Below are 72,089 nucleotides of genomic sequence, written 5' to 3'. Positions count from 1 at the left end.
AATAAGTTACAAGATTGTGAGCAAATGCAAAATGACCTCAATAATGTTGTGAGATGGACAGCAGGCAATGGTATGATAATAAACAGGGTTAAAAGTCAGGTTGTGAGTTTCACAAATAGGATAATTCCTCTCAGTTTTAATTATTGCATTGATGATGTGAAAGTTCCTTATGGGGATCACTGTAAGTATGTAGGTGTTAATATAAGGAAAGATCTTCATTGGGTAATCATATAAATGGGAGTGTAAATAAAGGATACAGATCTCTGCACATGGTTATGGGGGTGTTTAGAAGTTGTAGTAAGGATGTAAATGAGAGGGCATGTAAGTCTCTGGTAAGACCCCAGCTAGAGTATGGTTCCAGTGTATGGGACCCTCAGCAGGATTACTTGATTCAAGAACTGGAAAAAATCCAAAGAAAAGCAGCTCGATTTGTGCTGGGTGATTTCTGAGCAAAGAGTAACGTTACAAAAATGTTGCAAAGTTTGGGCTGGGAAGACTTGGGAGAAAGAAGACGAGCTGCTTGACTAAGTGGTATGTATTAAATAAAACTAGTATGTTTTTATTGTTTACCCACCTATTCAATACAATACAATCTTAAAAATTAGGATTATTCCTTATCAAATAGTCAACATAAAAATTAATACATTGGATGGTTGTTGTTCCGCCTATCAATAGTAGGCATCATCAGCCATAGTTTCACCTTACGAATAAATCAGGTACCTGATTGTAAATGACTTATGAATACTGTTGATAAGTAACTGAGTCTTTTAAAATGGATGAGAGATCTTTATACAACTATTACATTATAAGATGTAGTATACTATTAGCGTAACAATGGTTGTGGCAATATTCGAGTCTAAAATTAGAATTATTGAGAATTGAGGATTATGACATAAGGTGGTTGATTCTTGATATTAAAAGTTATTACAATATGGTTAAAAATTGGAAAGCACATTACAATTTATTGTCAAATGGTGTATTGTTAAAATCTTGAGGAATGTTGAACATTAAAATTTCCTGTACCAATAAAAAATATGTTCCTTTGGCCAATAAGTTTTTTCTTTCAATCTGGAGCCCAACAATTCAGCTGCCTCTTTCGAAAGGCCCAGATCTATAGTCAGATCATTAAGTTCAACCTGAGAGAAGGGCTGAGGGAAATCACCTCCAGAGGACTTATATTTGGTATCGGAGCCTTGAACTTCTGGATGTTCCGAGTCTGAAGACTGAAGAGATGAATGGCAATACTGGGGAGGTATTAAAGACAGTGGGGTGGTACATAGTGCCTTATTTAAAATTTCTCTTTGACTATGTCATAAATAATAGTGTGATACCAAAGGAATGGAAAGAATCTATAATAATACCAATTTATAAAGGAAAGGGTGATAAAAGGAAACCAGAGAACTACAGACCAATCAGCCTGACCAGTATAGTTTGTAAAATACTGGAGAGTTTAATAGCAAAGTACATCAGAGGGATATGTGATGATAAAAATTGGTTCATGAGGAGCCAGTATGGATTTAGAAAGAAATTTTCTTGCGAGGCACAACTGGTGGGATTTCAGCAGGACATATCAGATCAGTTAGATTCAGGAGGCCAGTTAGATTGCATAGCCATAGATCTTTCCAAAGCCTTTGATAGAGTGGAACATGGAATATTATTAAAGAAATTGGAGGGAATAGGATTGGATGTAAGGGTTATACGTTGGATAAGAACATTTCTAAATTCAAGGGTTCAGAAAGTCAAAGTTGGAAATAATATATCCCAGGAAGAGAAAGTCTGGAAGGGAATTGCACAGGGTAGTATAATTGGTCCGTTACTTTTCTTAATATACGCAAATGATTTAGGGAACAATACAACATCAAAGATATGATTGTATGCAGATGACATAATTGTTTATAGGGAAATAAATAACATTGAGGATTGTTCAGAATTACAAAGGGACCTTGACAGTATCCAAGAATGGGTTGAAGAAAATAATATGAAGATTAATGGAGGCAAATCAACTGTTACAACATTTACAAACAGGAGCTTTAAAACTGAATTTGAATATACTTTGGATGAGGTAGTTATCCCAAAAGATGGCAAGTGCAAATACTTAGGTGTGAGATTTGAAAGTAATTTGCACTGGAAGGGTCATGTTGATGACATTGTTGGGAAAGCATACAGATCGTTACTTGTCATAATGAGACTACTTAAAGGATGCAACAAAGAATTAAAAGAAAAAAGTTACTTAAGTATGGTTCGTCCATTATTGGAATATGCAAACAGTGTTTGGGATCCTCACCAAGAATACCTAATAAAAGAACTAGATGGTGTGCAGAGGAAAGCAGCAAGGTTTGTAACAGGGGATTTCAGGAGAAAGAGTAGTGTATCAGAAATGTTAAAGGAACTTGGGTGGGAAACTTTAAGTAAGAGAAGGGAGAAAACTAGACTTATAGGATTATATAGAGCCTATACAGGAGAAGAAGCATGGGGAGATATCCGTGAGAGGCTTCGGTTGGAAAATAATTATATTGGTAGAACTGACCACAAGTACAAAATTAGAAGGAATTTTAGCAGAAGCGATTGGGGTAAATTTTCTTTCATTGGGAAGGGCGTGAAGGAGTGGAACAGTTTACCAGGGGTAGTGTTTGATCCTTTTCCAAAATCTGTACAGATATTCAAGAAGAGAATAAACAACAACAGAGATAATAAATTAAATGTTAGAGGGCATTCGACCAGTGCAGGATATTATAAATAATAAATGTGTGTGATTAAATTAATTCCATCCCCTGGTCTAAGGAGTTTGGACAGCCCAAGTAGGGGACTGCCTGTAGGGGTGAAGTACAGTGGGGACTCCGAGGGCCCTGGGACCGCTACGGTAGCTGTGAAGGCCCTTCAGGAACTCTGAAAAGTGGTGGCAAAAGGGGCTATGGTTAAGACGCAGCAGGTCGTTATGCTACTTAGGTTCCAAAATGGGTAAAATATAAATATGTAAATAAATTCAGTGTTAATTTTAATCTTATACCAGTTGTATAGTATTATTAGAAGTAATTTCACATACCGTACTGTATATGAGTTGACTATGTTTGTAAGATATTATAAGTAGAATTTTGTAAACAATATAAATTTATTAAGGATGATGTGTGTGTTTAATAGAAAAAATTATTAACGTAAATTGTATAATATTGTATTCTAGGAAAATTTTCTTTGTCTCCTGTTAATTTAAAATTTAGTGCTTGAAATAATGTATTTTAGTGTACCATTTGCCACCGAGGTAGACACCTCATTTGCAAATAAAGAGATTTTGATTTTTTGATTTGAATACAGTTAGAGGCAAAGGCACTGGCACATCAGGTCCATGAAATGTTATCAGGATAAGAGATTAGCCTTTGATTTCTGCTGTTATACTCACGGACATGCCAGGAACAAAAGTAACAATCATTGGAGTGGTTTTTCGGCTCCATTCATGTCATAGGAATGCCATATCTTAAAGCAGTCAGCTTACCTTTAAGCCATAAGCATAGATCATTGAGACACCGCACACAAACTTTATGAGGAGCCCACGATTTTTCCTGGTCTCCGAGTTTCATGCCAAAATACACAAGATAAATTTGTCTAACATAGTCTGTAATGCTCCTCATGTGATTTTTTATAATGCTATATTCACCGTGTATATAACAGAAGTTATTTGGCATATTTTCACAGCATCTCGAACTAGAAGCAATGTTTCATAAAACTCTCAAAGAAAAGCAACTGTTAAAATTGTTTCTGTGAAGAAGTTTCCACTTGTCACTGTATCAGCGCACGCACGACACTACTTGGTGAGCATTCCTGCGAGGTCATCTGGCACATTTCACATTGTCTCGAACTGGAAGCCATGTTTCATGAAACGCATAGAGAAAAGCAACCGTTTAATAAAATTGTTTCTGTGAAGATGTTTCCACTTGCCACTGTATCAGCGCATGCACGACACTACTTGACGAGGTCTGCGAACTGAGATGATCTAAGGATTCGCACAACGCTATCGGTAGAGAGAGATTGCAACAGGGAGGGAAGGATGGTGACGGGGAGGTGTCACAGAGGGGTAATCTGTAGGTTTCAGCACGGTAGAATGATGGTCAGGCGGGGAGGAAAGAAATTAACGCCGAAAACAAATAATGGTAAATATTCATAAAAATCCAAGTACAATTGATTTTTTCAAGAAAACTTGATGTGATAGAACTTTTCATTACTGTTTTTGAAATCAGCACCGAAAAATAATAAAGTTCAGATATCACATCCCTTGTATTTTTTTCATTGCAGGCCTGTGATAATTCACACTATCATCTCTTTGTAACCCACTCATATGTTGTTTCATATACAGTACTTATCATATTTACTTGCATATATCTCACACTTTTTTTTCCAAAAATTCAAACTTAAAAATTGGTATGAAAGGTATATGCAGGAAGTTAATAGATTAAATTTGCTTAGAATTAAAACGACTTCTTAAATGTACTAAAGCCTCACAATGTCACATAAATTTTATAATTTCGTGTGGCTATTTCTAGCCGAGTGCAGCCCTTGTAAGGCAGATCCTCCGATAAGTGTGGGCGGCATCTGCCATGTGTAGGTAACTGCATGTTATTGTGGTGGAGGATAGTGTTATGTGTGGTGTGAGAGTTGCAGGGGTGTTGGGGACAGCACAAAAACCCAGCTCCCGAGCCACTGGAATTAACCAATGAAGGTTAAAATCCCCGACCCAGTTGGGAATCGAACCCGGGACCCTCTGAACCGAAGGCCAGTACGCTCACCATTCAGCCAACGAGTCGGACACAATGTCACATAATAGATAGCATTCTATTATGTTCTGTAACATGTAATTGAGTATGAATAAAAGTATTAAGAGTTTGTAGAATTCCATTTGTTGCCGAATCTGCTGCTCTTCTGTTTCTGCTTCCTCTTCATGAATTGGGCTATCCAGCCACGGCTCACCTTCAGTTCCATACGGTTAATACTCAGCTTTGTTGCTGTTTAACATGCTTTAAATTGTAGCATTTTGTGTGAAACACCACATCCATCATCACCTAAACCTGTCATGTTCTGAAGCAGTTCATTTTCCACTTTTTGGCCCCTAGAACACTTTTCTTGATTTGTTGGCATTTTCAAGAGCAACTTTCTGTTTTCGCCAGTAGTATACATTAAATTCTTAAATTCAATTCTTGGCCTGCAGGGTGATTAGCATGTTTCACCCTGCTAATTGAATTGCTTGAATTTTTAAACTTGCTGTAAAACTTGAACGCATCTCCACAACTCGCCTATAAGTGAAGGAATTTTGGAAAGCTAATTACGGTATCGCAATACACTGGACTCGATCTTATACCTTACGTCTCGCACGTACCTTATACTGGTATACTGAACTTGTAGCTAGTTGCTCATTAGGTCAATAATACCCTAATAACCAGAATTATGTACCTACCTTTCACCATACCAAGCAACGTAAAACAAATAGCAAAAAAAAAAAAGAAAAAAAATCACCATACCAAAGGTGAGAGTTGCTGCAGTGTACCTTGTCTTATGTATCATGACAGCTGAAGAAAAACCAATGCGAGATATAAGCGGGAATTTTTCTCCTTCAGTTCCATATAAAAATTATCTCTCGAAACATGTACGGTAGATAATTATAATAAAATGTCAAGTAAAGACAAGACGGAAAAGTGTTTTGTAGGAACTGAATGTCAATACGGACAAGATTGAACCATCATGGTTAAAATAATCAATTCTAATTCATGTAATATTGCAGCACTAACTCAAATGAAATAGAAAAGATCAAGAAATACTGCACCTTTAGTGAATATATGTTGCACTGAAAGAATGCAGAAGCAAAACACTCAGTCAATTACAGACAACAACTATTCGTGGCGTTCAACTGGGTGCACAATATTGTTTCATTGTATATGCCACATAATGTCTTTGTTGGCTGAGTTGGGCGGGAAGCACATGTTTCACGGAGAAGACGGGTCGAGTGCTTAACTTCCACTATGTAGGTACTGTCCCAGGTTACAGCATGCTATAATCACTCTGAAAACTTTGTGAAGATGATAAAAGTTATAGGTAAGTAAAAAAAGAATTGTAATGCCAGTGCTCGCATGGATAACTGCAGTCATTCACCTGCTTTTGAAATGCCATAATAATAATAATAGTTTATGTGGAAAGAATTACCTTAAACTTCAGAGAAATCTTTAGCAATTGTTTTTTGAGGCTTACACAAAATACTCGGATTAAATTTTTAAAACTGTGTAAAAGAAAATTGTACCGCTGGATGACTATAGTCATCTGCACAAGCACTGGAGTGTTAAGAAGCCATCACACTGTGGATCAGGAATTGTGACAGTATGACAGCCATTGCTGGATGCAATTAATACACGGTACAAAGATATTGAAGAAAACAAAATATGGTCCATCACATTGCTGTTGGATCCCCCACTTAAAAGGATGAAATTTTCAAAATTTCGAGTGCTCTCACTGCTACTACAGACAAACTGTTGCAACTGCAACTTGCTGTTCAACAGAAAGGTCTTGAGTAAACAACTTAGGAGGTATGCTTATAACTCCATTTTAAGATGCTGTACATTCAAATTTTTCGTGAAATGATAGGTTGCGCTTAAGTACTTGCTAATAATACACAGTTCAAAAAAATTAGGGGAACATTTCTTTCAACGTATGCCATGTTCCACAAAACAATATCTCACACCCAGGTATATTACCAACTAAACTTTTATTTTTTACCGTTGACGTACATAAAAGAACATCAATGTATTCACGTTCATTTTCAGACCACAAATGGAAATGTCCAAATAGGGGCATAAACAAAGTGATAACAGTCCTCCAGGGTGGATTTTTATCACAGTTGGAGAGCTTCAGTATGGTGTATGTCCTCCATGAGCATTTATCACAGCTTGGCACCTATGTGGCATGCTTCGTATAAGTCGACGGAGGTCACGTTGCGGTATCAGGTCCCATTCTTCAATGAGAACCTGTTTTTGGTCTTGGAGAGTCTGTGGTGGAACAGGACGCCCACGAACACTTCTGTCAAGCCTATCCCACACATGCTCAATGTGATTAAGGTCGGAACTCACTGCTGGCCATTCCATCCCTTGAATGTCCAGTTCTCACAAGACAGCTCTGGTGATGTGCGCTACATGAGCCCTGGCATGTGCATGAGTACGAATTCAGGGCCAACACCATATGCAGCAACCAACACATGCTGTAGCAGTATCTGCTCGATGTACCCCGCAGTAGTAAGATTACCACGGACAACGACAAGATCCGTATGGCCATCAATACTGATGCCACCCCACACCATCACAGAACCTTGTCCGAATCGTTCGTCTTCCTGGACAACATTTGCCATGTACTGCTCACCACGGCGTCTCCATACACGTTGACATCCATCACGCTGTGTCAGGGGAAATCTGGAGTCATCTGTGAACAACACAGGTCTCCATTGGCGAAGTTGCCAGTTGACGTGGGTATGGGCAAACAGAAGGCGAGCTGCGCAATGTTGCTGCGTTAAACAGGGCACTCGAACAGGACGTCTGGGTCATAAGGACACTTCTCTTAACCTGTTCCTTACTTTCTGGTCAGACATCGTGACTCCAGTGACCCTCCTGAGGTCTTGTTGCAGTTCTTTGGCAGTTGCTGAACGACGCCGCAACGCACAGATGGTCAGATATCGGTCATCCTGTGGGGTTGTCATGCATCCACAACCTTGTCCAACCCTCCTTGTGAACTGGCCTGTCTCATTGTTGCGATTCCGCAAGCAGTGAATAATTGACGGCGAGACATTTAGAGACACTGATATTTCAGAGAAACCCAATAGTTTATTTGACATTCTCATTAACATTTTAAAAAAATGTTAAGTCAAAAAATCAAAGCTCGCTCTTTCATTCCATTCATACTACCTTTCCGCAGCAATTAGCCCTATTCCCTCACCCCTGAGACCCGCCTTAAGTTTTCCCTCCTCCTCCCCCTTCCCGTCCCTGCTCTTTTCCCTCTCCTTACCCCACCTCCTTTCCTATCCTCACTCACACTTCTCTCCACATCAGTTACTCATTACCTGTTAAGTTCTTCATTTCGCTGCACAAGGTGAGTCATATACTACTTATGCCTTTTGTTCGGCCCCTTATCTTTAGAAGTCCTTGAACTAATTTCGTTCTCATTATCTATCAGGTCAACTGGTTCTGCAATGAACTGTGAACTCTTACCATCCATGACTTAGAACCAGTTTGACCTTCACATGCAACCTTTGCCACTGCAAGAAGCACTTGAACACCAGCTTCAGCGGCATCATCGAATTTTAACTTTATTCATATTCTGTGCGAAATTGCATTCCACATATGTTATTTATCATAACGTTGATTGAATTTAATTCTCTTTAGCATCAAGAATCATTACCTAAAAACATTTTAATGGCTTTCAAGTGCCTCATTCTAATGTATTATACAAAAGGCACTAGGAAAGTTTTGTAATACGCAAAAATGAGGGATGAAAAGAGGGGTGAAAACCAGTCTAGAAGACAGCAAGGTGCGACCTTCACACCAGTTGTTACCAAGCAGTGGGATTGAAAGCAGGTTAAGATGTCAGTGTGGTCTAAAGGTGAATATCACGCCTGGAGGAAATTACTCCTGTGCTGGGGAAAGACTGTCCACATCGGACAACAATTTTCTGCTGGTACAAAGAGTTCTAGAGGGGAAATTTTGGGGTTGAAGATGATCCTCTTTCTGGGCGACTGTCTGAATCAGTGACTGAGGAAAACATTGAAGCTGTGAGGAAAATGTTGCAGTGTTGCGAGCACCGATTTGCAACACGTCCTTCCGTGGGAAATTATGGGGCGAGCGCATCGAACGAGATTCGATCCGTGACCTTCCAGTCAGAAATCCCTAATAATCACGAGTAGTTTAAGTGTACTATATAAAGGGAAGATACAGCAAGAAACAGTGGAAGTGAATGATTAAGTGTAATAGAATATCAGTGCAGTGAATAAGTACAGAATTACAATTATAATTAAAAGCATTTCTTAAAGCTAGTCTCAACTTGGAACATTTCAGTGAGCTGAGAATGAGGCAAACTTGTGCAATCAGAATATTGGTCAGAGAAATAAGTCAACAGACTACAAGGTCATAGTTAGAAGCTTTTAGTGGGTGGACCGGGAAAATCAAACCTGTTGTTAGTCACGTAGCAAGATGCCCTGTAAAAATAAGTACGCACGCTGTGGTGCAATAATTCTTTCTAGAAAGAATCTCTGGAAGGTCACCAATCATATGTACATCCATGAGACGGGTGGGACCACACTTGAAGTAACCAATAGGAAGCTAACAGATCAGTGATGTGAGGGAACATAGTAGTAGGGGATGACTTGTTCCAGAAGCTCAGAGAAATGATAAAGGGGAGTGACAAGGGAGCCTCTTGGTCATTCTGTCATTCTTGGTCATTCTGTTGGTCGTAATTCTGGTGTCATTCTGGCAGTTATTCTGTTAACATTGGAAAGGAATATTCTCTTGGGAAGGGATAGACACTAGATCACTTGGCAGAGAACAGACTCTGCAGAATAAAGTCAGTGAAGATAGCAGTATATGGAGTTAGTCAGATCAGGCAGTAGTTGAGTCTGCCATCAGTTAGTGAAGACAGCAGTATAAGAAGTTATTCAAATTAGGCAGTAATTCAGACTGTCAAGCAGTAGAACTGGTTAGCAGTGTCCCACAGGGTAAAGTACAGAGACAGTACTTAGAGAACTCACTGAGTGTTCGAAGGAGACTGTAGCTTCAGTTAGTATTCACCTTAGAGTTCTGTGTTCGAGTCCTGAAACCATCAAGGAAGATTCAGAGGAACACCACAATGAGGATTCAAGGGAGAAACAAGAAGAAAGAAGCTTCAAAACCCAAGATAAGTATCAACCAGTTAAGAGACTTTAAAGACTGAAGGGAATTTATAAATGTTGTAAAGTGGATTATAGAAGTGTGTGTATTTTCCAAGGAAGTCAGAGACTGGTAAACTGGTTATTTAAAAGTAATATTAAGAAGAGAATAATTACAAGTGTGATGTAATATTATTGGAAGGGTATATTTGATAGTTTGTTTAAATTAGACTAAGAATTTAATGGTGTCAGAAAGTTTTTCATATCAAGGTCAATCTGATATTCGAACCCTAGTCCTCAGCCTGTCCTGTTCATAGAATACGACAGCAGCAAGAGAGGCAGTTGACATATCCGGAGGTAGAAGGGACCCTCCACATCCGTGCACCAGCTATTCATTCAATTCTACATGACCATCTCCATGTTAGAAAGGTCTGTTCCCTTTGGGTGCCCCATTCACTTTCAGAGGAACAAAGGGCACATAGAGTGAAATGGTGCTGAGAAATGCTAAAACAGTTTGAAAATGGGACTTCGCGTAACGTCAATAGCATCATTACAGGTGACGAAACTTGGCTTTATTATCACGATGTTTCAACAAAATCCCAGAAAAAGGTGTGGCTGTTTGAAGATGAGGGTACTCCTGTGACTGTGCGAAAGTGAAGGTCAGTGAAGAAAAAAGGATTGCAGTATTTTTCACTAAACGGGGCATCCTGACTCGGGTTGTGCTAGAAACACAGAACAGTTACTGCGAAATGGTACAGTGAGACTTGTCTGCCTCAGGTCATCCAGGATCTCAAGCAGCTCCATCCAAGGTCACGGCTCAACACTTGGCTCTTGCATCACAACAATGCTCCAGCACATCGTGCTAATGTCACAATGGATTTTCTTGCCAGATCAGGGTTGACTGTGCTTGATCACCCTCCATACAGTCCTGATCTTGCCCCATGTGACTTCACACACTTCCCAGAAGTGAAGATGAAGCTGAAAGGGCGGCGTTTTGCATCCAACGAGGAGCTTCTGGCAGCATGGGATCAAGAGTGTGAAAATGTAACTGAAGAAAAGTGGCAGAATCTGTTCAGTGACTAGTTTTCACATATGGAGAAGTGTATTGAGTGTGGTGGAAATTATTTTGAAAAAGGCTAAAGTTTTTACTCATGTTGCAAAACTTTCCTAGTGCCCTTTGTAAGCACGGCCAAGTTTTAACATTACTGTGACCATTCCTCACAGACAGTTTTAATCTTTTTAATTGATTAGTTTAATCCACACATGTTTTATGTTATGTGCTTGTACATTGTTTTGCAAATTTTTAATGCCTTGTATAATTTTTGCTATTGGTTGATGATGACCCAGATCTGGAGTCTAAACTAGTACCATGTATAAACAACTTGTAATGCAACTTGCATTACAGGACATTTTGTATTGAAAAGGTGGAACCAATAGAATATAATTAATTTTTAATGAGACATTGAGATCCACAGCAACACAACGAAAAGTCCATCCTTCCTGGATCAAAGTTACTGCCTTTGCGACTTGAATGTCATTATGATGTCTCATGGGATGTGCTGGTTGAGTTATAACATGCTCAAATGACTGCAGTAGTCTGTGTACCTGACAACAAACGGACGCACCGCTATTAACTTTGTTTTAAGGGGTCACCTGACAGTTTAATGCATGGCTACGCCTACAGATGGAGTATAACTTTGATTTGACATACCCTGAGTAGCTTAGGTCTCAGGGTATGCTGTACGATCATTGGAACCCCATCTACCAAATTAACGTTCACATACCAGACATTACAAAACATGTTCCCCTAATTTTTTTGAACTGTGTAATATAGTAAAGAATTTTTACTTTTTTATTTCAGATGAACCATTCTTTGGAGCCAGAAAAATTGCCAGGTATGTGGTGCTTGTACAGCAGCATTATGCTAGAAAATGATACAGCAAATTCATTGTCAGTTAACAATTTTGTTTTGATTCTGCTTTGAACAAATTTTACAGTATTAAAATCTTTTTACTCAAGTAATACATTACTCAAATTTTTAAAATCTATTTGCGACAGAAAATGTCAAGATAAGTAATTGTATTTTTGAAAATATACATGTGTAAATTCTATATTTTATTCCTGAAAGAAGATTGTTATACATCTTTTCAAGCGTTTATGATTACTGGAAAACAAATACAAAGTTTCCAAAGCTGCAAAAACTAGCTTTGAAATATCTATATATACCACCACCAATAGTATTTTCTCAGAGACTGTTTAACACAGAAGAACTCATATGTGACAGAAAAAGAAGTGGGCTCGACTCGAACACAGTGATAATGCTTGTATTTTTATCAAATACTTATAATGCTGTTAAGTTACTGTTTTGTCATTCAGTTTTTTAAATAGTGTAGAATACCTTCTATAATATTTGATTTCTGGAAAGATGCATAACTAACTACGTACTAGGACTACATACCACAATATATTTTAATTTAATTCACAATTATAGAAATATTGAAGTGTTAACATAAAATTGCCTGTTTAATAAATAATATTGTATGTAGAAGAAGCCTCTGTGGCTCAAGTGGCAGCACGTCGGCCTCTCAACACTGGATACCATGGTACAAATCCCAGTCATTCCAAGTGAGATTTGTGCTGGACAAAGCAGAGGCGGGACAGGTTTTTCTCTGGGTACTTCAGTTTTCCCTGTCATCTTTAATTCCAGCAACACTCTCCATTAAGATTTCTTTTCATATGTCATTCATTTATCATTGCTCCAGAGGAGTGCGGCAGGTTTCGGCAGCTGGCACATTTCCTATCCTCGCTGCTAGGTGGGGGCTTCATTCATTCCATTCCTGACCCGGTCGAATGACTAGAAACAGGCTGTGGATTTTCTTTGTATGTAGAAATTTGTATTTTACTATTTACAGGAAAGTATTGGAGTATCAAGACAAAAAAGTTATTGATATTAATTATTGACAAAAACTGGTATTGACGCATCTATAATAATAATAATAATAATAATAATAATAATAATAATAACAATATCACTGTTGGGAAATTCATACATCATTCATACAGATACAGGTAAGTTCTAAATGAGCTTTCCAATCCCTTGTCATATTTTATATAATATGGAAACTTATCCAATTCAGAAATGAACTTCTTTCTCTTGTGATTCTACTTTGAACAAATTTTACAGTACTAAAATCTGTTAACTCAAGTAATGTATTACTTGAATTGTTAACATAAGAAAACTTTCTTCTACTTGCAGTAGAATATAGCAAGATAAGAAATTGTATTTTTGAATATATATATATACAACACACACACACGCGCGCATGCACACGCGCGGTGGTCGGAAACAATGTGAGCCGAGTATATGAGCGTTAGAGCGTTGGCCAAACTGATACATAATTTGAAAAAATTACGTCAATATCACGCCCTGTTGTCATTTTATCAGCTAATGAAGTTAGCCGATCAGATCACTTTGTGGGTAAATTCAAACGGGCTTTACGAGGTGGCATTGCTAAATCTGCACGTGGCTTGGTCGAGCTTGAGAGCCATGCCTAGAAACGAGCATCAAACACTAACACACCATGGGTTTCAGCCAATGCCACCGAGCCTATCAGCAGAGAGGTCCTTGTTCAATCCCTCCCCTGGAGAAGTTCATTTCTTCTATTGCCTCTCTCAAGCCGGTCATAAGCCACATGAAGATTCAGCAACACCGCCTCGCAAAACCCGTCATAGGTTGCCCGTGAAGCAATCTAGCTGGCTAACTCCAGCAGCTGATAAAATGTCAATGGCTCGAGCTATCTAGGTAATTTTTTCAAATTACTTATCAGTATGACCAACTCTCTAATACTCAAATACCCAGTTCACATAGTTTTCAACCACCCTGTATTATATAAATTCATATACCCATATTGCTGGTTTTATTGTCTTAATGCTGCAGCATCAAATTCCTTCAGAAGTTCTTCACATTTGGTTCTGTCAGAAGAGTCAGTCTGTACAATTCCACATAGCATTTCCTTTTGACATGAAGTATCACAATGGGAATACATATCACTCTCCTTCACGTAATACCTAAAAAGAGAGGAGAAAAATGACCGATCAGCAGGTCTTAAACATTCATCTGTATTTTTTTTTTACAAGTTGTTTATGTCGCACCGACAGAGATAGGTCTTATGGTGATGACGGGACAGGAATAAGCTAGGAGTGGGAAGGAAGCGGCTGTGGCCTTAATTAAGGTACAGCCCCAGCATTTGCCTGGTGCAAAAATGGGAAATCATGGAAAACCAATTTCAGGGCTGCCGACAGTGGGGTTCGAACACACTCTCCCCCGAATACTGGATACTGCCCGCACTTAAGTGACTGCAGCTATCGAGCTCGGTCATCTGTATTTAAAAATCCGTGTTCACAAAGGTAGTTTCCTGTAAGGAAGGAATTGTGAGAAAGGCTCCTATTATATGAGGTTAGTAGAATAAAAGAAAGTCAATTAGTTTATTTGAAATGAAGAATGTTCAGAATGTAAATGTAAATAACAGAAACTAGAGTTGCAGAGGATCAGGATGGGTCATATTCACTGCCTTGCAACCAGGGACGTAAGGTATGTGGTACAGGCCTGCCTGTGAAAATAAAAGTTCGGGCCCCCTCAAATAAAATGTAAAACCTATTAATAAATTAGTATAAATTTAATTACAGCAGGTTGAACTAATGTAGTATATTGTCAAGTTATATGAACAAAGGGATTACTGTATAATCCTGAATACCACCCGCCACTGAATAAGTCCTGCACCCTAAATTTCAGACGGCAAAATATGAAAAAAAATTAAAAATCAAATAACTTACATATCTATTTAATTTTCTTCAAATATACCACAATTATAAATCATCTCAAAAATCTTAAATAAAATCGGTCCAATACTCAATCATTCACAATTCACCGTTCTCATCTGAAGTTTCCCCATAGGAACTTTCATCACTGGCATCTTTCCACAAATAGTCGTCCTCACTACCATCCACTGAATTTGAAATTCCACATTTCTTAAAGCTTTTGGACTCTAGATCGTTGGTAATGCGTGCCCATGCGGTCTTGATCCAGCTGCATATTAGTCCCACTTCAGGCCTCTTCACTCGTCCGGTTGGTGTTAACCATCAGACATCCATTCGGTGTTCAACTGTTTCATTGCAGTTTTGAAAGGCCGGTTCACGCACACATCCAATGGCTGTAGAATAGATTGTTTTTTTCCTTTCCTCATCATATCTTTTACAGCGTCATTTGTATGTCCTCGGGAACTGTCCAACACAAGCATGTTTCGTTTTTATAACAAAGCTCCTGGGCGACGTTGCCAAACGCACTTCACCAAGTCCTCAACTAACACACTGTCCATCCAGCTGGACTCAAGTGTTCTAACAATAACACCGGATGGCAAGTTTCCTTTCGGAAGTATTTTCCTTTTCAGAACCACATATGGAGGGAGTTTGATTCCATCCGCTAATACGCACAACATTGCCGTGCATCGTTGCTTTTTGTTACCACCTGTTCTGACGGTTGCATTTTTAGACCCTTCGTATCCACTGTATTCCCAATTTGCGACAGCGTCTCTCCCTCCCTCCCTCCCTCCCTCTTTCAAGTCATTATATTTAGAAAATGAAAGTCTAAAAGGAAACTGCAATATCCATAATGTAATATATAGTAGGGGCTTTCTTTTTCAGAAATCTCATGGTTAAATTTGTCAAATTCTTTGTATTCACTTCTTTCTGAGCCACAGTAGTCTACAGGATGGTAGTTCCATATTTAAAATTCTGATCTAAATGGGGAATAAAATACATGTCCATCTGAGGGCTAGCATAAAACCTATACACGTGCATGCTCCAGAACTAGTAATGATTTTTAGAAATATATTCACTACTAAATCCTGAAATTCATCTCTACAGTAATTTTTAGACTAATCACATGAAAATGAGATTTTGCATTATCATTTATCTGGAAGAAATTGGTTGAAAAAAAAAATAAAAAGACCTAATTTCTTTCAAAGTGATCTATAACTATACCTGTGATACTGTTGAAGAATCTCATGATTTGCAGCCATCTGGTGAACCAATTCATCCAGTGCTGTTGGTGTCATGGATTTCACCCCATAAGCCTCTCTGAATGAATAAAGTTTGAACCAGGTGGGTTTCTGATCTGGATTTTCATTTGCTTGTGTTAAGTTGTATGTCCATGTTTCAAGATCCAAGACAGCCTACAAGTATAAAAAGAACATTAATAATAATTAGAGCCATGGACAGATGTAGGCTCTTTGTCCCTCCCTCACTCCATTGGCTTATCACCGCAATGAGTATGAGGTCTCATGTAAACAAAAACAACTGTCGTTATATGAAGTTATTTCATTAATTAACAGGAGAACAGGTAGGGTATGAATTAAAGCATATATTAAACAGATGTAAATTTAAAACAACATGGAGACCTAGGACTAACTTAAAACTTTACCAATCAATAATCGAAAACAAGGCAAAATATTTAATGTTAAATAAAAAAATCTAGTTTTATTTTAACATAATATGATTTTCTCAATATAAGCTTTCAATTATTGTAAAAATAAATAATACCCAATGTTACACTTAATGCCTTAGGTAAATTTAATTCCTAATAATAAACAGTAAGAAAATAATAGAAAAATTATGGAAGAGTAAGAATAGTATTAGATGGATCACAGAACTTAAAAAAGACATGAGAGTGTTGCATAATACAATAGAAGATTTAAAATACAAAACAAATACACTCAATATTTGAAAGATAAACACACTAGACTACAGACAAAAATCAACAAGCAGAGAATAGGAAGAGTGATTCCAGAAGCAGGAAGGAAATTACGTTCAGAAAGGATGAAACAGTATTGGGCTGACAAAAAGAAGAAAACCCCCCATAAACCTGACTAAGTAGTTCTATGTTGGCTAAAAAATAAAAATAAAAAATAAAATAAAACAGTATGAACTTTCCTTAGCACAATATTTGATTTTATTAACATTCTTCAAAGTAAAATATTGGCATATTTACTGAAACAGATGCAATATGGGTAAATATTGTAACCTAAAACTTAAATTTATAAGATTTTCTTTCTGCAAAAAGTTGAAGAATAGCATCATATGAGATCTTAGACGCTAATGCTGATAATACTCTAGTTACAAGGTATTAGAATCCAGAGGGGTCTCTTCCCGCATCGCGCTCACTTGTTTCTCTCCCTGTCCGCCTTCTGCGTGACGTCATGTGATATGAGACAGCGGCCACCCGTCCTGCTGACACGTATTACCACTACAGTCTAAAATGGTCATAACTTCTGAACCATTCATGCAAATAATGTCCTGACAAGGTTATTGTAATCCTTATACAATACTGGAGAAGGTCAAAGAATTTATTTTGATGAGGAACTCGAATATAATATCGAAATATTTATTTAATTTTAAGGAGTTATATTTTTTACCACAGACTGTAGCATAAAATCGCTTCTAGAAGGCAGCCGGTTGGAAATAGGTATGTGCCATCGCGGACTTTTTAATAGAGGTTTCTATGCTCTACATTTCGTACGCTTACACTTGGGGTCTATCGTTGATGGTTCACGCAGCGTAAGCCATGAAAGCAAGTGACCAACCAACATTTTTGTCTCTTTCTACGTATTTACTGTATATCGGATCACAGATACATAATAATTTTATAGTGGTTCACTACGAGAACAGTGTTGTCAGTATCTGAAGTAGAACCACTGTACTGATTAAAATGCAGTCAACATATTATGGAAATGTGTGTGGTGCTATAAATTGTCGGCACGTAAAAGAACTATGATATACTAACAATTTGTTGGTTATTTTGATCCACCTTTTCAATACAAATTACAGTTTGTGTTGCTAAGTTGTAATGTTACAACACTAATTTACCGGGGACATGTTTCGCTTTTATTCACAAGCAAACTATCAATACGGAATGATTTTAATTAAGGTAACTAGAATATAAGGTAAGGTACTCCGGTGGTTGAAGCTTCCATTGGCTGGAGCGCTCTGACGTCACGTGGTATGAACGATAGCAAGTAAGGTACACAGTCACAGTACAGCAAGCTTGTGAATTCTCGAGCCTGTGAAACATCTTCTCAATCTTTCATCAAGTAATAGTCTGGTTTAGTTTTCACTTTACGAAGGAAATTTAATATGTCCTATTCAGTACATACACATCTCCATCATTAAATGGAGTAATAATAGTCATACATGTTTCAACTCGTTTGAGCCATCTTCAGTGAAAAAAGGTTAAAGTTTTTTTTACATAATTGATGCTAAAAAAGTGTTAAAATATATTGAAGAAACTCCTCGATAAGTTGGTTAATATGGTTGGTCAGTCAATGATGATATCTTCTTTTTGTAAAATTTTGTTTACAATATCAATTCGTGGTGACTGCTTGTACCAAAAAGAAAAAGAAAAAAAAGGAAGCTGTAATAAATTCAAAAGTGCTGACGTTCTTCAAAGGTTTGTAGCTTCTGTTTTAGTCTCAGGGGTGGATGTCGTACTTGATATGAGCTCATTTAAAACATTGATTATCTCTTTCAGATATTTGTACACACCTGTTACAGCTTTCCTCTTTGTTGACCATCTAGTAGAACTCTGTAGCTTCAGAGATGACTGCACATACTTCAGCATAATTTCCTATCTGTTAGTAGATGATCCAAAGAATGAATAGAGACAGTTTAGTATTCCAAAATAAGTTTCTGCCTTGCTCTTGCAGTGTTTACTCCTACCGAATTTAATGAATGTGCAGCGCATGGCATGAAGTATGCGAAGTTATTTTCTTCTTGTACACAAGATTGAACACTTCTGTATTTTCCACCCATGGTAGCACCATTATCGTAAGATTGGCCTCGACATTTTTTAAGCCCCAAGCCATCACTTTCAAATTTCTGCAATATCACTTCAGAAAGTGGATTGTATAAATATCTTTGCAAAAGTCCATGTATTTTAAAAGTTATAAACAAATACATTATTATGCAGTAATTTTTTGAAAATTGAAAAATATTCATTCAAAATTTATGAAATTTATAACTGTAATATATTTTGATTAGTACTTCCATAATATTATACAGTATAACTACTGCATTTCATATGTGCTGGTGAAAAACGTGACCACTTCATGAACTCTGACTCATTTTCAATACGCATAAATACACAAGACAACTGACTATGAAAAACACTTGGAATATGAGGACTATTATCAGGGGCAAATAAATTTAAATAAACGACAAGTCAAAATCATGATGATTCTATCATATCTTGACCGACATCAATTATCTGACTAATCTGACTAATAATGCACTCACCTTCTTTGTTTCCTCTCAACCAAGTTGACATTAACAAAGAAGATTTCTGTGTTTCCTATTCCTTTTCTTGGGCTTTCCTCCTGAATGCTGCTCCCAATAGTTTTTTTTGCATGTTGCCGCACTTCACATGTAAATAATAGGCTAATATTTGATATATTATTATTATTATTATTATTATTATTATTATTATTATTATTATTATTATTATTATTATTACACTGACTGACAGAGCAAATGCAACACCAAGAAGGAGTGGTCAGAACTTTATGCCAATTGCAGGGTAGACTGACGTCACTGAGGTATGCTCATGATGTGAAATGCGCCGCTGTGCTGCGCACGTAGCGAACGATAAATGGGACACGGCGTTGGCGAATGGCCCACTTCGTACCGTGATTTCTCAGCCGACAGTCATTGTAGAACGTGTTGTCGTGTGCCATAGGACACGTGTATAGCTAAGAATGCCAGGCAGCCGTCAACGGAGGCATTTCCAGCAGACAGACGACTTTACGAGGGGTATGGTGATCGGGCTGAGAAGGGCAGGTTGGTCGCTTCGTCAAATCGCAGCCGATACCCATAGGGATGTGTCCACGGTGCAGCGCCTGTGGCAAAGATGGTTGGCGCAGGGACATGTGGCACGTGCGAGGGGTCCAGGCGCAGCCCGAGTGATGTCAGCACGCGAGGATCGGCGCATCCGCCGCCAAGCGGTGGCAGCCCCGCACGCCACGTCAACCGCCATTCTTCAGCATGTGCAAGACACCCTGGCTGTTCCAATATAGACCAGAACAATTTCCCGTCGATTGGTTGAAGGAGGCCTGCACTCCCGGCGTCCGCTCAGAAGACTACCATTGACTCCACAGCATAGACGTGCACGCCTGGCATGGTGCCGGGCTAGAGCGACTTGGATGAGGGAATGGCGGAACGTCGTGTTCTCCGATGAGTCATGCTTCTGTTCTGTCAGTGATAGTCACCGCAGACGAGTGTGGCGTCGGAGTGGAGAAAGGTCAAATCCGGCAGTAACTGTGGAGCGCCCTACCGCTAGACAACGCGGCATCATGGTTTGGGGCGCTATTGCGTATGATTCCACATCACCTCTAGTGCGTATTCAAGGCACGTTAAATGCCCACCGCTACGTGCAGCATGTGCTGCGGCCGGTGGCACTCCCGTACCTTCAGGAGCTGCCCAATGCTCTGTTTCAGCAGGATAATGCCCGTCCACACACTGCTCGCATCTCCCAACAGGCTCTACGAGGTGTACAGATGCTTCCGTGGCCAGCGTACTCTCCGGATCTCTCACCAATCGAACACGTGTGGGATCTCATTGGACGCCGTTTGCAAACTCTGCCCCAGCCTCGTACGGACGACCAACTGTGGCAAATGGTTGACAGAGAATGGAGAACCATCCCTCAGGACACCATCCGCACTCTTATTGACTCTGTACCTTGACGTGTTTCTGCGTGCATCGTCGCTCGCGGTGGTCCTACATCCTACTGAGTCGATGCCGTGCGCATTGTGTAACCTGCATATCGGTTTGAAATAAACATCAATTATTCGTCCGTGCCGTCTCTGTTTTTTCCCCAACTTTCATCCCTTTTGAACCACTCCTCCTTGGTGTTGCATTGTCACTGTCAGTCAGTGTATTATTATTATTATTATTATTATTATTATTATTATTATTATTATTATTATTATTATTATTAAAACAAATAATCATAGTTAAACCAATTAGAATTATTTTAGTTACAACACCAGGAATGCATCCATTAACAAGTAAAACAAAGACAGCAGATTTAAAACAGCAAAAAAAAAAAAAAAAAGAATTAGCAAAAACAAAAAACTGCCAGATCGATTATGATTGCAAGAATCGATAGTACTTACAAAATAATTTCAGAATTCATGTTCCTTCCACTGTAGTGTGGGTGTCACAATATTACTGCATAAACAAATTTAATTTTCCGTGGTCGGCGGATGACCGGAAACTCAGCCGGCACTTGTCATCTAAGAAGCACGGGTGCAGCTGAGGCATTTATGTATTTAAAGTTGTAAGAGGGGCAGGAATAAAAAAGAAGGTATTTATAATTAGTTATTACTAATATAACGTTATCCGTGCTACAGCTTACACTAAGATTGGATTAGTTCAATTGTTTATCTCCCCCATAAACCATCATTATTGTAGTGCTTCTGCTCAATTTGGCGCCCCCTTAACTCTGCACCCGGGGCAGCTTGCCCCCTCACCCCCTGCCCCTCCACCATAGATCCGTTACTGATTAGAGCCCAGATGTTTAGGCACTCGATGTTGTTAAAATAGGCAAGTAAAATATGTAATATATGCACTTATGCACTTCAGATTTAAAGAAAAGCTAGGCATAACAAGATTCAGTCCTTGATAGCAAATTCCCTCAGAAAGAAAAGTTATAGGGTCGCCAAAGAGGTATCCAGACTTGCCGACAACGGTACCGGTAGGAGAATTGGCATCATAGCCTATAAGGAATCAGAGGGTGTGGGATATTTAATAGATAATGTTGATAGGGAAAAGAAGCTGATCAATGAACCGACCATAACTTATTATAAAGACAAATTTGGATTGAAGGACATTAAATTGATAGGATTAATGAAATATGATATAAAGGAAGGTTGTAAAAGAAGACTATTAGGTGATACCAAATGAACAATAAGAGAGGCATGGGAGAGTTTATGATCAGTGGAAAATGGTAAATAAAAATGTAAACAGCGTATGGGAAGGGTTTGAAGCCACTGTTGAAGAGTGTGAACGAGGTGTGTACCTGTAAAGGTGTTAAAGAATAGAAAGGACCCATAAAATTACAACAGGAAAATAAAGAGATTAACAAGGATGTGCAGGTTAGAAAGAAATAGTTAGGAATGGTTGCAGGAGTAAGAAGAGATTGAAGGAATCTAGTAGGAAATTGAATTTAGCAAAATAGTCAATTAAGAATAATATGATGGCAAACATAATTGGCAGCCATGTGAATTTTAAGGAACAATAGAGGGATATACTTTTGAGGCAGAAACAGGTTCCCGAAAGAACGTTCCAGGGATCGTTAATGACCACAGGGAGTGTACATGAAGGACTTACAGAAGACAGAAATATTCAGTCAACACTATGTAAAGGTAGTTGTATATAAAAATAATGTTCAGGTAGAAGGGGCAACTAATACTGCCACATTACTGAAATTTACCTGTGATAATAAAAACATTCACAAAAAGATACAAACGTTAAAAGGCAGAAAAGCAGCTGGGATTGATAAGATTTCTGGGGATATACTAAACGCAATGGGTTGGAAATAGTGCCACTGTCTGGCCGAGGGTCAGGCCATCATTATCAAACTTGACACCCAAAGGGGACACCAATGGCTACAGGCGGAGGAGCCCTCACTTTGGAGGCCAGGTGAAGTCTTGGTATAGGAAATGACACATAAATTCACCAGGGAGGAGAACATGGTCAGTAATTTAGATGGCAGAAGAGGACTCCACTCCCAACAGCAGATAAAACAGAAGAAATTTCTCCTGTCAGGAACATCTGTACTTCTGTGAAATGGTTGCAAAATGCATCTGTACACCTGAGGAGTGGCCTAAAGTTACACGTGGCAGTAGGTATTAAAATAAAAAAACACATGTGGGAGTTGAGACCCCATTGCAATAATAGCCTATATGTGAGATGGTACTTCTGAACTTGCCTCAGAAAAGGTTAGAGCATACTCTGCTGTAAGCCATGTGTAGTTCCTTGCACACCGGGGGAACTGTGAAAAACGGGCGACCGGTAGCCAACATCATGAAGGTGGGCATAATCAACCTTATGACCCTGACAGGCAAGGCACAGAAAGGGGTGGATTTTATGGAGAAAGAGGGTAGAAATGACGGGGATGAGCACAGTTAAATGGAAGGGAAAAGAAAGAAAGAACAAGAGTGGTGGCACCATGCAAAAAAAAGGAGTGGGCCTGATCATTTCAAAACAGCTGGAAGAGTATGTTGATATGGTAGAGTACATAGCAACAGGATAAATTAGACTGAGAATGAGGAATGAAGTGAAGGAATTCATACAAGTGTATGCACCACAGACAGGGAGCAAAGAGGAAGATACTGAGGAATTCCTGGAGAAATTAGAAAAGGAGATAACTTATGTGGAAGTGATTATAATGGGAGACTTAAATGCAGGTAGGGACCCTTTTAGAGGCACCCCTTCCCAGTGTGGTGCCCCTGCCTATGTGAGTCCCAGAGCACACTAACCTGGTGTGTAACATCTGGTAAAGGGTCCCAGCTCAAGGTAATGAGTGAAGACCTCAACAGCAGCAAAAGTGGAGAATATGATTCGATACGTTGGAGCTGGCGGAGGAGGCAACCCATTTCTTGGGGGAACCCACTGCCTTGTGGGATGAGGAGGGATCCTCAAAGGCTATGGGAGTAAACCCCAAAAGAATATCCTCAATTACATTAGGCTTAGCAAGCCAGCAAAAGAGCTTATTTGTAGTTGCTTTCAAAACACATAAGAGCACTGGAATGCATTTATCAACTAAATTAAGACTCCAACATGAGCAGAATCATGTCAGGGATGATGTTTTATGGCCTGATGATAGACAGGGTCTTGCAAAAATGCAAAAATTCTGGAGGAGACTAACACGGATTGGGACCATCAACTTACTCAGTCTCACAGAAAATGTGAAGAACTAGTGTATCTCATGGAAAGGAGGAAATTAATGATACTGGGGCTGAGTGAAACCAAATGGAGTGAGAAAGGAATGAAGAAATTACGAAAACAGTATACACTGTATTGGCATGGAAATGACAAAGAGATGAGGAATGGTGTTAGTTTCGTCATGAGTAAAGATCTAGAAGGAGTCGCTGGCATTCAGTATGTTAGTGAGAGAATAATAAAGGTGACTGTGTATTTAGGGAAAGAAAAACTAAGTTTGGTATAGGTGTACGCACTTCAAACTGGATGTTGTCAACAGGATGAGAACCAGTTTCTTGATGATTTGGAAAAAGTTATTAGTAAAGAGAGAGTAATCATCATAGGAGATCTGAATGCACAGATTGGTACAGATAAAACAGGATATGAGAAGGTAATGAGACCCCATGGATATGGTGGAAGAAATATAGAAGGTGAACATCTCCTTGACTTCTGTATGAGGAATGGGTTGGTGGTGAAAAATAGTTGGTTCAAGAAGAGACAGAGCCATAAGATATCACGATACAGTTGGGATGGACTACAAAAGTCTGTAATTGATTATGTCATCTCAGATGAAGAAAGGAGAAGAATGGTAATAGATGTCAGAATAATACCCAGCAAGAGCCTTGACAGTGACCACCGTTTATTAGTAGTGGACCTGAGAAACTTCTATGTGCCAAAAGTATAGAACAGGAAAATGCCAAAAATCAAAGTACGAAAACTCCAGAAAACAGATAAGAGAACTGAGTATCAGAACTGGATAAAAACCCTGTTACCAAGAGATGAAAGGAAAAATGGAGAGGCAGAATGGACCAGACTAAGGGACACATTGGTTAAGGAAGCAACTGAAGTTTGTGGAAAGACAAGTATGAAAACAAGGGATAAGGAAACACCGTGGTGGAATGAAAGAGTGAGAGCAGCAATCAGGGAAAGAAATCTCTTGCAGAAAGAAAGGGATCAGGAGAAAAATAAACCAGATCTCAGTGGAGACGAGGCAAAGATCAGAAACCTTGAACAATTATACCGAAACAAGAAACTGGATGTTAAAAGAACATTTACAGAAGAAAAGACCAAGGCATGGAATATATTCACTCAGAAATTGGAGGAAGACAGCAGAGGCAATAAGAAACTACCATATAGAGTTATCAGAGGTAAAAGGAAACCAATGAATACCATAAAGGCACTTGATGATGAAAATGGAAATCTGGTTAGGACACAAAGTGACATGAGAGAAGTCCTGAACAACCATTTCGACCATGTACTGAATATACCAGTTCAAGAAAAAAATACAGAACTTGAAATCCAAGCCTACAATGAGGAACCTCCCATCACCTGGGCAGAAACTGGGACAATCTTAAAATCTATGCCTAAATCATGAAGATGTTTTTCAGGTGCAGATGAAGTGAATGTGGACATGATAAAGGCAGCAGGCATCCAGGGTATACAATGGCTGCACAGAATACTAAATGTCATATGGACAGACAACAAAATACCTGCAGATTGGAGCAAGGGTGTTATAATTCCTCTGTTTAAGAAGGGCAGCAGACGGAAACCCACCAACTATAGAGGAATAACACTAGTGTCTCATGGGCTAAAAATTCTAGAGAAGATCATAGAAAGGAGATTGAGAACCATCATTGAACCACAGTTAGAGGGGAGCAATATGGATTCAGAAGTAATAGATCAACAATGTATCTAATGTTTAGCACCTGCATGCTGATGGAAAAGTGTTGGGAGAAAGGCAAGAACCTGGTCATTGTATTTCTAGATATAGAGAAGGACTATGATAGTGTTATAAGAGATGAGATCTGGGAGTGTCTGGGGAAAAGAAATGTGCCTGAAGGACTGGTAAGGAAAATTCAGATGTTGTACAAAGACTGTACTAGCTGTGTACAAATTGGAGAAGATTGATCATCATGGTTTGAGACCAAGAGTGGAGTTTAACAAGGAAGTGCACTGTCCCCACTACTGTTTATCACTGTTGTGGACAATATAATGAAGAACATCAAGGAAAATTTAGATGAACTGAATGCAATGGCCTTTGCTGATGATATCATGATTTGGGTTGAAACAGAAGAGGAAGTACAGACCAGATTCAACATATGGAAATCCCAGTTCCAGGAATATAACCTCAACATCAGTGAGACCAAGACAGTGGTGATGGCAATCAACAGAGAAGTAAGTGTAAAACTAGCAAACCACCAGCTAGAGTGCGTGGACAGTTTTCCTTACCGGTACCTTGGAAATGTAATCTCCAGTAAGTAAGAACACTTTTATGGGATGACATGATTCCAGAACCGGCCAAACTGATGATGTTTAACAGCTATTTTATACCAATATTGACCTATGGTATTGAAGTGTGCACCCTCACAAAAAGAGATTTGATTCATCTTTTCTTTTCTTTTTTGCTAGTTGCTTTACGTCGCACGGACACAGGTAGGTCTTATGGCGACGATGGGACAGGAAGACCTAGGAATGGGAAGCGGCCGTGGCCTTAATTAAGGTACAGCCCCAGCATTCGCCTGGTGTGAAAATGGGAAACCACGGAAAACCATCTTCAGGGCTGCCGACAGTGGGGTTCAAACCCACTATCTCCCGGATGCGAGCTCACAGCTGCATGCTCCTAACCGCACAGCCAACTCGCCCGGTAAGAGATTCATCAAGACTGCAAGCATCAGAGATGAAATTTCTTAGATCCATCATTCAGAAGACCAAGATGGACAAGTTAAGAAATGAGGAGGTGAGGAAAGAAGCCGGAATAAAGACATCCATGTTAGACTGAATCGGCACATCCAGGCTATGATGGTACGGGCATGTGATGAGGATGGAGCCTACAAGAACAGCCAGAATAAGTTTGAAAAGACAGGTGGAGGGGAAAAGACCTGCAGGAAGACCTAAAACCCGATGGATAGACATGATCAAGGTTGATCTAGTTACCAGGGGATGGACAGTGGATGATGTTCTCCATGACAAGTTGTATATGAACAGGAAGAATTGGAAGAGGCTCATAAACAGTACCCGGGAAACTGGAACAGTACAATGATGATGATGATGATGATGATGATGATAATGATGATGATGATGATGATGATGATGACGACGACGACGACTTAAATGCACAGGTGGGAAATGAAAGACAGGGAAAAGAAGCAGTAATCAGACCATATGGATATAGGAAAATAAATGAAGAAGGAGAGAAATACTGTAGTTAAGTTTTGTGAGAGGAATGGAATGATTGTGGGCAACACATAGTTTTGGAAGAAAAACAGCAGGAAAATTACAAGATATGGCTGGGGTGACAGAAGAATAAAATCAGTAATTGATTACTTTCTGGTGGAAAGGACAATTCACAGACAGTCGACGGATTTAACAGCTTTACCGAGAGATCAGAGTTGTAAGGAAAATGGTAAAATTATAGGCGATAAGAGATAGTAAAGTAAAAGTGTGGAAATTAGGGGATAAGAATGTACAGGAAGAATTTCTGCAGAGACTGAAGCAATAAATTCCAGTTACTGAGGTAGGAAATGTGGAAGATGAATGGTTCAACTTCAAAAGAGAATTTGTAAGTGGGGGAAAGAGTACCAGTGGTAAAACATTTTCTTTTCCAACTTGCTTTATGTCACACCATCACAGATAAGTCTTATGGCATTGATGGGACAGGAAGGAGAAGTGTCCATGGTCTTAATTAAGGTACAGTCCCAGTATTTGCCTGGTGTGAAAATGGGAAACCACGTAAAACCATCTTCAGGGCTGTCGACGGTAGGGTTCGAACCCACTATTTCCTGAATAAATACTGTGGTAGAACATCGACAAGAGTGAAAAAAAAAAAAAAAAAGAAAAAAAAAGGAGAATCCGTGGTGGAATGGGAAGGTGAGAGAAGCATTGAAAGAAAAGAAGAAAGCATGGAAAAAAATGGAATAGAGATAATAAAGAAGAAAAGTTGGAGAGAATTTACACAAAAAAATGGAAACAGATGGAACTGGCAGTAAAAGAATGCTCTATTGAATTATACAAAATAATAGGAAAGAACGAATTTATACAAAGCTGATGAAAGAGGAAGGTGGGGAGCTGATAACACATTCAGAAGAGTTAAAAGAAGATGGAATTTGCATTCTGATAAACTGCTGAATCTAAGAAATTGTGCAGAGGAGACTTACATACTTTCTTATACTTTTGTTAAGGCAACACAATAATTACATTTCATATACCGGTACTACAGCTTTTTCAGTAAAGTGATAGGTACATTTTTGGATAGCTAAGACATAGTTGTTGAATATTTAACATGTTAGCATCATAGTTTTTCAGAAGTATGTTCAGATACTGCATGGCTGTAAGATATCAAATATGGACAATATATTAATGTAGGATAAGTTATATAGAAGTTATATTAAGATATGTGTATAAGAATAATATTGCTTCAGTTTTTTCTTTGAAAATTTAACCCATTTACAGTTCTTTATAACAGGAGGCAATACATTATATTCCCTAAACAATGATGATTCTATGCCTTTCACTCCATACTACTGAATTGGAGTGAGAGGAATATATCCTTAATGTTCCTCTAGTTTCATATCTATGAATTTCACTAAAATGGGGGAAGTTAACAGCAGAGTGGGTTAACTTCCTGTCTAGCTTATACATAAAGACTGATGATGAACATGCAGTTTGCTTACAGAATGGCAGAATATTTGACTCTGAAAAAACTTCTGGTGAGAGTTTGTGGAAGGGGAATCCATACATGATTTTGATGGCTCTTTTTTGTAGGATTTCCAAATTATTAACATAATCTTTCCTACATCTTCCCCAAATGAAGCTTATGTATGTTAGATGTGGGTTGATCATTGCATAATATGTACACTTCGGTTTTTGGTGAGAGAAATTACTGTATCTTAATCTGTGCATTATTTCTATCAAAGGGGTCATTTTGCTGATTACATAATCATGTGGTCATGGCGTCATGGGGTCAATGACCTCGTGGGAAAATGCTGACGCAGCACCCATTGTTTTTGAACTATCACAGCTCTCCTACTTATGAGGATAGCAGAGTGTAAAGATGTGAAGTTGGTACTACGTGTCCTGTACCTCTTCTTATTATTATTCTTCTTGGCAACAAATGTATCTGAGAACATCAGGGGCTATTACATAGTGAATGACGAGAAGCTTTTAAAATGACCATGAATGTATCAGCTATTTGTATTATATCAGGCAGATCTCAGGGAACCAACTTCTGTTGGTATTCCCACAGGAAGTTTGAAACCCTTGCTCATGTTCTGGGATTCTGTGATCATCGTGCATTCTTATGAAACATGTGTCGTCATATTACCCTATGCCTTGAAGGAGAAGTGATACAATGTCTATGAAGAAGCGACAGCAATCTATGGGCAGATATGTTCGTATTTAAGCCAAACTCTCTTTGTGGATACATCAATGATCCTACTATCAAGCCATCCTGAGGAAGTTGCACATCTATGAGCCAACTGTCAATTTCTTTCAAAAGCTATACCATCTTAAATCAATGACTATGGTTTTGGCAGTTTTTGTTGATGGTTAATCATATTATATGATATCTTATACAACTGAAGAACTGTTCTTATGAGTCTTAACACATTCCATTAATTTCACCCAAATTTTTTTGAAAATGTGATTTCTAAATAACAACATGTTATTTTACATGTAACCAACTACATGTCTTTAGGCACTCTCTGCCTTTGTGGCAACCTGAAAATGTTGCTGGAAGATTCAAACAAATAATAATATCATAATCCTTAGCACATAAAATTAAAGATCTTACCCCTGTAGCAGCATCAACTTTATATACACGATAGTTGGGGTTTAAATTAGTGTAGGGAGAAACACTGCCTCCAGTAAATGCAACATTATTGGCTTGGCTAATATTATTGAGGTCATAGAAGATACGGAATTCTTCATAATGAGTATGTCCACTGAAGAGAGCTGCTACTGTGCCTTCAAATCTGAAAATAAGGAAACATTAAGATTGAAGTACTTGAAATTCAACTAACATAGGTAATGAGTAGAGTCCAGATTTCCATGCAAATGCATGTTTTTAAATAAGCTGGTTACACTTCTCAAACTTAGCAAATATTCATTTTATGGTTTAACAATTCCAAATAACCATTCCTTTTCCCTGTATGTTTGTATGTTTTGGCCTTTTTAGGACAAAATTCATGCTTAATGCACATTTTGAAGATTTTGGATTTAACAGAGAATATTTTGATGTTTAATATTGCATAACATGACTTTATAATTATTAAATTAATGTAGTAATGGTCCACCTTTCAATACTATAATATGCAATATTCTAAATTACAGTAATTAGGGACTAGTTTCAGCTGGGGCCGGCCATCTTCAGCCTTAATGTAAAACATCTAATAACTAAACAAATGTACATACACACAATTGACATAAAACAAATGAAACAAATATATACAAATTGACATAAAAAACTGGGACAAAATTATGATTAAACTTGAAAATAAACTAGGTTCTAACATCTTGTGTATGCTATTCATCGAGACTATTTCAAGTATTAATTGTATATACAGAACTGTTAGTTCTAATACTGCTAATCATTAATAATTCAATAGTAAATGGGAACTGGTAAATACTGATCCCGTAGTTCATCACGAAATCTATTTGAGTGGTGTTAGCCACATGCAAGTCATTGGACACTGCTGTAAATAACCACTAGCTGATGGAGAACTGTTAGATGTTGTTTCATCATCAATCAAAGTAATAAATGAGATGCTCTCATGGTGCTTGTTAAATCATGCTGAAATGTTGTTGGACATTGTCAGGACAGCACATGAAGAAGTGGTTAACACAGATACATTGTGTCTGGTATAAAATTTGCAATTCATTGCGTTACCCATGAAGTTAACCTGAATAAATTAGATAAATTAAATTAATGAATTGAATGAGAGAATGTGTTAGTTAGATGGCATATGTTATATGAGACTTACCTCTCAATACAGCATGAGATGTGTGGCCTATTGTTGTGTGTGCTTCAGACCAGCTGTTGTGAGATTCAAATGAAAAGGAAGGAGAGGGGAGGGGAGGGTTGTGAAGGAGACGGTGGTGGAAGGGGTGGCGGAGGGGGAGGGGGAAATTAAGGCAGGGCTGAAGGATATGGGAAAAAGGATGGCTGTTGAGGATAGGTGCTGTGAATATTATGTAAAACTAAATTATGACTTGTTGGTTTGATGTTAATGAAAATGAGAATTAGAAGGTCAAAAAGGATATTTGGCTTTCCTGAAATTTTATTAAGATTATGATTTGGGTTGAAATATTGATCTAAATGTATGAAGCAGCTTTCGGTAATGTTAAGGAGGGGTTCTTTGTTGATGATTTTGAGAATTTCCATATGTTGTTTTATGTCTGTGAATTTGTGATTATAGTCATGCATATGCTGTCCTACAGCTGAAAATTTATTGTATTTCAGGGCATTGACGTATTCCAAGTACCTTATATTAAATTTTCTCTTACATAATGCCTCATCCATAAACAAGTTCAATAGTTATTCAAAATCAGGAGTATACAGGATCATTTGCAACAGTTGTAATTCTTCTTATGTCAGACAGACCACGAGAATCTTCTTCCTTTAATATTAAAAACATCTTTGGTCGTATTGAGTGGAGATTAACAAACAGTAAAGAAGAGTGCAATTGATCCACCTTTTTCAATACAAAGTATGCTGCTAATTCAAAATCAATAATAAATAATGTTGTGATTTTGAATTAGCAACATACTTTGTAATGAAAAAGGTGGATCAATTGCACTCTTCTTTATTGTTTGTGAACCTTCTGCCGTTGCTATCCTGGAATTTCCTACCTGAAACTCTAACCCATCACACATCTTCGTTATCGAAGCAGACAATTGTTACCAGTTATTGAGGACATTCAAATGTGTGTGCTATCATCGCATGAAGAAGTAGCTGTAGCAGCTAGAGATAGGTTGAACAAACTGATCCGTTCAAGTCCTGATTTTGAATTCGTCAAGCTTATAAGATGTATTGTGCTGAAAATGCAAAAGACATACAATTTGACCTCACTTTGACCCAAATGTCCTTATTTAAGTATGCACCTGTCACTTCTTGTAAAGTAGAAAGATCATTTTATGTGCTTAAGAATATGCTGACAGGTAAACAGATGGAGCTTACGTCAGGACATTTTGGAGAAATTTATTGTTGTATGATGTTTCAAAAGGAACTGAATTTTGTTAATGCATATTTTTCAGTTTATTATGCATGTTTTGCCGTATGATAGGGCACGAATGCATGCATATTTTGAGATTTGCTAGTGCATGAAAATCTGGGCTCTACTAATGAGTAATGAGAGAAGAGCTGGTAACCTCAAGGTTAATGTACCTCAAACTGCTAACTGAATCATCACCAAAAAGAAAGTTATTTATCAGATATGGATAATACCTCAGCTAATGGCCTGCAAGAGAAAAAAATTATGTCATATAGGGATCCCAGATTTTCAAAATGAATAACTTGAACACTTACATTGCATGTACCGTATGCAAAACGTTTTAGTACTACGGCAATATATATTTCAGTATTTGGGGTTTAAAGGTATATCGTATTGTATTGGTTAGGAATATTATCATTAGATACATTCTATGGAATGGTGCAGGACATATTTTCTAAATTTAATTAGTTAATTTAATTTGTTTATAACTTTAGCTTGGAAATGAAAAAAAGTACTTAAGTTTATTTTTACAAAGATTATGATATTGAATTAAACTCTGTGTTAACATTGTCCTCAACATAAGCTATCATGGGTCAGTCACAGTCAGCTTCAAGTTTTTTTTTTTTTTTTTTTTTTTAGGTGTATGGACTTGCATTTTTCATGGAAGAGTGACAAGTTTTCAAGAGTTTGATATCAGAAGATACCATGCAAAACTCAGTCGAATTGTCAGTTATTTCATGTAGCATGTCTAGGTGATCGGATGATGCAATAGCTGCCTAACTCATATAGCTCATCCAATGATGTCATGGTCTCGGCTAGTCTGTGATAAGCTTCCATACAGTGTGATTACTTCTTATACAACTGTAATTGATTAGTTTAATGTGTTTCATGACTTCTGAATTAAGTGCTGAGCAGCATATTTTTGTGTGCTGTAGTTTAAATGCAATTTTTACCAAAATTTTGATGCTGAACCACTGAGAGTTTACTGGAATATCATCACATGCTACAATGCTTGTCTACAGGCTAAGGGAGAGCATTTTCAACACTTACTGTAATGGGATAAGTTTTATTGTTTTTCTCTGTTTTTCAATAAGATTGTCCACTGATTTGATAGGTTTTCTAAGAGCATATGGGAATGGTGTGATGGAAAAAGCACTCTTGTTTACTGACAAGCGGCATGCAGGAAGGTTGGCAACCCTTGCTGTATCAAAATGCTTTGGGCAAGAAATATTTTTGCAAAATGTTTTCAACAACAAAATTGACTTGATAGTCTGTACTTGAAGTCTGTTTCTCTATTTTGTCCTCAAACTGTTCATCTGTGAGAATAATAAACTGGATAAGGCCTGGAGAAAGGACGGGAATTTAAAATTTATGGATTAGATATTTCAGCTCTTTTATGGAAAAATGTAACATTTTGCAACTCAGTTAGATTTCGTTGGGACACCAGAACAAAATTTAAAAAAAAAAAACCAGGACTGTTCTGGATAAAACAGAACATCTGGGATCCCTGTATCATAACATAGTGTTATTTACTGGGTGAACATCCATAAAACGCCATTGCTTTGCTTGCCGTTTGCCTGCCAAATCATTACGTTCATTGGTTGCCTATCAGATATTCAAGGGTACAAGATGTTATTTGGAGCACTTCATACATGGTAGCTGTACGGGTAGCATGCCTGATTCTTACATGGAGACCTTGGGTTTGATTTATGGTCAGTCCAAGAATTTTAATTCTGGACTGAGGGCTGAAGCTAACTGAGGAGCTGTCTAATATAAGAGGTGTAGACCTGGTCACAAAAACCAAGCATCATGTTTGAGGATGCCACCATGCCAACCACGTGACACCCTAATATATACAGGCCATCTAGCTGGGCAGCAGTTGTCTTGGCAGGTCAAAACCCTTGATGGGCTGTTGCATCAAGGGTTTGTTTTATTTACTTCCTATATGATAAATAGTGTTGTTCAAATCAAATGACCTTGCAGAGTAGTTTTTAAATGTATTTCTTTAAGCTATGTACTATCTACACATGAAGAACACAGCCTAGTTAAAACAACATGTGAGATCTCCAGAGTTAAGTAACATTGGTTGTGGTCAACAGTTAGGACTTGACTACATGCTGATGGCTACAGGAGGTGTTAGAAAGAAACTGGTCTTCGTACCACAAACAAATTTTAGCCTAGAGTGCTTGATTAGTGACCTTCTGACTTAAACTGACTAGTATGCAGGCTTGTATAAAGGTACTTGGTTAAGCTACGTTAGCTAATAAACATTGTTCTTTAATTCTGCAGTTCAGAATTCTGAAATATATGGTATCAATAAGGCCAAAGATTACTTCATGCAGAATATCGGCACATGCTTGCTGGACCATGAGGTTTGCTTGTTTCACTATTTGGAGTTGCAGAGGAGAGTTGTTGAATTACCTATCTATAAGTATTGATTAAAATATAGAACCAAAAAAGCAGAAGAGGGCAAAGAATGAAGATTATAGTGAACTGAACTCAATGTAGCAGTAAAAGAATCATGAGCCTTACTCGTAAGCTCTTCGCTTATTTGCCAATCTTACTGGAAATTTAGTTTGTTTTACATTTCCTGCTGTACACCACATGCAAGGTGATTATGCATATCCTTGCACTTTAATAAAACAAAAGAAGAATCTTTCTTGATTGTCAGCTAGATAGAGCACAACATGATTAATCAGATCAGTCTTTATTAATGTATTTAATTTAATTTTTTCTAAATTTATAACAAAACACTATATACAACTATATCTGGACAATTTTTTTTTAGGATTACAAAATATTGTAAATATTTATGATATCATTTACCGGTCAATTATCTTCCTGAATTCTCTGCTCCAAATATAGTGACACTCTCCATCTCCTGGAGGAATATGTGCTATAATATGAACCTTCTCATCATTCTTCTCTGCTTCAAGCAGGGTTTCGGCAAGCCACTGCAACTGATTTCCTGGATCATGAGAGTCATATAGCAACCACCTGGGAATGTACATTAAAACTATATTGATACACAACAGTAGAAATTCTGGGATGATTTTGATAAGATTCTTTTTTCAAAATGTGCCAAGTTTAGGGTAGAAATACACCATGTAAGAGTTTAAATACATTAAAATATGGGGTTCTTGCACCAGAGGAGTGTGACAGGCTTCAGCAGCTGGCACAATTCCCATCCTCGCTGCTAGACGTGGCTTCATTCATTCCATCCCTGACCTGGTTGAATGACTGGAAACAGGCTGTGGATTTTCATGGGGTGGGGTTCTTACATCCCATGTAAGTTGATAGCTCTCATAACACTACAATGTGTTATTCATATTACGAATCATATGACATAGCTGGAGGAAATGTATTGAGCGATGTACGATTTTTTTATATTTTTATACAGGAGTTCTTAACGTGTACTACATGATGAATCTTCACTTCTCATCTACAGGCCAGTCAGCTTGACATATGTTGTTTGTAAGCTCTGGGAAAGCATTCATTCTGATTATACTGGACCCATTTGCAAAATTACCAACTGGTTTGATAGAAGGCAGTTTAGGATTAGGAAAGGTTGTTCCAGTAAGACCCAACTTGTAGGATTCCAGCAGGATATAGCAGATATTAAGATTCAGGAGGTCAAATGGACTATTGACTATCCAAGACTTTTGAAGGGGTAGGTTACGGGAGACTGGTGACGAAAATGAGGATTATTGGACTAGAAAAAAAGTGTGGTTGAATGGGTGGCTAAATTTGTAGAAAACAGAACTCAGAGAATTAGAGTAGGTAGGTGAAGCATTATCCGATCCTGTAATGATTAAAATGGGGAGGGGGGGTGTCCCCACAGGACGGTATTATTGGACCTTTATGTTTCTTTAGGTATATAAATGATTACTACTATGTACAAATATATATAATAATAATATATAAAAGAACTGGAATCACAGGTAAGGCTATTTGCGGATTATCTTATACTGTATAGAGCAGAGATGGCGAACTTATGACACACATGCCACTAGGCGATATGCAAACACAATTTCTGTGGCACACCTCACAACATACTGACTTATTTTAATGGGTTTTTTAAACATGTAATCAATAAGCCTAGCATATTTGAACATTATGCTTTAATAAAGAAGTATGTCACAATGAATTCTATGGCTATATTTTTTCCACATTTTATTAGGTTATAGTAAAAAATATTTCTTATTCTTGAAATTTACCACTGGGCGAGTTGGCCATGCAGTTAGGGGCGCGCAGCTGTGAGGTTGCATCCGGGAGATTGTGGGTTCGAATCCCACTGTCGGCAGCCCTGAACATGGTTTTCCGTTGTTTCCTATTTTCACACCAGGCAAATTCTGGGGCTGTACCTTAGTTGAGGCCACGGCCGCTTCCTTCCCACTCGTAGGCCTTTCCTATCCCATCGTCGTCATAAGACCTATCTGTGTCGGTGTGACGTAAAGCCACTAGCAAAAAAAAACCCTCAATAATCTATATATTAAAAGAGTTTACTAAAAATGGCTTTGGAAAATCTGTCTGTCCGTTCAACTGGACCGATTTGCTTCATTTTTGTTTTATTCTCTCCGGAATTACCTACTGGTGAATCATGAGACATTGATAGGTCTCTACATTCAGCCAACGTTGAGTAATCATAAAATCAAATCATTACATGGTCACTCCAATAAATGCAGGCAAAGGCTTACCCTAACCCGCAATACAGTCTGTACGTAGCAGGTTGCTAAGCAACTAATACTTTCATTAGTATTCTGATATATGTGATTTTCATCCTTAATAATGGCATTGCATGCGGCCATGTTTGATTACTACATGGCAAGCAAGAGAGTATTCGCTTCCTCTGATCGTGGAAGAATACTATTCCCTTCTAGATACTCTTGGATTCTCTAACCTTTCCCAACTTCCAAATATGTTCAACAGAGTGCATTTCTAATAGCTTACATATTGCTAAGTCTACCTACAAACAGACCTCATCGTGACATACACCTTAGACATTATCTGGGAAAACCTATTGAAGGATAACCTGCCAACACTAGAAAGAGTGAAGGACATGTATCTTAAAAAAGTTCTCTGCCTGGCAAAAAACGCTCCTTTGAGACTAACCTATGATCTCACAAGACAACTATTATATACAGAAGAACTGCAATTAAAAATACCATTGCCTTCTACGACTAAGTACCAACCTTTACACCAAGAACTGCAGGATAAAAAAGCAAATATAAGGATGGATTTTTACCTAACAGATGACATAATGACTTCAGAATGGATGAATTCTGACTACGAACTGCGGCATACCATAACGTGCTTCTCATTAAATGTTCATCAAACTATTGAAAAGGGCAGGCAAAACAATATAACTATGACAGGCACATCAAAACAAGTTATCTGACCTATTTATAACAAATGCTGTTGAGCAGCACGGGACCTCTGGTATCTAGTTAAATTGATTTTTTTTTTTTTCAATTTTGCTTTACGTCGTACCGTCACAGGTAGGTCTTATGGTGACGATGGGATAGGAATGGGTTAGGAGTAGGAGAGAAGCGGCCATGGCCTTAAGTAAGGTACAGCCCCAGCATTTACCTAGAGTGAAAATGGAAAACCATGGAAAACCATCTTCAGGGCTGCTGACAGTGGGGCTCAAATCCACTATCTTCCAAATGCAAGCTCACAGCTGCATGCCTCTAACTGCATGGCCAACTTGCTCGGTTTGAAATGTTTAAGTTGTTAAAAGATTGTAAGGGACACTCACATAAAAATATTGAAGTAGGTACTCATATATGCAAACAGGAAGAAATCAGATCATAAACCTTGCAAACCCTATTATTTGTGAATGATTTGTTTCTGTAGAATCATCTTGTGACTTTATGTAGGATTGTACATGTTAAAGTAAGATGACTGACCACCAGCCATGGCATGAAAACTGTATATTATATCCGATTTTTAAGCTATATAGAATATTCACACATAACTTTATATGCTTTAACTTTAAGCTGAGTCTTTAAATTTCACAGTTGCATTTATACTTAACTAGCTGATGTACCCGTGCTTTACTACGGGATTCTCAGAAAGACTGTCTTTGTTGTTTTCCTAAATGCAGTCAACATAGGTCATTACGAAAACATCAGTAGGAATGTAGCGATTAAAAGCAATGTTATCATATTATAAAATACTTGATCAAATGAAAACCCGCACATTTTCTTACTTTTAACGAACAGTACTACGGTGCCAATGTAACAGTCCAAAGTTCCAGTGCTGGAATGACCACGCCGCAGACAGCCGTGAACACTCTTCTGCCATTATTCTGTTAAATATGAACACTGCTCATTCCAATCAGTGCCACAGAGTAGGGATTGAATAGCTCGAATGCTATGATGAATGCTGGGGCTACTGTAATTATCGCCAGGGCCTCTACCTTCACACTCCTTGCCCTTTCCTACCCCATAGTTGCCATGAGTCATATCTGTGTTGGTGCGACATAAAGCAAATTTTAAGAAAAAACTCTGTATACAGCGTAATCCCATCTATCGGAGATCAGTGGCAATGGAGACACAAAGCACATCACAACAAACAATAGTCAATGTAATGTTATTGTTGATCAGTGTTATAAGCTTTCTGTATTGTAGGCCTTCACATTTAGTTTTCATTCAACTGTGTAATGTTAGGACATATGACAAAATTCATTATAGCGTAGACTGCAGTTCCTTATTCCCCGAGTTTATTTTTATTAAATTCTGTTTACCCATTTTCCCGTTACTTGGTGCTGGTATGGACTTAGCAACAAAAATCCAAGTTCATTAATATCTTGATTATCATAGCCGGTACAGTAAAAATGTATAAGACCTAAATGATTGTAAGTTTAATACCGTATAACTTTAGTTATGTAGTATTTGTCGATAGGATCACTAATAACACAAATATTTGAGAATTAAATATTAGGCCTTCCCCTAAACTACCATTTCACTCAGCATGAATAAAAGTATTTATGACCTAGATTGTAGCAACTTATCCCCGACTTTGCATACAAATTTTCATTAAGATAGGACAAATAATAACAAATATTTGAGAATTAAATTTTAAGCCTTCCACTAAACTACCATCTCTCTCAGCGTGAAAAATATTATGTATATCCTAGATTGTAGTGACTTATTTCCTGAGTTTGCATACCGGTTTTCAATAAGATAGGACCACCAATAACATAAAAACATGTAAAATATGGTTTTCTGGAAAAAATGGTGAACTGCATGTCAAATGTTTTTCTTTTTAAGCTTGGCATTTAGAGAAAAACACTTGGCACTTGGAGGCTTAAGGAAGTCTTATTGGTTATCATAAATTTTGTTTAGTCCGAATTACAATAATTTCTTTTTTTTTTTTTTTTTTTTTGTTCCAAGAATAATTGTGTTCATAACTGAATGGATGAAAACCATAATGGTATAAGCGACATTAAAAAAAAAAGAGTTAAGTGCAGGATGTAACTCCGGGAGGATGTATCTTTTCACCAGCAAAGAGATACAAGTGATAGTGGTAATATGCTGCACCCTAGTGATGGGTGGTATAACTACAAATACCATGCTTTATATGAGTGTTAAGATGTTTAAATGCCTTTTTCTCTGAATGACCAAAATGCTACTTATACTGTTATGGTTTTCATCCATTCAATCGTCTTATGTATTTTAAGTAAAAATTCACAACATTCCTCAGAAAAACAGGTAACAACAAAACACCCACCTTGATTGTCATGTCTCCCCTGCCTATGAAGAAACCTCTGCACATGCTTAGTAATGTTATTCCTGCTGGCTAACTAATTTGTACTCTAGTTTACGATAAAACTCAACGAGCCTCAAACACAACAATCATGTCTCAGCAGTGCAGTTCTAAATGGTGAGCCAGAAATGAAACTTCCCATATAGAGTTTTTAATCCATGCATCTTTCAGTGCCAAGTGTTCATTTGCAGGAAATTGCAAAGTTGCATACTAAGAAATGTTATAGTTGTACTACATGGATGAGTAAAACATAGTTGTTTCCATAGATTTTTAGTTGCTCCTAGTGATTACATAACATACTAGTGATTTGAATATTACCCAGAACAGTAAAATATTAAACCTTAAAACATGAATTTAAAAAGAGAAAGTATGATATTCCAGTCCCTTTGAGTTCATGTTAACAAGTTATTACTGCCTTTAATATTAAAAGCTTCTCTCTTTTCCCTTTCACCTCCAACTCAGATAGACATATACTGATCTATTGTTTATGATGTAAGTAAAGTGACAGATTAAGTTCATTATTTCTCATCACTGAGTACTTACCAGTTGTATGTGTAACAGACATTGTTGTTGAGAGAGATAATTCTTAGGCCAGGTTGACTAAGTGTTGTGTAGTAGCCACCATAGACAATGGTGCTTACAGTCTCGTTTGGCAGCCAGGGCGACCACTGGTCGGCCATTGTTTTATATAACCATCTATTGGACAGCTCATCAACAGGGATTTCTGGTGGAGCGAATCTAAAACAAATGAATGTAGCACTTTACTTATTACTTAACTTTCAAATATTTAGAGAAGAAATATGATAAATTCCAACATTGACTTGAATAGCTGTATAGCTATGCATATTATGACCAGATGGATACTGACTTCAACTGCCTTGATGGAGTGAAAGTACCTCAGGGAGATCACTGTGAGTACCTTGGTTTAGATATAAATAAAGATCTTCTTTGGGGTAATCACCTAAATGGGACTGTAAATAAAGGTTACAGATCTCTTCATATTGTTATGAGGGTATTTAGTGGTTGCAGTAAGGAAGTAAATTAGAGGGCAAATAAGTCACTAGTAAGACCACAATTAGAGTATGGTTCCAGTGGATGCAACCTTCATCAGGATTAATTCAAGAATTGGAAAAGATCGAATGGAAAGCAGCATTATTTCCGACAAAACAGTAGCGTTACAAAAATGTTGCAGACTTTGGGCTGAGAAGAATTGGGAGTTAGGAGACATGCTGCTTGACTAAGCGGTAAGTTCCAGGCTGTCAGTGGAGAGATGATGTGGATGAATAAACTTGAATATAGTTTTTAAAAGTACGAAAAATCATAATATGAAGATAGAATTCAAGAGGACAAACTGAGACAGATATTCATTTACAGGAAGAGGAATTAGGGGCTGGAATAATTTACCAAGGGAGAAGTTTGATAAATTTCCAGCTCCTTTGAAAAGACAAGGTAAACAACTGACAGGGAATCTGCCTAAGTTGGAAAAAAAAAAAAAAAAAAAGTACACAAATATATTTATTCAGGTTTAGAATTTATGACATCCAATCAAACTAAGTTTTTTAATTCATTTTATTGAAAGTGTTGTGAGGATTCGATTTCTTGTTGAATTCTGGGCTTTCAGTGTATACTGTTATGAAACTATTTATTAGAAAATATATCGTAGCCTTATTGCATCAATAATTGGTTTGTCGAGAATTCTACTTTTTTCCTACAATTGCTTTTATAATAAGTGGAAATGTATATCATATTTACTAAAAAGTAAGATCCATTTTAAAAGCATTTTTCAGTCTCAAACTGAGGAGGAGGGCAGGAGAGGCAGGTTTACAAATGGGTATTTCAGAAAATGAAAATGAAAATGATTAGGCCTATACTAAATATTACAATATATTAAATTAATGTTTTATTAAACAATGTTGTAAGTTCCATAGATCAAAAACCTGTTATTTGGGGCTACGTGTTATTTGACATCAGGTCATGGTTCTGTTCAGTTACAGTTACCAGTAGGTCTAGAAACAGTAATGAACACTTAAGAATTCAGATCCAGTTCCTTTTTTTGCTTTACGTTTATCCCTTTAATTTATCCAGTAACAGACCATGTTCAATTGTACCGAATACAGAGAGGAGAGAGAGAGAGAGAGAGACACACACATACACACACACACACACACCAGTTCTTTCAGCAAATTACAAAACATCTAGCTTAAAAACCACATTGGAAACTCTTTCTTCAATTCATTTTACTGATAAGGCTGACAACTACAGTAAAATACAGAAACATTCTGACCATAGGACTTGCTTTACTAGTAAGAATAAAGGAGGTAGCAGGCGGAATTAAGAGGGGAATTCCTCAAGGCAGTATTATTGGATCTTTATGTCTTCTTATACTGTATATGAATGATATGAGTAAAGAAGTGGAATCAGAGATAAAGCTTTTTTGAAATGATGTTATTCTGCAGAGAGTACCGTAACAAATAAGTTACAAGATTGTGAGCAAATGAAAATTGACCTCAATAATGTTGTGAGATGCACAGTACACAATGGTATGATGATAAATAGCGTTAAAAGTCAGGTTGTAAGTGTTGTAAACAAGATAAGGTTTACAAGAACACAACTTATTTATTTGCTTCACACAGAATTCTACAGTATGTACAGGAATAAAACATAAAATTGTCTTGAAGCAAAGTAGATGATTAATCTTGAGAGAGTTTCTGTTTTTATACACTATATACACTCTGAATGTATTTACACTCACTGCTATCTTGAAAAGATAGTTCTTGGGAAAGATATAGTTCGTGATAGTTGAAAACTATCATTTGCACTAGCATAGATTAGCTAAGAGAGTTCCTTCTAACTTGAAGTGTCTGAGTTCATAAGCTTGTCCTAAATGAAAGCTATGTTCACAATTAGAGAATCTAATGTGTGTGTCGGAGCTTGAGTGAGCTTGGGGATGTGTGGCATACAACATCGGGGCTCGACATGGATGAAGGAACGGGAAAGTGGAGTAGTGACCTGAGGTGAAACCTCATACTACCAGAATTCCGTCCACCTGGTTGAGACACATTTTTAAGAGGAATAGCCTCCGTGTTCGACGTTCAGTGTATTCTGGAGCAGGACACTGGGGAGAATCCTCATAAGTGACAGACAGGGAGCTCCTTATATACTGCACACGACGTAACAGACACGCGCACTGAAGACTGCGCTTCGAGTCTCGAATGATCCACGCTTGCGTGCGTGCGGCTGGCTGGCGCTGAGCAAAGAGAGTGGAGGACATACAACAGTATCACAAATTGGAAAAGTCCTCTCAGTTTTAATTACTGCATTGATGGGGTGAAAGTTCCTTTTGGGGATCATTGTAAGTACCTAGGTTAGAGGAGTTCTCCTTAAGAGGTTGAGTGAAACCTTTGTGAAGGAAATGCCACATAAATTCACTAAAAAGCTGCTGCATTGTAGATGTGGCAGGGGACTGCTAAAGACTAAGGGAGATTGCCCTGACAGAAAAAATCCTCTTTTGTGTTAGGCCCAGGAAGTCAACAGGAGAGTAATTGGTGTCCGCTTTCAAAACTAAAAAGAGCCTTGGATGCAATGGAATTCAACATGACAACATCCTCACATACTTCTGCTAGGTATGATGGCTGGCAGCCTGATGATAATCAGTGAAGATATGCTAAGAATAAAATCTACATGAGAAAGAATAAAACAAAAATTGCAACAATGAATATTATAACCCTGACAGGAAAATGTGAAGAATTTGTGGACCTCATGAAAAGGAGAAAGTATGATATTCTACGATTGAGTGAGAAAAAATGGAAAGGGAAAGATGTAAAGTCATTGAGGAAGGGTTATAAGATCTATTGGCATGGACACAAAAGGGAACCCTGAAATGGCGTAGCATTTGTCATCAGTAAGAACAATGGCATAGTGTCGGATGTAGAACATGTCAATGATAGAATAATTAAGCTAAGATGGAAAATACCGGGCGAGTTGGCCGTGCGTGTAGAGGCGCGCGGCTGTGAGCTTGCATCCGGGAGATAGTAGGTTCGAATCCCACTATCGGCAGCCCTGAAAATGGTTTTCCGTGGTTTCCCATTTTCACACCAGGCAAATGCTGGGGCTGTACCTTAATTAAGGCCACAGCCGCTTCCTTCCAACTCCTAGGCCTTTCCTGTCCCATCGTCGCCATAAGACCTATCTGTGTCGGTGCGACGTAAAGCCGCTAGCAAAAAAAAAAAAAAAAGATGGAAAATAGAGAAAGAGGTCCTAACCATAATCCAAGTATATGCCCCTCAATCTGGGTGTACTCAAGAGGAGAAAGACACATTCCTGAATGAACTAGAAGAGCATATTGAAGAGAATAATATAATCATGACGAGAGATTTGAATGCCCAAGTTGGTGTTGATAGAACAGGGTATGAAAATGTTCTTGGTCCAAATGGCTTTGGAAACAGGAACAAAGAATGTGAAGATCTGCTGGACTTCATTTTAAGAAATAACCTCATAATTACGAACACCTTTTTCCAGAAAATACCCAGCCATAAAGTAACAAGATACAGCTGGGATGGACAGCAGAAATCTTTAATCGATTATATTATTTCTGGTAAGGAAGCCGGTTTGTTTATCACCGATGTGAAAGTATTGCCAGGAAAAAGCTTGCACAGTGACCACAGATTAGTGATGGCAACCTTTAGAAATATCCCAGTGAAAAATGTTAAGACCAAGCAAAAACCCAAAATAAGGGTGTGGAAATTGGATGAATCTGAAAAAAAAAAAAAGGAAGAATACCAAAGAAGGATCTGTGACCAGTTACCGACAGATGAGATAGAAACGGGAGAAAAAAGAATGGACCCAATTCAAGAAAATACTTGTGAGCTCACCTCAGAGTAAAGAGAGTGATTAAATCTGAGAAAGGGAAAAACTGGCTTGAATTTACTGTTGAATTTACTGACAAATTAGTATTAAGACAGTAAAGGAAATAAGAAACTTCTGTATAGAATTGTGAAAAACAAAAGAACTATTCATGTACCAATTAAAGAATTGGAAAGAGCTGATCAAATTATAACGTGGAGAGAGGAAGACATTCGGGAAGAAATGAGAAGGCATTTTTCTTCCTTGTATAACAGAACAGACCCAGAAGAAATCACTCAAGAAGATTTGGAATTGGGTACTGGGAACAAGGCTGAAAAATGAGAGTCCCCATTGACTTGGAGATTGAAAATGCTCTGAACAGTATGAGCAAAGGCAGATCACCTGGACTTGATAAGGCAAGCTCAGACATGATTAAAGCTGCTGGAACTTGTGGACTTCAGTGGCTATTTAGAATGATGAATGCTGTGTGGAATGGAGAAAAAATCCCGACTGACTGGACTGAGGGTTGTATAGTCCCCCTCTTCAAGAAAGAAAATAGATGGATATGTGGAATTTCACTCCTGTCTCATGGACTTAAGTTGATGGAGAAAGTGACAGAGAAAAGATTACGACAGATCATAGAACCACAGCTTGAGAAAGCACAATATGGGTTTAGAAGTAGCAGATCAACAACAGATCTCATTTTTGCTGTTAGGATGATAATGGGGAAAACATTGGGAAAAGGGACAAAATGTCATCTTTGTCTTTCTGGACCAAAAAAAAGCCTACGACAGCATACTGAGGTATAAACTTTGGGATTGCTTGAGAAGGAGAAACGGTCCAGAATCTCTCATTAGTAAAGTAAAAATATTGTACAAACACTGCCAGAGCTGTGTAAGGATAGGAAATGGCTATTCCAACTGGTTTGTAACAAGTAAAGGAGTGCAACAAGGCAGCACTTTGTCACCTCTACTATTTATCACAGTGATGGATGAGATAATGAAAAGAGTGAAACAGCACAGCAAGAACTATGCATAGGCATTTGTATTCGCAGATGATGTGGTCATTTGGGGAGGTAATGAGGAAGAAATTCAAGGAAGGATTAATGCTTGGAATTGTCATTTTAAGGAATCTGGACTTAAAATCAGCCTTAAGAAAACAGTTGTTATGACAGTCAACAGACAAAAGTCAGGAGTAAATATCACAGTAGATGGACAGAAATTGCAAGAAGTTAACCACTTCCAATAACTCGGTAGTGTCCTGACTGAAGATAACCGATCAAATGCTGAAATCACAAGCAGGGTTCAAAGAGTAGCTGTCCTTTACCATCAGGTTAGAAGCTTTCTCTTGGACAGCCAGATTCCAATACTAGCCAAATGACTACTTTATCAAGCTTACTTCTTGCCCATAATAACCTATGGCCTTGAAACTTGTATCATCACAGGCAGAGTAAAAGTAGACTTCAAGTTGCAGAAATGAAATTCCTCCGGATAATGCTACAAAAAAGCCAGGAGAAATAAGTTCTGTAACGAGAGGATTTGCCAAGAAATTCAAATAAGAGAATCATTATGTGATACCATAATCAAGATCATGATCGAAATGGTGTGACCATGTAATGAGAATGGATTCTTGCTTAGTAGCTAAGGAATGGTTGAAGAAAATCTTAGATGGCAAAAGACCTAGAGGCAGACCTCGAAGGAAATGGATCGAACAAGTCAAACAAGATTTAGAGGAGTGGATTGGAACCAAGTACAGGAAGAAGAATGGTACCTGAATTCACTGAAGTGACAAGCGCTCATACACCGCACCTGGGAAACTGGAGACGGTTAACTGATGATGATGATGATGATGATGACGATATAAGTACCTAGGTATTAATATAAGGCAAGATCTTATTTCTCTACTACTCAAAATTTGGTTACACTAATGTCTCGATTTCTCAAAGCAAACATTTCCTCCCTTGAAGCAAAATATATTGTAACTCGAATTTTGAGCAACATCAATTGTGCAATACAGCATTTGTGGTTTGTGAGGAATAGTTAACAAGTAAAGAAAGGCTTACAGTGATGCTGGGAGGTAATATGACGCGAACCGAAAAACTAAATCTTCTAATGATCAGAAAATTGATGAAGTCTCGATGTTTCTCGGGTGTGATTTAATTACTGGTCACGTACGAAACCAATCCCCAAAGTTGCAGATGACAAGCTCCATTTATGAATCTTCTCTGCATGGTATTAAACGTGAAGGGAGGGAACAAACAGAAGAGACTCATGGATTTTTTTCTAAAAGTGTTAACTGAGGTATGTTTCTTGTTTCACTACTGTATGTACTGTACTGTATCCTGTCTTATAAAAAGTTACTATAATAAGGGTTATGGTTGAAGTGATGCCATAAAATAGAGTTTGTATATAAGAATTGTTAAAAATAATATGTTCAGTATAAGCCTGTAGAGACATATGATTTAATTATGTGCTATACATGCTCAAAAACGGTATTCTCTATATCTCAAAATTTCAATAACTTGAAATAAAATATAGCTGTCAAGGTGATTCAAGATATCGAGGTTTCACTGTATCTACAGTGATAAAAAACACCTTTTAAACTAAGTACTTAGGCCTATTAGCAGCAATTAATATAGAATAAATGACCATGCATACTTCTTCAGATGGGATCTAAATGATTAGGCTTTGATACTGAGTGGTAAACTATTGTAAAAGGAGATTGACTTATATAGTACAGCAGATATACCATATCTGGTTGACATCATGCTTGTAATACGGACATCTGAGCTAGATCATGTACGATAGGATGAACTTGCTTATTGTGATGTACAGTAGTAGCTGAGTGCACTAGGTTGTTAGTTATTCGGTAGACAAGGGAGGCAGCATGATATCAAGCCTGGTATTTAAGGCGTAGAATGTGAGAAGTTAAGTACATATCAAGATATTAGAGGATGAAGACTGACAGTTCTCTTTTGAAGTATTTCCAGTTGTCTAAATAATGATATTTTGCAGAATGACCAAACAACCTGTAAATACTGTAAATGGGTATTGACTGTCGCATAATACCGTATACTTTTTTCTTTAATTCATGTGGAAGGTAGGGATGTATCCTCCTAATATACAAAGATAAGGTGAAACTTTCTTTCTTCAAACTCTTTATATGTTGTTCTCATGTTAAGTTTGCATCAATTATTATACCAAGGAACTTGGCAGGCTAAACTCTTTGTAATGGTATACCAAGGTTGGAGGATAGAGTATGTGAAGTATCCCTATTCCCAGGTTTTGTTATGATTATGTAGTTAGTTTTAGCTATATTTATAGTCAGTTTGTTAAAAATGAACCACTTCAATGCTTCAGAGCTTCAATGTCTTCTTGCATGAGCTGAGTAAGACTAGGAGCAGAATTACTTTTATAGAAAAGGTTAGTGTCTGCAAATAAACTGATAACACCATTCAGTGGGCAAAGAATGATATCTATAGAAATAAAAATGAATCGCTAAATGTGTTGCTAAGCGCAAAACTCGGGAATGGCTGGACCAATTTGGCTAATTCTTTTTTTTTCAAATATTCGTCAAAGTCCGTGTAAGATTTTTACGAAGAGAAAAATTGGAAAAAATGCCAGGAAAAATGGTAAAAGCCCCATTTCTCTTTTTCCATTCAAACTGTTCATCTCTCTTTCCTTCTCCCACGTTTGCGCTTGGCGCTGTCCTCCTCTAATCCAGTGCGTTTGCCAAATGTCCGTAAATCTCAATGTTACATGTTACAAACTTCATATTTGGTCCGTATTGAAAATGTACATTAATTTAAGATTATTAAAATTTTTAAAAATTTTTTTATTAGGCAACCTATTCAATACAAATGTATTGAATAGGTTGACTAATAAAAAATGTTTAATAATCTTAAATTGATTAATCTCAATGTTATCGATTAAAATGGGTGAATATCAGATTATGTACAAAATTTCAAGCCACATTTGATGCCGTTAACAGAAAAAAGTTTTACAAAATAATTGAGTTTGAAAATGTTAATATAATGGAATGTTACCTCAAATGCAAAATCTTCATTGCATAGAAGTTATCATGTCATAACCCCTATTTTATATTCACTATATTTGTAATTTTTTCACTGCTGGTAAAGGAACATTTCAGCTTGACGTAGATAAGTTTGTTTTTAAATTTAAATGACAAGAACATTCACTATTTGTGTTTCCTTTCAATCATGTTCAGAGATTTTTATGTGCAGGCACGAAAAAGTCAGCCGCTGGCCAACTTCTTTGCCATTGAATTTGCATGGGGCGTCAAAGCAAGACAAATGGTCTTCAGATATGGAAGTTATTTTTAAAACAAACCCCAAGTTCTTATCTCGCTTAGTTCTCAGTTTGTGACAGGAAGAATGTCTCCTTGGGTTTTGGTTTCACGCGTACGCTCTCCAGACAGTCGCACGCAGTGTCGTAGTTAGAGACCTTTGTCTACCTTGATTGTTTTTAAATCTTCGCTTCTCAACAAACAAGTTCATCGATTTCTTTGGTTGATTGGTTTATTTTGTGTGTGCTTCCATATACAGTATACCGGTACTCATTTCAAGACGCATGCTGCCTATAAGACGCGGGCGGAGCAACTTCGGTCGAAGAACTCGAAATGCTGCAAGCCAAGCCAATTTTCAGTCTAATTGGACTGCACAAATTTACAAATCAGTGAAGAAATGTACAATGAGGCGTTGATATCAATTAAGAACATGTGTTTGATGATGTCAAACAAAGTATTATCTCAATTAGGCATGGCCGCGCCCAATCGCCCGATGCACAACGCTTTTAATCAAGACTTGCAACGCGAAAAACTGTACGATCTCGGTGCTTTAAGAGAATCAGTTCGAATAAATCTTCCGCTGTTGAACCAACAATAAAAGTATGTGATACTCTAATGAAAGTTGTAAATGACGGAATTGGAGGGATTTACTTCTTGGACGCTCCCGGGAGTATAGGAAAAAATTTCTTAATTTCATTGATTTTAGAAACAATTCGCTCATATAATGAAATTGCACTTGCACTTGCTTCATCAGGCATTGGAAGGCGGTCGAACAGCCCATTCAGCGCTAAAATTTCCGTTGACTATGCAAAGCAACGAAACTGCGACCTGCGGAACAATCAAAACCGATTTGGTGGAGCGATGATTTTGTTAGCAGGAGATTTTCGTCAAACATTGCCAGTGATTCCATGGTCAACGCCAGCTGATGAACTTAATGCATGTTTAAAGTCATCAGTTTTGTAGAAACCCGTCAAGATATTGAATTTAAGCCAGAATATGCATGTCGAGTTGCAAAATGATCCATCTGGAGAGAGATTTTGAAAAAAAACTACTTGACACTGGTGTCCGGGTCCATGGCTAAGTGGTTAGCGTGCTGGCCTTTGGTCACAGGGGTCCCGGGTTCGATTCCCAGCAGGGTCGGGAATTTTAACCATCATTGGTTAATTTCGCTGGTACGGGGGCTGGGTGTATGTGTCGTCTTCATCATCATTTCATCCTCATCACAACGCGCAGGTCGCCAACAGGCGTCAAATCTAAAGACCTGCACCTGGCGAGCCGAACATGTTCCAGCACTAAAAGCCATACGCCATTTCAATTTTATTTTTTATTTTTTCATTGACATTGGTAATGGCAAATTACCTTCAGACGTACTGACTGGCTGCATTACTTTTCCTGACAATTTTGTCGGTTTATTGAATCCAAAACCAAACTCATTCAAGAGGTGTTTCCAAACATTGCTCAAAATTACACAGATCAAATTTGGTTGAGCGAACGAGCTATATTGACTGCCAAAACATGGATGTAAATGAATTAAATTTCAAAATTCAAAATGAAATTGCCAGTGAATTGAGGACATACAAATCAGTTGATTCCGCTACAAACCAAGATGATGTAGTCAACTATCCACCCGAATTTTTGAACTCGCTGGATTTGCTAGGATTGCCACCTCACATTCTTCAATTAAACGTCCGATCAGTGGTCATAATGTTGCAAAATATCAACCAACTGCGTCTTTGTAATGGCACACGGCTAGCGGTGAAAACATTACTGAACAACGTGATCGAAGCAACCATTCTAACGGGGAAGAATAAAGGAGAAGACGTTTTGATACCACGCATCCGTATGATTCCGGCTAACATACCATTTGAATTTAAACGACTGCAATTTCCAGTGCGGCTCGCTTTTGCTATGACCATAAATAAATCCCAGGGGCAGTCATTGAGTGTTTGCGGCATTAATCTTGAAAACCCATGTTTCTCGTATGACCAATTGTTTGTTGCCTGTTCCCGTGTTGGAAAACCATCAATTTTGTTTGTTTACGCGCCAGGTAATCAAAGAAAAATATCGTGTACCTTAAAGCTTTACAATGAAAAAATATTCATAGTGTTGATTGGAATCAGTGTTTTCTATGATAGTTATTTCCTACGAAGAAAGAGGAGTAAGTTTTGCCACATTATCTTCATGCCATCAACTTATCAAATTACTTGATTTGCAACAGGGGATAATTATGGCTCTGTGAGGTATTTGAAGACCTGCTGAACAGTTCCCATCTATGTTACAGTCAATCAGAGTTATTTCTGGGTAGTGATATGCTGTGACCTATTTGAGCATTTCCTTATTCACAATCAAGATATTAATATTGCAGGTAATGAAAACATGTTTTTCCAGTTGTTTGTTACTAACTTTTAGTAGCAGTAGAAAATTAACTCATTTGATGTCGATGATTCGTCATTTGCATTATTCTGATTTTTGCGTGCAGTATAGACTGAATTTCAGTTCGTTCCATTGTCATTTATTTTTGACAGAACGACGTCTGTCGGGTCAGTTAGTCATTTATATAAATCAAGAAACGGAGTGGACCTAGGACCAGCCCTTGGGGCAAACCAATAGTAATATTACTGTTTTAGATTTTAATTTGATTTAGAATTACATGCTGACTGCGGTCAGAGAGGTAACGTTTGAAAAATAGGAGTGCTATTCCTCGAATACCATATTTCTCAGTTAACCAAGTAATATTGTATTATCAACAGTATAAATTGCTTTTCTAAGATGGATGAATAGACCTCTTGAAATATAACCTTCATCAATCACTTCTTGTAATTTAACAACAATATTGAAAATTGCTGCCAGAGTTCCCATGTTCTTTCTAAACCCATATTGCTGGGGAATATTTGTCCTCGGCCAATGGTTAATGGTATGTGCAGTAACAACAAAATTCTGAAGATATGTTTTTCTTGGAATTACAGACTGTCCATTAAGTACATTTATGGGTAATATTTGCACATATATTGATTTTTCTAAAATTTGCCCTCAAAATTTGGAGGGTCTTAAAATTAAGGGGGTCTTATTTTTTGAGTAAATATGGCATTCTACAGTCGTACTGTGCCATGATATATATAGTATATAAAGAGTAATTTAAAATAATTGACCACTTCTGGCAACAACCAAAAAATGACTGACTTCAACTGAGATACTATTTAAGCCCATTTCTGATCACTTGATAAATTTGGGGTCATAACTATTTCATTTCACTCACACATTTAAAGGACTGGGAAATTCATAAGAGTGTGATTGAAAACATGGAGTGAGGAATGAAGATATCAGAACGAAAATTAGAGTAGAAAAGTTGAATAACAGAATTGAGAAGAATAGACTAAGATGGTTTTGACATGTAAAGCGAATGGAGAAGGAAAGGATACCAAAACAGATGATGGAGGCTAAGTTTGACAGAAAGAGAACAAGAGGGAGATCCAGGCAAAATGGATAGATTCAATCAAGACCAGTATAAGAAGAAGGAACCTGGAATGGAACAGAATTACAGAAGAAAAATGGGGGAAGGTGGAGAAGTACCATAAATTCCCCAACTCAGTTATAGCTAGATAACGGGAAATGATGATGATAAACAATATAGCTTATATCTAAAGTGACAAATAACGATAATTTATTCAATCTAGAGAGCAATATATTTCATATATTATTTCAAATTAAGGATACAAATGATGTATTCCAGTGATTTTTTAGAAATCACCTCAGACCTAGACCAAAATTTAAAAAGAGGATTTCTGATCATCAGACAGATTGAAGGATCTTTGAAAGGAACTCATAGTTCATTTTTATTGACAACACAGCTTGGTCAGCAGAGTTTCCTGTAAACATGCTTGTTTTTTTCAACAGCCACCCTGTGAACTCCTTGAGTCAGTATACAATAATATTAGAACTTTACTTCACAACTTTACTACACACTGACAAATGAACTGAAGAAAATAAGTTTTAGTGAGCATATTTCTAATAATTTAATAACATAAGCAAGTTACTCACACATTTAAAGGACTGGCCTCATGATTTCCAAGAGCAGAGAATACTGGAATATCAACAAATGTGCTCTGGAAGGCAGTTAGCACTGTATTGATTATATTTTTGTTGGATTCTCGACTAGTTTCCCACACTCCGTGATTAACTATATCCCCAGTGAAGTACACATGATCAATTTTCTGAAAAAGAATGTATGGCACTAATTTTGAATACCACTAGCCAACAGTGAAGTGCAAAGCAAGAGAAAGGAGGAGTGCATAAACAATAAAACCAGAGATAATTTAATGGCAGCTAATCTTTATTAAATGGCAGAACTCTATACTTTTAATCCAATAGATCATTATCTCTTGGTAATTTAGAATAGGTTAAGACTTGTTGGTGATACTGCTGGTGAAAGTGGTGCTGGGTAGATACAGTATACCCCATAGAAGGTTGTCATGGCTGTACTTCATCAAACATTATCTACCAACTCCAATGCAGACTCTCTCCAGCTTCCTAAATTGGCTTAGCTACCAATACACTAGCCAACTTATGCAGTACCCCAGAATCCATAACATGAATCTTCCTATCCTCATTCACACCCGGCTCCATCAAATCACAGTTGAAGTCCTATCTTCTCACCCTCTTGCTCTTAGAGATTCTGAAGTTGGAATCAGCAGTTGCTCTGGTACAGGGAAGCACCTGGCCATAACATGCAACAGCTGTTCCATTTTTCCATTCTCCTGTGTCCCCTGTCCCCCTCGTTCCTTTACCTCATAGTAAATTTTATCCTCCACTGATGAAGGTTGCAGCCAAAAATTTTGGACCCATGTGTTTCTTTAAGTGTACTCTATCCACATGGCCAACAGCCGTAGCCGTGTTGAAACACCGGATCCCGTGAGATCTCCGAAGTTAAGCAACATTGGGCGTGGTCAGGAGTTGGATGGGTTGCCACGCGCTGTTGGCGGGGGGTAAGGGAATGGAGGAGCGGAAAGGAACTGGCCACCCTACCGCACGTAAACTCAGGCTCAGGAACACATCTGCGGAGGTTCGGACCTGCCTTCGGGCAGAATAACCCTTACCTTACCTTATCTACATGGGCTTACATGGTGAGTCCTTTACCGAGCGAGTGGCTGCGCAGTTTGGGTCACGTAGCCATCAGCTTGTATACAGAGGATAGCGGGTACGAACCCCACTGTTGGCAGCCCTGAATATGGTTTTCCATGGTTTCCCATTTTCACACCAGGCAAATGCTGGCTGGGGCTGTACTTTAACTAAGACACAATTGCTTCCTTCCAACTTCTAGCCTTGTCTGTGTTGGTGCAGCATAAAGCTAATTATTGGTAAGTACAAGTATGTTTCAGGAAGTAAACTCAAGGTTGACAAAAAAGTTAGTGAAGTGCATATACTATTTGAATTTGATGAGCAACTCAGTAAATCAAGAAATTCCAAGTCAAATAGACTCAATAACTCAATTTAATTGACAAAATTTTTAGGAGAAATCTTCTATCTTGTATAAGGAACATGAACTAACAGCCTGCCTTCAATTACACCAAAGTTTTAGTAAGATGTTACTCAGAAGGGAACAAAAAGTGTTGGTAACGAAAGTACTGTATGCTTGTCCTACAAATAAGAAAACAACAGAGCAATGTTTTAATCAAATTTGTGAAAGAGCAAGGGATAAAAATTCCTCTTCTCCTACATCAGAACTTGAGAAAACTTACTGGATGCCGCTGTACAATCTCCTCAAGTGTATTTTCCAATGAATGTAGGGGTACATCACAGTTCCGATAATCTCCCCAGTATCCAGCAATATCTTTAACATCTTCAGGAGGATCTCTACTATATCGGCAGCATACGGGCTGTTGGCAGGCTACAGTTCCATTGACATCATATGCTGGATCATAGTGAATGTCTGATAAGTGAATTATGGTGAGAATTTCAGACTCAGTCTGAAAATTAGAGAATAACGTTTATTAGGGAGAGAAAAACATTAGCTTAACAAATGAATACTAAACCAACAAACTCATTCTTTGATGAAGTAATTATGATCAATATGTACTGTATATGTGTAACAAACATATTTAAGCATTGCAGTATTTATTTGTGAGCTCCAATGAACTGTCACTTTTAGTTTGAGAGAAATTACAGTATACCAGTATGTATAATTTTATAATTCTGGTTTAAGGGGAGTACAAAAGTGGTACAGGTAAAAAAAGTATTTTTTTAGTATTATAAGGTAAATTATTATTTGGAGTTTCCTCTTTAATTTGATGCATGCTTCATTGATTTTGGATGACTGTAACTATTTATAAATCTGAAAATAATATTTTACTGCACAATTCATTTCTTCAGATTTTGTGAGCACTTGTTCAGTGAAGACAAGATATCTTGGGAACTACTCGCTCTAAACCAAACCAAACCCCATGGCACTACAGCCCTTGAAGGGCCTTGGCCTACCAAGCGACCACTGCTCAGCCCGAAGGCCTGCAGATTACGAGGTGTCGTGTGGTCAGCACGATGGATCCTCTCGGCTGTTATTCTTGGCTTTCTAGACCGGGGCCGCTATCTCACTGTCAGATAGTTCCTCAATTCTAATCATGTAGGCTGAGTGGACCTCGAACCAGCCCTCAGGTCCAGGTAAAAATCCTTGCCCTGGCCGGGAATCGAAAACGGGGCCTCCGGGTAAGAAGCAGGCACGCTACCCCTACACCACGGGGCCGGCAACTACTTGCTCTAGAAGGTGGTTATTTATGTTGATTTATAGTAAACCTCCTGTTGCATAAGTTGGCTACATTGGTTTGTTTGATATCACTTCATATCTGGTGTTTATATGGTAAGAAACATGATAGCATCCACATTTTGTAAGTGGCGGTACACTTTCAAGTGCAATTTCTGAAAAACTACTTTTTTGTTAATGTTTCCCATTTTCTCAGAAACTACTTAAGACAGAGCTTTGAAATGTTTCACTCCCATTAACAGCATTATTGCTTTTATATGGATCTACAATGGTAGAGATACCACACATAGTTTGATCATAAATATTTTTTTAAATAAATAAATTTTAAAATGTGTGAACTTGATTTAAAAATCCATATCTTAACTTTTAATAAAGCTAGAACCAAGAATGTAGCCCCAGTAAATGTATTAGATATTGATGATGACGATGATGCTTGCTGTTTAAAGGGGCCTAACATCAAAGGTCATCGGCCCGTATTAGATATTAATCTACATCCTAGCAAAATTTAGTTTTATTACCTTGGATAGTTCCAAAGAAACCAAGATGTAAATTTGTTAAATTTAACATTATCAGGATAGGCCATTGATTCTCCCCTTTATGTTTCAGTTATGATTTCAAGCATTAATAGTGCTAGAATACAAAAGTTATAGTTTTGATGATTGCTTATAAATGCTATGTGTTATCTGTCCTTTGGATGACAAATAATTTGTTCTTGCTTATCCTTGCATTAACAACACTTAGCTGCTATAGTTGGTAAGAGGAAAAGGAGGGCTCCCTCAGGTATCGACTATAGCCCTGAGCTGAGTTTTATATATCCTATAGTGTGTACCGTTTCATGTTCTATATTTATATATATATGGCTTGTTCAGTCATAGATAAGTTTATTATGAAGTTGTTTCATAAACTGTGTAAGTGAAATTTAGACAATAACAGAAGCTGAAATGTGTTACAGTAGAATATTGAAAGTGAGGTGATAGATCAGATCACAAGTGAAGAGATACTGAATCTAGCTGATGAGAGGAGAATGTTTCAGTAAAATCTGACCGGAAGAAGAGATAGACTGATAGGACACATCCAATTGGTTTTTGAGTGAAGTGTACGGGGATGAGAATGGCTGGAGGGTGCCAAGACATGGGCATGACAATCCAACAACAACAACAACAACAACAACAACAACATGTAGAAACTGTAAAAGTTACTGGCTCCTATCCTCAAGGTTCCATCTTTGAATCCTGGTGCACTCAGTGAGCATTTAACATGCAAAGCACCCATATCAATAAATTTTCTGGAACCTTATAGAACCCATTTTCAAAGTGCTCTCTCCACTCCCAAACAACTAAGTTTAACCCTTTTCACTGCTGAGTTGTGGCTTATTTTTCAGAAATTGTTTCTTAGCTACATGAAGAAATTTGAAAATAGCTTACAAGTACGAGCCTTATTGATGTTACATGATGCAAAATTATTTAATTTATTTCTATGACCAATTATGAGTATTATTAATCACCTTAATGACTTTTACCTGATTGATATTGAAAAAGAAGTTAGATATAACTGTTCATACAAAGTTACAAACTTGGATATTTGTACTTACTGATGGCTCAGTACGAGCAGATTTAATTCTTGGCTTCAGGCCAAGTGTGATATTCACAGACCAGTCATCATCATAAACAGCCCCCTGGAAGCACTGGATGCTTTGGAATACAACAGCACAAAGTTTCTCTGGAGTTACATTGGGCTGATTATCCATGATGTACAGTATTGTTTTCTGTAAGAACATAATTTTACTTATTGTTTTAATTGAATTATTATCAAGAAATTCTCTTTATGTCATATTTCTTTCAAGAGCAACTGAAAGAAAAATGTTCCCTTAACAAGAACAACTATCTATCAGGAAGAGTTCCCCCCACTGAGTATGGGTACCTTCCAGGTGATGAAGGTAGGAAGTATTAACCTCATCAACAGCTGAACAGGTAAAACTGCAATGAAAAGTGATAAAGTGAGGATCCATTTATGATGATGGGAATACAGTATGAGAAGGTGTGGATTTTGTACTTATTCTTCTGTTCATCTCTGTTCTCCCTCTATTTATTCTAGACTCTCTGCATTTATCTTTTGTAAAAAAGAGAGAGTCTGCATTGGAGTTGGTAGGTACTATTTGATGAAGTGCAGCCATGACAACCTTCTATGGGGTATACTGTATATGCCCAGCACCACTTGCACCAGCAGAATCACCAACAAGTTTTAACCTATTCTAAATTAGTACTTATACAACCATTTCTTTCTTTCTCTCTTTATTTCTTTGTTATAATATATCAGGTCTTTACCATTCCTTACTACTTTTAAAAGTACATACCTCTTTTCATATGCCTCAACAACTGCTTTAAACCCATCCCATAGACTACATTTTTCTTTACCATTTTCCATTGATCATAGTTACTTTAATTTTTTTTTCTTTTTACAGTTGGTTTTACAGTGCTGTCCTTTGAACATGTGAATAAATGACTATGCTATTTGAGTGTACATTCTAAATGGTTTAACATATCACTGGTGAACTGCTATGTCCCCACAACAGTAGCAATGCAAGTGATACCAAAAGGTGTTAGTCATCATCATCATCATCATCATCATCATCATCATCATCATCATCATCATCATCATTATCATCATCATCATCATTTCTTTGCTCCAGCAAGCCGGATGTGGTTGTGTACAAGCCTCCTCCAGTTTGTCCTATCCATCCACAGATGCTGCTCATATATGCAATGCCAGTTCACATCTCTAATTTCAAGGTCCTTCAATATTTGTTTTTCCCAAGCATCACGAGGTCTTCCTCTTGGTCTCTTCCCAGGAACAATGTAGTCAAAGTATGTTCGAGGAGTCCTGTGATGGTCCATTCTTTTCATGTGACCATACCATTGCAATCTCTTCACTTCTAGAGTCTCCAGCAAGCTTCTTTCCAATCCAAGCTGTTGCCGGATATCCACATTCCTTATTTTATCCATTTTTGTTTTTTGTAGACAAGAACAGAGGAACTTCATTTCTGTTGCCTGAAGACGACTCTTTGTTGGTCCAGTGAGTGTTGTTGCTTCTAGGCCATACCTCAATATAGGTACTAGATATATTTTGTACAACCTGATCTTGGAAACTAATGGAAATAATTCATCCCAATGTATTTGACGTACAGCGTGATAGAATTTGGAAGCTTTCTGTATTCTGTTGCTAATCTCTTGATGTATGGTATTGTCCGATGACAGAACACTACCTAAATACTGGAAGTTGTCTACAATATCCATTTCCTCATCTCCAGTTCTTAGATGAACAGTTGGAGAGTTTCTACTCATCAACAAGCTAACTGTCTTCATTTTGCTGATTTTGAGACCTAAGGTTGTAAAAGCTTCATGCCAGAGATCTAGTGTAGTTTGTACTTCCGCTTCTGTCTCACCCCATACCATTACATCATCAGCTAAAACCAGGGCATCAGTTGTTGGATCCTTTCTTTTAACCGCTTTTAAAACTTCATCCATTATGATTATGAAGAGAAGTGGTGAAAGACAACTTCCTTGCTGGACTCCACTCTTTGTTTCGAACCAACCTGACCTTCCATCCTGGACCTGGACACAACACTTGGTTTCGATCATATAATCGTTGTATTCATGCTATGCTGTCATCGGGCACTTTCTTATTTCTCAAACATTCCCATATATGCCTGCATGGTACATGGTCATAGGCTTTCTCGATGGCCAGAAAAACAGTTATAAGTGTTTTACCTCTCTCCCAATACTTCTCATAGAGCATTCTGGTGGCAAAAATGAGGTCTATAGTTGATCTGTGAGGTCTAAATCCATGGAATTCCTCCTCAAGTGTAGGTTCAACATATTTTCTAATCCTGCTCTCAAGGATGGATTCGTAGATTTTGAAGCCATGTGACAGCAGAGTTATACCTCTGTACTTGGTACATTTCTTTCTGTCACCTTTTTTCAACAATGGGATGATGACTCCTTGCTTCCAGTCATTGGGTATTACATTCTCTTTGCAGATTCTGTCTAGTACCCTGTACATCCACTGTTGTCCAACCTCTCCTAGTGCTTTGATCATCTCAACACTTAATTCATCTGATCCAGTTGATTGTTTTTCAGCTTAGATATTGCTGTCTCTACTTCCAGTCATGTCAGACTAGTGGTATTTACGCTGCCAAAATCATAAGGTTCATTGTCTAATAGAGTGACATTTTCATAACAGTTCAGCAAAGTTTCAAAGTGTCTTTGGAACTCCTGTAATATTTTGGTCTTATCCCTAGTCACCTCATTATTAGGAAGTTCTATAGATTGGATAGATTCATTCTGAGTTCTTCTATTCTTAACAATACTGAATAACAGTTTTTTTATTTCCATCCTACATTATTTTGGTAGCCAGATCTTCCTTACATTTTTTCAGCTACAACCAACTGCTTGACCTGTAATTTTTTCTTTCTGTAAAGTGACAGCTTCTCTTGTATTTCATGTTGATCTCCCCATGTTCTTGCTTGATGTAAGGATCTTCTTGCATGGTTTCTGTCACTGATAGTCTTTTTAATATTATCATTCCACCAGGCAGTTTCTTTAGGTTTTCTTTTTTGACTCTGTCGTCCACATACTTTTTCTGCTATACCAACTACAACCTGCTTTAGAGTATCCCATTCTTCATCTACTAATTTCAGTTCTTCTCTCGGCAACAACCTGTGGTCACCTTCCCTGAATTCTTCCTTTACACTTGGCTCACTTAGTCGCCAAGCTTTTATTTTTGGGACTATTTTGTTACAGACTTTGGGAGGTCTTTCCTCTGCAATAACTGCAACCAACAGTCTAGGTTTCCACCAAGGTCTTCACTTGGAATGACCTTGACATTATTGACATTTTTCCATACATTTTGATCAATCAGAATATAATCTATTACTGTATCTATTTTATAATCCCAGCTATATCTTGTGATTTTATGGGAGTCCCTTTTCTTGAACCAAGTGTTACTCACTATCGAGTTGTTTCTCATGCATAGATCTAGCATATATTCTTCCTCTTAATTTCTGTTTCCCATTCCATGGATTCATATCCTGTTCGTTGTGAGCCAACTTGTGAATTAAAATAGCCCATTACAATTAGATTGTCATACTCAGTGTGTTCTTCCAAGTTATTAAGGAAGTTGGCCTTTTCCTCTTTTGAGTATCCTACCTGTGGAGCATAGGCTTGGATCACAATGTACTTTTTCCCTCCTAAGTTCACAAATAACTTAATTATCCTTTCACTAACAAACTCAACTCACTACAAGCATCTATGTTTTTATGTATTAAAAATCCTACTCCATTCTTAGACTCTACCTCATTTCCAGACCAGTAGAGACTATAGTCCAGTATGATATTCATTTTCCCAGTTTTCTTCCACTTTGTTTCACTCAGGCCCATGATCAGAAGCTTCCTCCTTTCCATGAGGTCGACCAGCTCTTCAGTTTTGTTTGTCAATGTCAGGATATTTAATGTTCCCACTCTGATACTTTGTCTTCATTTGATTTGGGTAGCTGGTATAACATCGGGCTGTAAACCGTCATTTGCACCAAACTGATGTTGTTGTCGTGAATTCCTACATCTGAAGTTCATATTATTCTTGAAAGTAACTTCTTCAATAATCCCTCTGTTGACCTGCTGAGCCTAACACAGACGGAGAATTTCTTTTCTGCATTAGCCTTTGGTGTCCAGTCACCTCAACCTACAAGGCAGCAAGTTGTACTCATATTAATTCCTGAATACAGGGCTGCCTCTTCCGCCATCTCCACCGTACCGAAATCCAACTTCTCCGCTGTAGAAGTCGCTGAGGTCTTCACTCATAACCCTGAGCTGGGACCTTTACCAGATGTTACACACTGGGTCAGTGTGCTCTGGGACTCACATAGGCAGGGGCACCACTCCCTGGGTAGGACTGCCTCCGAAAAGGATCCCTATCTGCTACCTCCAAAAAAGGTGTTAGTAAGAAAAAGAAATGGTTCATAGAGGCATGTCAAGATGCAGTTAATGAAGTGGCAATATGGCGTAATAAGTGGCTGCAGTCTAATAAGAATGTAGATGTTGAGGAGCTATACAGAGAAAAACAAAAGGAATGCAGTAATTAATTAGAAAGAAAAAAGTCTATGACAGGCAACAATAGAATCAATCCAAGATGTCTACGGAAACAGGAATATCCGCAAGATGTATGGAACTGTCAACGCAATTAAAAAAAGGATTTCAACCAAGATCAAGTATTATGAGAGATAAGGCTAGAAATGTAATTGCTGATCAGGACAAATTATTAAAATACTGTAAGCCATACTTCGATTCCTTGCTGAATTGTGCTGATCGAGAAACCTGTATTGGTAAACCATCTAGTTCCCCATCAGAAGAACATATACCACAGCCATCATATCAAGAGGTATTACAAAGTATTATACGTTTGAAAAACAATAAAGCTTCAGATAGTGACAAAATTCCTGCTGAGCTTATTAAATATGGTGGAGAAAGATTACACAAATACATACAGTATGTAAGATCATTCTAAGGATATGGCATGATGAAGTTATTCCAAAAGAATGGCAGGAATCACTTATTGTCCCAATTCATAAAGGAGGGGATAAGGAAGAACTTCAAAATTATCATGGTATATCTCTTGTAAACATGGCCTACAAAATTCTGACTTTTATTCTTTTACAGCATTTAAAACCATTTGCTGAAAATGTTATTAGGGACTATCAGAACGGTTTTCATAGTAACAGATCCACTACAGACAACATATTTGCAATTAAGACTATTAATGATAAGGTGTGGGAACACAAGGAGTCGGTTCATTATCTCTCTATAGATTTCTTCAAGGCATATGATTCAATCCATAGAGAAGGGCTGTGGAACATCATGATGGAGTTTGGCTTTCACATACAATTAATTAACATGTGCAAACTGAGTATTGATGGTAATGTTAGCTATGTTTTGCTCACGGGCAGAAAATCAAGTTCCTTCCAGAATAAAACTGGTCTGAGACAAGGGGATGCACTATCTCCTCTTCTATTCAATATTGCACTGGAGAAGATTATCAGGAAATTAGCTCTTGTACCTGCTGGCATCATATTGGGGAGACAACGTAAAGTCCTTGCAATGAATTAGAAATTAGGCACTTATTTGTGCAACTAGAGGAAATGGCAGCAAAAATTGGCTTATGGGTAAATGATGAAAACACACATTGCATGGTTGTACAGAGACCGAATCATGAGGAGGTAGACACATTGCCTTTGAAGATTGGGAAATATATATTTAAAAGACTAGAGGAGTTTAAATTCCTTGGTGTATCAATCGATGAGCAAAACCGAAGGCAACAGGAACACCAAGCTAGAATTAAGAATGCAAATAAGGCATTTTACTCTATGAGCCCTATATTAGGCTCCAAGTTTTTAACAAGGAATGCAAAAATGATTATCTACAATACAATCATTCGACCAGTATTTCTGTATGGTTCTGAGACATGGAGTATAACCAAGCGAAAGCAGCAGCAGTTGCAAGTCTTTGAGAATAAAGTTTATAGAAAAATATTCGGCCCATGGTTCAATCCTATCTCTTAAAACTGGAATAAAAGATCTAATTATGAGATTTATACCCTCTCTCAACAACACACTATAATTGGAATGATAGAACCCAACAGACTGCACTGGGCTGGACATGTACTGAGGATGCAGGATAACAGAGCACAAGAACATCTATACAAGAGATCTCATAATGAGAAAAGACCTTCAGAAAGACTCCGAAGCACCTGGAAGAAGGAGATCAACAAGGTAAGCTGGACCCTTCAAATTGATAACTGGGAAGAGCAGGTTCCAGATTGAAAAGGATGGAAGAGGATTGTGAGATCCGTACAGGAAGTTCACGTCCCTCAGAAGCCTATGGATTGAGTGAGTGAGTGTATTGGTTTTACATCACACCAACACAGATAGATCTTATGGCCCCATCATTATGCTAGTGTGAAAATGGGGCCCACGGTAAACCATCTTCATGGTTTAGACCCACTATTACCCCTAACCACACAGCCAACTCACTCAATTTACTTTTTTTAAACTCCCCTGTGCATCTCTTATCAACCATATGGTATTACCTAATAATCATACTTTTACAACTTTCTTTCTATCACATTTATTTTGAACTAAGATGAAGACAGCTTCATGATCACTTCTACGATCTATCACGTCAGTTTCTCTATAGAGCTCATCTGGTTTTACCGGCACCACAGCGAGTATATTCTTCCCTCTGGTAGGTTCCATCACATTCTGATTCAGCTGTCTTTTCCACTAACTTATTTACCATTTAGTGGTCATGTTTCCTGTCATTCATATTACCTTCCCAATTAATATTTGGTAATTGAGATCACCTGCTCATTCAATGGGCCTTACACCTAGAATTTCATGTTTCTCATCCTTAACTTTTTTGTAGCTTACAAGTTATAACAGTGGTTATGCTATCACCGCTCCATTAAATTTTGGACATGGCATTCCGCTTTGGAAATTTGTATTGCCTGGGAATTTATTTTCCCATTCTTCTTCTTTTATCTTCTACGTGACTTGGTGTCACATTTGTTGTTTTAAAATCTTACTTCACCTCTGAGCGCTAAGCTCCAATTCCTCTCATTTTCCATTTATGAAACTCTTCGTCTCTGTGCGTGAAGTACTAGTTTCTGCCGATGCTGCCTCCTATTGGCAGTGAGTCTAAGTGCTGTTTGCTCTGGCCAATGAGTGCACGGCTACTTCGTTGAGCTAAGCGGTCACAGGTAGCCTGAGAATATTAGCCATTGTGTACTTTGCTACTATGAAGAAAGGTTGTGTGTAAAGTTGGCAGCTGTTGGAGGCCTTTCCTGTCAAAATGGACCCGGGATAAGCACCCTTGATTAGGGTGTAATCACCCTAAAATGTTTCTTCGGTCATCCTCGTAATTTCTTCCATCGAATTTACTGTGGATTATCCTTTTTTTATATGGTCTTCAATTCCCACGCCCGCATGGTCTGTATCTTGTTGGAGTGATTATCATGTGTACATCGGGTTATCTCCAAGAAACTGTAAGTAACATTTTGAATTATGTTTTCTGCATCCATAATATCAGTTCTCAGCTGTGATTCAACTTTTATTACAGTATCTAGTAAATATTGTTCAAACATGTTCGGTGATGCTCATGCTGCAACAACAGATCTTGCTCTCCTAGCCACCTGGATACGGTACTGGTGGATACTGGCACATCCCAGCTGCCATGACATATCTCTGGATGGTGTGCAGAGATGCCTAATGGAGTGCTTACAGCCTTTTTTTTTTGTTTTTTGTTTTTGTTTGCTAGTGGCTTTACGTCGCACCGACACAGATAGGTCTTATGGTGATGATGGGATAGGAAGGACCTTCGAGTTGGAAGGAAGCGGCCATGGCCTTAATTAAGGTACGGCCCTAGCACTTGTCTGGTGTGAAAATGGGAAACCACGGAAAACCATCTTCAGGGCTGCCGACAGTGGGATTCGAACCCACTATCTTCCGGTTGTAAGCTCACAGCTGCGTGCCCCTGACCGCATGGCCAGCTCGCCCTGGACTTACAGCCTGTTGCACAATGAAATTGTCCTCCCTTCTGATAGTCTGCCAAGGTAGATTGGATCACAAATGAGGAGATATTAAATTGTGTTGGTGAGAGGAGAAAAATTTGGCTAAATTTGTCCAGAAGAAGATAGAGAGCGATAGAACACATCCTGAGACACCCAGGACTTGCTCAGTTGATCAGTGTGAACAATAGTGGTAGAACAGATTAGAGTAATAGTTACATAGAAATGATTTGGTTAGCACAGGATAGAGAGGCATGGAAACCACTCTGTGGATTCGAAGACCTGGAGGACCATGTTCTCTCTCCTACGATTAGTGTTATGAGGGTCTAATAATCACGTTATTTTGCTCCTTTTAAGACATCTCAACTATTCAGTTACATCGTATCCTAATTGGGCCTTCCAGGATTGTCAACCTTTCCTATCAACAGGAATCCAGTTTTCCATTTAGCAGTAAGCTACATTGTAATTAGTCTTGTTCAAATTGGATACAATTGATTGAATCCTATGGATCACATTAGATCTCATTTTGGAAATGTATTTATATAGCATTATTCATTCAGTTTTCTATTAAATATGTTTTAATTGTTGTTGGTGGTGATTCACGTAGGGAGCTTGGGGCATCCTGATTATCACCTGGGTTCTTAGTTGTGAGAAGTTTTGTCTGACAGCCTGTATCAATAAAATGTCTATTGCTAGTGCCTATTTCTATAGTTAAATGAGGCTAGGATTACAGAAGGTCATTCAGGATCTTTTGAGATCTCTGGTGACAAGTATGAAGGCTGCTGGTGGTGCTGTTATCAACTTGAGCATGTCAAAATGGGGAGTGATGATTCATGTCAGTACTGAGAACGTATGTGTAGAGTTACATGACATCAGCCGCAACAACACTGAAACGGATTGACACCCTACTGGGAGGGCTACATAACAGCCCTTTCCGATGACAAATATAGCTGTTCTGCAATCCAAGGAATGTGCAAGAAGCATGCTGTATTGAGTAAAAAAGGCAAAGGCTGACTGGGCTTAATTCGAGAGGGAAAAAGAATAGACAAATCCACAACCAGCCACCATCTGTACACCGGAAGTGGTGAGGAAAGAGAAGGCCCTTGTCTCAGGTGGTAACCCGGTCCCCCAAAAGGAGTATCGCACGTAAGTTGGGGATGTCTGTTTCAACAGTTAACATCAAGGCCCTGCAATTAGAAAAACAGCATAAGCGCTGATTTCACAAGCTGTTATCTTGTCACATTTCAGACCGTCACACTAACGCAAGAAAGCTGTATGAGGGTTATCTGGCAGGGGACAGATGGAAAAATATGATGACATAAGATGAAGCGTATGTGTACCTTAGTGATTGTAACAAACCCCGCTCGATTTACTACTGCCCTAGAGACAAATGTTTTATCAAACATTGTATAAAGAATGCCAGGAAAGTTTTCCAGGGAATTTCATAATCATCGCTGGATACTGCTACAATGGCAAGTTAACCATTGCTGTGTCGCTTATATTGTGAAGGTGAACTCTACATACTATCAGCAAGATGTTTATCACCCTTTTACAACACAAATATGCCAGCACTGTATGAGACAGGGTAAAATCAGGTATGGGTACATCACGATAAAGCATCCAGCATCACCTCTCGTTCAACTCGTCTGTTCTCAGAGAGAAGGCAATTCCTTTTACTGACATTCTGGTGAAGGCACCTGATGGGTCACCCACGGACTTCTGTACAATTGGACTCCTAAAAAGGGCCTTAGGAAATATACGTCCACGCACTATCAATGGCTCTGGAAAGCCTGTCAAGAGGAGTGGTTTAAGATAGACATGCTAGTTCTGCAAAAATTTCTGCTACAATGGATATTACATTGGTGGACTATAGCTAGAAATGCTGGCTTTCCAACTGAGCATGATCGTTGGTGGAGACATGGCTATTAATAAGCTAATTATCCGTCAAACATCATCCCCAGAGATTACAAACGACCTTCTATAGGAAGAAAGTGGTCAGTGCCTGTATGTTAGGTAGAGATTGCAGCAGCTAGCTGTGGCAATGTAAGGGTAGAAGAGGGGTTATGACTTGTACGGCGATCGTGATGTATATGTGTCTGTTTGAAAGCAATAATGTGCACTACAGTAGTATCTTAGACACAGACTTGCCTGTAACAGTTAGAGGGTACTTAATTGCTGAATGTTATTACATATTATTAAGCTTATGAATGTTTAAATTAGGATAGGAATCTTGTATTAATTGGATGTACTATCATTTTTAACAATCCTCTCGTTTCATCTTATTCCATGCTGGTTGTGGAACTCCTTAATTGAATTGAATTTGCCATAGATGCTTTCACGGCCCGTACTTATAGACATGATATAGGCTTTTGGGCTTATGCTGTGTCTAGAAAATAAGGTGAAATTCTTTATGTTTCACAGAGAACTTTGCTCTGTTTCATCAGAAGAAAATTTTGACTGTCCACGAGAAAGGCTTATCAAACAATGAATTTTGAATTTAGACGTTTTAATAAAAGTGGAAATGGTACGTTCATTTGTCACCTTCAAACTTCATTGAAATCGCTGCAATTGTCATAAAAAAAGTATATTTCAGACAAAAATCTTTAATTCAGGCAATTTCCTACATTTTTCCAATCAACTGCCGCCATCTGGTGACGAATGAACATACCATTTCCACTTCTATTATAACGTCTAAATTCAAAACTCATTGTTTGATAAGCCTTTCTCGTGGACAGTCGAAATTTTCTTCTGATGACGCAGAGCGAAGTTCTCTGTGAAGCGTAAAGAATTTCACCTTATTTTCTTGATACGGCATAAGCCCAAAAGCCAATATCATGTCTATGAATTGATTTTATTAGTAAGCTCAAAGACTGTTTACCTCATTGATTAGCTCCCTTTAAACATTATTGTGATCTATCTTATCTGTTGTATGGCTTTTATTGCCCGGAGTGGCCGAGGACATGTTCGACTCACCAGGTGCAGGTCTTTTTATTTGGCGCGCATGGGTGACCTGCAAGATTCTATGTGGGATGATTATGATAATGAGGTAAAGAGAGGGTGAAACCTGGTGTCAGCATGTTGTCTACTCCTGTCGAATAACACCAATTGGGTCTCCTCAAAGCTTTATGTCCCCATCCAACGGACGAATCACCATCAACAATGTCATATGCCCTCGCTCCATATGAACACTGCAGAGAGGTTTGGAATTAAATCCAGACTTTAGGCACACAATCTAATGATTATAAATTTTATACTACCACCTCTTCTATCCTGACGGCCAAATGGTGAAATTATTTTTGGCCAAGAGGACTCGAACTGACTAACCACATTGTCAGCCCATATAGACTTGATTCTTTAACAATCATTATTGTGTTCACCATCATGTTCAATATTTTTAATTAAATGGACACAGATAAAATAAACTGAAAATACCATATATGACCTCAATTAGTGAAATTTAGATGATCAATTTCTGAGTAAACTAAAAAAAAGAAATTGTCATGAGAAAGGTATGTTTCAGACAAAAATCTTTAATTCTAGCAATTTCCTACATCTTTCCAATCAATTTTCTTCTGACCATAAAAGTAAAAATATCCTGCTAATTGAAAATTTCAGTAGATAATTTTCTATTTAAAATGTATTTGTTTGTTTTCTCATTTAAAAATTATTGAAGGTGGTTTATAAAATATAATTATACCATTCAAATGATCAGGCTTTCATGAAGATAGTAGTACAATTTATTTTGCAACAATATTGAAAATAACAACAGAAGCTTGAAGGAGAGCATGATTTCTCATGCTCTGACTACTATGTTCAATCACACATTTCTACACCAATGCCTTGTATTGTCACGAACAGTTTACGCTCAAGCAGTATGCAACAGGAATAGAATGGGCAAGTGCACAGCTAGCTTCTGGGATCTGTACTATCCAGAAAATCACCTGGAACTGGTAAACATGGAAAATAATTTGCAAAATCATTTGCTACCTCACCCTGCACTGCACTACACAACGTTAAACAGCCCTTTACAAGATTACTTTGAAAATATACTGTTTAACACTAGTTTTAATTAGCTTCACAAAGACACAAATTGATAGTCATGACTGAGCCACTCACGAGGAAATATGCGCCACGGCCGCTTCTTCCCAAATCCTAGGTCTTACCTATCCCATTGTCGCCATAAGAACTATCTGTGTTGGTGAGACATAAAGACACTAGCAAAATAAAATAAAAAAAGCATAACTGCATGGCTATAGAAGTATCACTCACCAGATTTAAATCAATGATCCCAGAGCACACCTCCTCTGTATAAATGTGCAGTACACATGGAAGATAAAATGTCTGGCGAACCAGTTGAGGACTTTTGAAGTAATAATATGAGTTGAGCACAAAGTACGCAGCTAGGTAGCAGAGAATACACTGTGCTGTTGAAGAGGAGTCTTGTCCCATCCACCGAGGAAACAGTTCTCGGATTATTGGGAAATGAAGAGATCTGCTGGTTATAAAGTTGTCATCTATTTCCAAAGCTTTCCTTCTTTCTACAACAGATGAGACATACATAACTTTAATCCCCTGAAACATGGAGAAACTGAACAAAAGCATCATAGTTTAGAGTTTTGTTAAGAACAAGGAAGCCATTCTTTTCACTGTTGACTCATTTAACAGAACTTTTAAGATTTTCAGTCTGCTGAACCATGAAATACAAAGTTCATAACACCGTAATATACTGTACCTGTAAAGGAACACATTAACAACTGAGTGTAATTTCTGTAATGTGTTTCTTCACAGGTATGTTATAGTGTTATAAATTTTGTATTTCATACTTCGACATACTAAAAAAAGGTTATATGTTTCGAGTAATTATACATCACCAGGGCTAGGATTTTGATGATGTCATCTTTTAATTGGTTTATGACAGACATTGCTAATTTGTACAGAAATCCTGATCATAGTTCCCACATTGTAAAAATGGTAATTCATTAGGTCATTTTTGTCATCTTTTTGGCATTTTATATTTTTAGGATATTTAATAAAATTACACATCATTATTTGGTCATTTTATGGAATTTATTAGATTGTTTTATACATTTTGAGTCATTTTCTTACATGTTTGAGGATTTTAAAGCATTTACGCAAGTGGTATTGAATATTATCGCAACTTTAAGTGAGGATGAATACGAAGTCTTCAGATTCTTCACAACACATTGTCAATCTCGGGCCTAAAGAAACTTTGTTCACCACTTACTTCTTGAAAACATATATGAAATTTATCACGTGTAATGAATTCTCTCTAAACAACAAGCTCTGTGATTATTTTACATTTTTATGTGACTAGGAGAAAAGGAACAAAGAAGAGAACAAATATAGATCAACAAAGGAAACTAAGGAGAAACACACACACAAGAATAATACATGATAGACTAATGTGGGAAAAAGGAGCAACAGAAAAGAGGAACAAGGACGAACATGAAAGTAGAAAAAGACAAGGACAAACTTCACAGCTTCACACAATACAGTCTTTATAGATGGATCCTCTCTTCATCAATCCCGGTTCTTTCAGATATATTTATCCACACCATTGTATGGTCCCAAGTCCGAAATGGGAAAGGAGGAGGGTTAGCTGGCTTGGCAACCAGCTGTAAAAACTGCTGACGCCAAGTGTCGAGAGGTGGTAAATAACTCCATCCCCCATACAGGCCAACGGCTTCAGGCGGATGAGCCCCTTTGGGTGGGGTGATGGGCCTCTCAGTGTAGGAAATGACACTGGAACCCATCATCTGGGTTTTTGGCCCAATGCAAAACAGACGGAGGAAACTCCTCTTTGTGGTTCTCAATGGTTGTAGAGGTGGATGAGGTCATGTCAGGCTGACTGGCTGTGAAGGCACAACTCAATGGTATTTTGAGTCTGTGGCAGTCCATTGCAGTCGTGGTACTAGAACCTGCATGTCACATTTCATTTGTGACGCAGCGTATAGTTCCAAGATCATAGTGTGCGGCTCACTTCCTTCCAAGCTACGATCCACCTTAAACAAAATCCCACTTGTAGCACTTTTCAATGCTGTCACGTCCTTCAAGTTAAGTCCGAATGGCGATGGGATAAGGATGGTGGAAGCAGTATTTTGGGTGAAACTGGAAGCCTCTAGTTCAGACTTGAGGGAAATGTGTGGTTGTTGTTTCTCTGAGACCCTGTGACTACTCAAGAATTCAGTCCTGCATCTGTGTTTGGGCAGGCGTATTTAGGATCACCATTGCCCACCCTGAATTGGGAAGGTCCTAGAAAATGTGGGCTAAACATCAGTAGTCACACTCTCAGCTGGCTGGAAAACTACACCCAGTGGGTCACCCGTTATGTGGTCGAAAAACGAAGATTACCAAACCTTTGATTATAGGAACCTGGAATGTTCGAACCCTACTTGTCACCCTTGAGCTTGGACGAATGAACATTGATATTGCTGCCTTACGTGAAACCAGACTGTCCAGTGAAGGTAAACTTACAGAGTTCAGCTCAGGTTACACAATCTTCTGGAATGGAAAAGATGAGGGAGAACACTGCATTCATGGTTTTGGATTCACTGTGAAGTTCACATTGGTGAATGATTATCAGTTAACTCCAATCGTTGTCAGCGAAAGAATTATGACTCTCTGGAGCTAGATCTATGACACTCATCTCTGCATATGCTCCCACCTTTGGTGCTGAT

General features: G+C 38.0%; 1 protein-coding gene across 1 annotated transcript; it reads right to left on the bottom strand.

Moving 5' to 3' along the window:
- Window positions 1–13,761: 13,761 nt before the first annotated feature.
- LOC136857809 (sphingomyelin phosphodiesterase) lies at window positions 13,762–71,165 on the bottom strand. Its single transcript, XM_068225170.1, has 10 exons — window positions 70,968–71,165; window positions 69,661–69,963; window positions 57,372–57,545; window positions 54,765–54,992; window positions 53,068–53,240; window positions 40,426–40,620; window positions 34,939–35,109; window positions 29,694–29,874; window positions 15,917–16,107; window positions 13,762–13,945 (listed from the first exon to the last, which is right to left on the bottom strand). Exons 1-10 carry the CDS (start codon window positions 71,163–71,165, stop codon window positions 13,795–13,797), a joined length of 1,965 nt encoding a protein of 654 aa, XP_068081271.1. The 3' UTR covers window positions 13,762–13,794.
- Between the last annotated feature and the right edge of the window lie 924 nt (window positions 71,166–72,089).

This window comes from Anabrus simplex, chromosome 1 (genome assembly GCF_040414725.1).
Source record: "Anabrus simplex isolate iqAnaSimp1 chromosome 1, ASM4041472v1, whole genome shotgun sequence".
Classification (NCBI taxonomy): Eukaryota; Metazoa; Arthropoda; class Insecta; order Orthoptera; family Tettigoniidae; genus Anabrus; species Anabrus simplex.
This window is presented reverse-complemented; position numbering and strand designations above follow the sequence as displayed.

Coding starts and splice junctions, on each gene's coding strand:
- LOC136857809 (XM_068225170.1), bottom strand. CDS start 71,165: ATGGGTTCCAGTGTCATTTCCTACACTGAGAGGCCCATCACCCCACCC. Junction 69,964..70,967: donor GGACTTGGGACCATACAATG/GTGTGGATAAAT, acceptor TCCATGTTTCAG/GGGATTAAAGTTATGTATGT. Junction 53,241..54,764: donor AGATTGTACAGCGGCATCCA/GTAAGTTTTCTC, acceptor ATTCTTTTTCAG/AAAATTGATCATGTGTACTT.